Raw genomic sequence first — 72,089 nt, forward strand, 5'->3', positions numbered from 1 at the left:
TCAATTTCATGTTATTTTAATGCATAAAATGTGCTTTTCTTTCAAACAAAAAGGACATTCCTAAGTAACCCCAAAACTTTCAAATGGTAGTGTAAATTACTAAGCTTATCTGCATTTCCCCAGTAACTAATTAAGAATGATCAAATTAAGATCTTACACCTGTAGGTCCAGCCCTCAACAGAGAACTGACTGGTGTTTAATGTCCCTGTGCTGGACAATAAGGAGGCTGTCTGCAGGACAGGACTCTCTCTGAGTGCCTTGTGCTATGTGTGTGTGTGTGTGTGTGCAATGTTTGTGTGTGCTGTGTTTGTGTTCTGGGTGTATGTGTGCACGGTGTGTGCGGTGTGTGTGTGTGTGTGTGTGTGTGTGTGTGTGTGTGTGTGTGTGTGTGTGTGTGTGTGTGTGTGTGTGTGTGTGTGTGTGTGCCTGGGTAGCTTGTGGCATGAGAGACATAACAGGCAGCCTGCTCCCCTCCCAGTCTGGTCTTGACCAACACCCCAACGTGTAATTAATGGTGAGAGGGTTTTAATGTGAGGCATTCTGTTTCCTCACAAGCAGACAGAGACCATTAACCACAGAAATACTGACTTTGAAATGAGAGGGTTTTACACACATCCAACTGAAATGAGAGGGTTTTACACACATCCAACTGAAATGAGAGGGTTTTACACACATCCAACTGAAATGAGAGGGTTTTACACACATTGCCCAGCAGCTGGACGTAGCAAATAACTACTTTAGAGAAACAAGTAATGCTCACAGATCAGCCAGGGAGCACAGGCCTCCTGTCTGGACCGTCTGGACCCACGCTGTGTAATATACAGTCATTACTCTAATACCGTCTGGACCCACGCTGTGTAATATACAGTCATTACTCTAATACCGTCTGGACCCACGCTGTGTAATATACAGTCATTACTCTAATACCGTCTGGACCCATGCTGTGTTATATACAGTCTTTACTCTAATACCGTCTGGACCCACGCTGTGTAATATACAGTCATTACTCTAATACCGTTTGGACCCACGCTGTGTAATATACAGTCATTACTCTAATACCGTCTGGACCCACGCTGTGTAATATACAGTCATTACTCTAATACCTGTTGGACCCACGCTGTTTTATATACAGTCATTACTCTAATACCGTCTGGACCCACGCTGTGTAATATACAGTCATTACTCTAACACCTGTTGGACCCACGCTGTGTAATATACAGTCATTACTCTAATACCTGTTGGACCCACGCTGTTTTATATACAGTCATTACTCTAATACCGTCTGGACCCACGCTGTGTAATATACAGTCATTACTCTAATACCGTTTGGACCCACGCTGTGTAATATACAGTCATTACTCTAATACCGTCTGGACCTACGCTGTGCAATATACAGTCATTACTCTAATACCTGTTGGACCCACGCTGTGTAATATGCAGTCATTACTCTAATACCTGTTGGACCCACGCTGTGTAATATACAGTCATTACTCTAATACCTGTTGAACCCACGCTGTGTAATATACAGTCATTACTCTAATACCTGTTGGACCCACGCTGTGTAATATACAGTCATTACTCTAATACCTGTTGGACCCACGCTGTGTAATATACAGTCATTACTCTAATACCGTCTGGACCCACGCTGTGTAATATACAGTCATTACTCTAATACCGTCTGGACCCACGCTGTGTTATATACAGTCATTACTCTAATACCGTCTGGACCCACGCTGTGTAATATACAGTCATTACTCTAATACCGTCTGGACCCACGCTGTGTTATATACAGTCATTACTTTAATACCGTCTGGACCCACGCTGTGTTATATACAGTCATTACTCTAATACCATCTGGACACAGGACCTAGAACACAGGACACAGGACCCAGGACCCATAACACAGGACACAGGAACCATAACACAGGACACAGGACCCAGAACACAGGACACGGGACACAGGACACGGGAACCATAAGACAGGACACAGGACCCAGGACACAGGACCCAGAACACAGGACACAGGAACCATAACACAGGACCCATAACACAGGACACAGGACCTAGACCACAGAACACAGGACCCCGAACACAGAGAACACAGGACACAGGACACAGGATCCAGAACACAGGACACAGGACCCAGAACACAGGACACAGGACCTAGACCCCAGAACACAGGACCCAGAACACAGAGAACACAGGACACAGGACCCAAAACACAGGACACAGGACCCAGAACACAGGACACAGGACCCAGAACACAGGACACAGGACCTAGACCACAGAACACAGGACCCAGAACACAGAGAACACAGGACACAGGACCCATAACACGGGACACAGGACCCATAACACAGGACACAGGACCCAGAACACAGGACACAGGACCTAGACCACAGAATACAGGACCCAGAACACAGAGAACACAGGACACAGGACACAGGACACAGGACCCATAACACAGGACACAGGACACAGGACGCAGGGCAAAGGACACAGGATGTGGTTACTGTTAAGCACTTTGTCACATTTGTAAAAGTGCCATATAAAAATATGATATTTTACTTGCTTGATTTGAAGGAACAGCAAAATACAGAGTTTACAGAAGGAGAAGGTCCAACGGACTTTACTGTTTTGGGGAAATAAATCAGCGGATGACAAAGGTTTTGATGCGTTTAGATCAGTGTGATATTACCCATATCGGCAGCAGGTTTAGATCAGTGTGATATTACCAGTATCGGCAGCAGGTTTAGATCAGTGTGATATTACCCATATCGGCAGCAGGTTTAGATCAGTGTGATATCACCCATATCGGCAGCAGGTTTAGATCAGTGTGACATTACCCATATCGGCAGCAGGTTTAGATCAGTGTGATATCACCCATATCGGCAGCAGGTTTAGATCAGTGTGATATCACCCATATCGGCAGCAGGTTTAGATCAGTGTGATATCACCCATATCGGCAGCAGGTTTAGATCAGTGTGATATTACCCATATCGGCAGCAGGTTTAGATCAGTGTGATATTACCCATATCGGCAGCAGGTTTAGATCAGTGTGACATCACCCATATCGGCAGCAGGTTTAGATCAGTGTGATATTACCCATATCGGCAGCAGGTTTAGATCAGTGTGATATTACCCATATCGGCAGCAGGTTTAGATCAGTGTGATATTACCCATATCGGCAGGTTTAGATCAGTGTGATATTACCCATATCGGCAGGTTTAGATCAGTGTGATATCACCCATATCGGCAGGTTTAGATCAGTGTGATATCACCCATATCGGCAGGTTTAGATCAGTGTGATATTACCCATATCGGCAGGTTTAGATCAGTGTGATATCACCCATATCGGCAGCAGATTTAGATCAGTGTGATATTACCCATATCGGCAGGTTTAGATCAGTGTGATATCACCCATATCGGCAGGTTTAGATCAGTGTGATATCACCCATATCGGCAGGTTTAGATCAGTGTGATATTACCCATATCGGCAGGTTTAGATCAGTGTGATATTACCCATATCGGCAGCAGGTTTAGATCAGTGTGATATCACCCATATCGGCAGCAGGTTTAGATCAGTGTGATATTACCCATATCGGCAGCAGGTTTAGATTAGTGTGATATTACCCATATCGGCAGCAGGTTTAGATCGGTGTGATATTACCCATATCGGAGGCAGGTTTAGATCAGTGTGATATCACCCATATCGGCAGGTTTAGATCAGTGTGATATTACCCATATGGGCAGCAGGTTTAGATCAGTGTGACATTACCCATATCGGCAGCAGGTTTAGATCAGTGTGATATCACCCATATCGGCAGCAGGTTTAGATCACTGTGACATTACCCATATCGGCAGCAGGTTTAGATCAGTGTGATATCACCCATATCGGCAGCAGGTTTAGATCAGTGTGATATCACCCATATCGGCAGGTTTAAATCCGTGTGATATTACCCATATCGACAGCAGGTTTAGATCAGTGTGATATTACCCATATCGGCAGCAGGTTTAGATCAGTGTGATATTACCCATATCGGCAGCAGGTTTAGATCAGTGTGATATCACCCATATCAGCAGCAGGTTTAGATCAGTGTGATATTACCCATATCGGCAGCAGGTTTAGATCAGTGTGATATCACACATATCGGCAGCAGGTTTAGATCAGTGTGATATTACCCATATCGGCAGCAGGTTTAGATCAGTGTGATATTACCCATATCGGCAGCAGGTTTAGATCAGTGTGATATTACCCATATCGGCAGCAGGTTTAGATCAGTGTGATATCACCCATATCGGCAGCAGGTTTAGATCAGTGTGACATTACCCATATCGGCAGCAGGTTTAGATCAGTGTGATATCACCCATATCGGCAGCAGGTTTAGATCAGTGTGATATCACCCATATCGGCAGCAGGTTTAGATCAGTGTGATATCACCCATATCGGCAGCAGGTTTAGATCAGTGTGATATTACCCATATCGGCAGCAGTGTTAGATCAGTGTGACATTACCCATATCGGCAGCAGGTTTAGATCAGTGTGATATTACCCATATCGGCAGCAGGTTTAGATCAGTGTGATATCACCCATATCGGCAGCAGGTTTAGATAAGTGTGATATTACCCATATCGGCAGCAGGTTTAGATCAGTGTGATATTACCCATATCGGCAGCAGGTTTAGATCAGTGTGATATTACCCATATCGGCAGCAGGTTTAGATCAGTGTGACATCACCCATATCGGCAGCAGGTTTAGATCAGTGTGATATTACCCATTTCGGCAGCAGGTTTAGATCAGTGTGATATTACCCATATCGGCAGCAGGTTTAGATCAGTGTGATATTACCCATATCGGCAGGTTTAGATCAGTGTGATATTACCCATATCGGCAGGTTTAGATCAGTGTGATATCACCCATATCGGCAGGTTTAGATCAGTGTGATATCACCCATATCGGCAGGTTTAGATCAGTGTGATATTACCCATATCGGCAGGTTTAGATCAGTGTGATATCACCCATATCGGCAGCAGGTTTAGATCAGTGTGATATTACCCATATCGGCAGCAGGTTTAGATCAGTGTGATATTACCCATATCGGCAGCAGGTTTAGATCAGTGTGATATTACCCATATCGGCAGCAGGTTTAGATTAGTGTGATATTACCCATATCGGCAGCAGGTTTAGATCAGTGTGATATTACCCATATCGGCAGCAGGTTTAGATCAGTGTGATATTACCCATATCGGCAGCAGGTTTAGATCAGTGTGATATTACCCATATCGGCAGCAGGTTTAGATCAGTGTGATATTACCCATATCGGCAGCAGGTTTAGATCAGTGTGATATTACCCATATCGGCAGCAGGTTTAGATCAGTGTGATATTACCCATATCGGCAGGAGGTTTAGATCAGTGTGATATTACCCATATCGGCAGCAGGTTTAGATCGGTGTGATATTACCCATATCGGAGGCAGGTTTAGATCAGTGTGATATCACCCATATCGGCAGGTTTAGATCAGTGTGATATTACCCATATGGGCAGCAGGTTTAGATCAGTGTGACATTACCCATATCGGCAGCAGGTTTAGATCAGTGTGATATCACCCATATCGGCAGCAGGTTTAGATCACTGTGACATTACCCATATCGGCAGCAGGTTTAGATCAGTGTGATATCACCCATATCGGCAGCAGGTTTAGATCAGTGTGATATCACCCATATCGGCAGATTTAAATCAGTGTGATATTACCCATATCGGCAGCAGGTTTAGATCAGTGTGACATTACCCATATCGGCAGCAGGTTTAGATCAGTGTGATATTACCCATATCGGCAGCAGGTTTAGATCAGTGTGACATTACCCATATCGGCAGCAGGTTTAGATCAGTGTGATATTACCCATATCGGCAGCAGGTTTAGATCAGTGTGACATTACCCATGTCGGCAGCAGGTTTAGATAAGTGTGATATTACCCATATCGGCAGCAGGTTTAGATCAGTGTTATATCACCCATATCGGCAGCAGGTTTAGATCAGTGTGATATTACCCATATAGGCAGCAGGTTTAGATCAGTGTGATATTACCCATATCGGCAGCAGGTTTAGATCAGTGTGATATTACCCATATCGGCAGCATGTCGGATATGGGTAATATATGAACAGCCTTTGGCATGTTAGAACAATGTCGGTTAGGGAAGTCGGCATGTCAGATCCTTAGCAAATATTCAAATGAGAATTTTGATTGGCCAAAGTGGAGAAAGGGTTCCATGTGAACAGCAGTTGAACTTGGGTCAGTCGGTCCTAAGAGACCGGGGTAAACGCCGTTCGGACGGGAGGGGCTATGGCCTCCGTCTCAACCGGCCGATCGAAAGGGAGTCGGGTTCAGATACCGGGGATAACGCAACCGATCGCGGAGAAGCTGGCGGGAGACCCAGGGAGAGTTGTCTTTTCTTTATGAAGGGATCTATAGTCTCGACAGTCTCTATAGAGTCTACAGTATCTATGGTCTCTCAGTCTCTCCGTCTCTACAGTCAGAAATGCTATAGTCTCTATAGACTCTGTAGTCTTGCCGCTTCCTATACATATAGAATTCCGTCTTGTGCACCTTATGCTAATATCAGTGGTTCTCAGACCATGTAGATACTTCTCATAAATACCTATAGACAATTGTCAGTGGGGATTTTCCTTCCCTCACTCTAGCCTTCTCCTGAGACGAGTCTCTTAAAATACTGTTACCTTTCCTCATTTATATGGTCAGTTTGAATGTTTTTTTTATTATTATTTGTATAAATTAATTTCAATTGTCTCGCTGAAATCAGTTGAGTTGTCCTTCTAGGTTTTGTAGATGTTGTGTTTCCTCCTAGACTTGTCCCACGCGCGGGTCCTCGTGCTCTTTAAAGTGAGACGAGAATTTCCATTTACGCCTTCCCAAGAACTCACCACCGGTATTCCCTCTCAGAACTCACCACCGGTATTCCCTCTCAGAACTCACCAACGGTATTCCCTCTCAGAACTCACCACCGGTATTCCCTCTCAGAACTCACCACCGGTATTCCCTCTCAGAACTCACCACCGGTATTCCCTCTCAGAACTCACCACCGGTATTCCCTCTCAGAACTCATCACCGGTATTCCCTCTCAGAACGGTATTCCCTCTCAGAACGGTATTCCCTCTCAGAACTCACCACCGGTATTCCCTCTCAGAACGGTATTCCCTCTCAGAACTCACCACCGGTATTCCCTCTCAGAACTCACCACCGGTATTCCCTCTCAGAACTCACCACCGGTATTCCCTCTCAGAACTCACCACCGGTATTCCCTCTCAGAACTCACCACCGGTATTCCCTCTCAGAACTCACCACCGGTATTCCCTCTCAGAACTCACCACCGGTATTCCCTCTCAGAACTCACCACCGGTATTCCCTCTCAGAACTCACCACCGGTATTCCCTCTCAGAACTCACCACCGGTATTCCCTCTCAGAACTCACCACCGGTATTCCCTCTCAGAACGGTATTCCCTCTCAGAACTCACCACCGGTATTCCCTCTCAGAACGGTATTCCCTCTCAGAACTCACCACCGGTATTCCCTCTCAGAACTCACCACCGGTATTCCCTCTCAGAACTCACCACCGGTATTCCCTCTCAGAACTCACCACCGGTATTCCCTCTCAGAACTCACCACCGGTATTCCCTCTCAGAACTCACCACCGGTATTCCCTCTCAGAACTCACCACCGGTATTCCCTCTCAGAACGGTATTCCCTCTCAGAACTCACCACCGGTATTCCCTCTCAGAACTCACCACCGGTATTCCCTCTCAGAACGCACCACCGGTATTCCCTCTCAGAACTCACCACCGGTATTCCCTCTCAGAACTCACCACCGGTATTCCCTCTCAGAACTCACCACCGGTATTCCCTCTCAGAACTCACCACCGGTATTCCCTCTCAGAACTCACCACCGGTATTCCCTCTAAGAACGCACCACCGGTATTCCCTCTCAGAACTCACCACCGGTATTCCCTCTCAGAACTCACCACCGGTATTCCCTCTCAGAACTCACCACCGCTATTCCCTCTCAGAACTCACCACCGGTATTCCCTCTCAGAACTCACCACCGGTATTCCCTCTCAGAACGGTATTCCCTCTCAGAACACACCACCGGTATTCCCTCTCAGAACTCACCACCGGTATTCCCTCTCAGAACTCACCACCGGTATTCCCTCTCAGAACTCACCACCGGTATTCCCTCTCAGAACACACCACCGGTATTCCCTCTCAGAACTCACCACCGGTATTCCCTCTCAGAACGGTATTCCCTCTCAGAACTCACCACCGGTATTCCCTCTCAGAACTCACCACCGGTATTCCCTCTCAGAACTCACCACCGGTATTCCCTCTCAGAACTCACCACCGGTATTCCCTCCCAGAACGGTATTCCCTCTCAGAACTCACCACCGGTATTCCCTCTCAGAACTCACCACCGGTATTCCCTCCCAGAACGGTATTCCCTCTCAGAACTCACCACCGGTATTCCCTCTCAGAACTCACCACCGCTATTCCCTCTCAGAACGGTATTCCCTCTCAGAACTCACCACCGGTATTCCCTCTCAGAACTCACCACCGGTATTCCCTCTCAGAACTCACCACCGGTATTCCCTCTCAGAACGCACCACCGGTATTCCCTCCCAGAACGCACCACCGGTATTCCCTCTCAGAACTCACCACCGGTATTCCCTCTCAGAACTCACCACCGGTATTCCCTCTCAGAACTCACCACCGGTATTCCCTCTCAGAACTCACCACCGGTATTCCCTCTCAGAACTCACCACCGGTATTCCCTCTCAGAACGGTATTCCCTCTCAGAACTCACCACCGGTATTCCCTCTCAGAACTCACCACCGGTATTCCCTCTCAGAACTCACCACCGGTATTCCCTCTCAGAACTCACCACCGGTATTCCCTCTCAGAACTCACCACCGCTATTCCCTCTCAGAACTCACCACCGGTATTCCCTCTCAGAACTCACCACCGCTATTCCCTCTCAGAACTCACCACCGGTATTCCCTCTCAGAACTCACCACCGGTATTCCCTCTCAGAACAGTATTCCCTCTCAGAACACACCACCGGTATTCCCTCTCAGAACTCACCACCGGTATTCCCTCTCAGAACTCACCACCGGTATTCCCTCTCAGAACTCACCACCGGTATTCCCTCTCAGAACTCACCACCGGTATTCCCTCTCAGAACTCACCACCGGTATTCCCTCTCAGAACTCACCACCGGTATTCCCTCTCAGAACTCACCACCGGTATTCCCTCTCAGAACTCACCACCGGTATTCCCTCTCAGAACTCACCACCGGTATTCCCTCTCAGAACTCACCACCGGTATTCCCTCTCAGAACTCACCACCGGTATTCCCTCTCAGAACGCACCACCGGTATTCCCTCTCAGAACTCACCACCGGTATTCCCTCTCAGAACTCACCACCGGTATTCCCTCTCAGAACTCACCACCGGTATTCCCTCTCAGAACTCACCACCGGTATTCCCTCTCAGAACTCACCACCAGTATTCCCTCTCAGAACTCACCACCGGTGTTCCCTCTCAGAACGCACCACCTGTATTCCCTCTCAGAACGCACCACCGGTATTCCCTCTCAGAACTCACCACCGGTATTCCCTCTCAGAACGCACCACCGATAATCCCTCTCAGAACGGTATTCCCTCCCAGAACGCACCACCGATAATCCCTCTCAGAACTCACCACCGGTATTCCCTCTCAGAACTCACCACCGGTATTCCCTCTCAGAACGCACCACCGGTATTCCCTCCCAGAACGCACCACCGGTATTCCCTCTCAGAACGCACCACCGATAATCCCTCTCAGAACTCACCACCGGTATTCCCTCTCAGAACTCACCACCGGTATTCCCTCTCAGAACGCACCACCGGTATTCCCTCCCAGAACGCACCACCGGTATTCCCTCCCAGAACGCACCACCGGTATTCCCTCTCAGAACGGTATTCCCTCTCAGAACGGTATTCCCTCTCAGAACTCACCACCGGTATTCCCTCTCAGAACTCACCACCTGTATTCCCTCTCAGAACTCACCACCGGTATTCCCTCTCAGAACTCACCACCGGTATTCCCTCTCAGAACTCACCACCGGTATTCCCTCTCAGAACTCACCACCGGTATTCCCTCCCAGAACGCACCACCGGTATTCCCTCTCAGAACTCACCACCGGTATTCCCTCTCAGAACTCACCACCGGTATTCCCTCTCAGAACTCACCACCGGTATTCCCTCTCAGAACGGTAATCCCTCCCAGAACGCACCACCGATAATCCCTCTCAGAACGGTAATCCCTCCCAGAACGCACCACCGATATTCCCTCTCAGAACGGTAATCCCTCCCAGAACGCACCACCGATAATCCCTCTCAGAACGGTATTCCCTCCCAGAACGCACCACCGATAATCCCTCTCAGAACGGTATTCCCTCCCAGAACGCACCACCGGTATTCCCTCTCAGAACGGTATTCCCTCCCAGAACGCACCACCGATAATCCCTCTCAGAACGGTATTCCCTCCCAGAACGCACCACCGATATTCCCTCTCAGAACGGTATTCCCTCCCAGAACGCACCACCGATAATCCCTCTCAGAACGGTATAATCCCTCTCAGAACGCACCACCGATAATCCCTCTCAGAACGGTATTCCCTCCCAGAACGCACCACCGGTATTCCCTCTCAGAACGGTATTCCCTCCCAGAACGCACCACCGATAATCCCTCTCAGAACGGTATAATCCCTCCCAGAACGCACCACCGGTATTCCCTCTCAGAACGGTATTCCCTCCCAGAACGCACCACCGATAATCCCTCTCAGAACGGTAATCCCTCCCAGAACGCACCACCGATAATCCCTCTCAGAACGGTATTCCCTCCCAGAACGCACCACCGATAATCCCTCTCAGAACGGTATTCCCTCCCAGAACGCACCACCGATAATCCCTCTCAGAACGGTATAATCCCTCTCAGAACGCACCACCGATAATCCCTCTCAGAACGGTATTCCCTCCCAGAACGCACCAACGATAATCCCTCTCAGAACGGTATTCCCTCCCAGAACGCACCACCGGTATTCCCTCCCAGAACGCACCACCGGTATTCCCTCTCAGAACTCACCACCGGTATTCCCTCTCAGAACTCACCACCGGTATTCCCTCTCAGAACTCACCACCGGTATTCCCTCTCAGAACGGTATTCCCTCCCAGAACGCACCACCGGTATTCCCTCTCAGAACGGTAATCCCTCCCAGAACGCACCACCGATAATCCCTCTCAGAACGGTAATCCCTCCCAGAACGCACCACCGGTATTCCCTCTCAGAACGGTATTCCCTCCCAGAACGCACCACCGATAATCCCTCTCAGAACGGTAATCCCTCCCAGAACGCACCACCGGTATTCCCTCTCAGAACGGTATTCCCTCCCAGAACGCACCACCGATAATCCCTCTCAGAACGGTATTCCCTCCCAGAACGCACCACCGATATTCCCTCTCAGAACGGTAATCCCTCCCAGAACGCACCACCGATAATCCCTCTCAGAACGGTAATCCCTCCCAGAACGCACCACCGATATTCCCTCTCAGAACGGTAATCCCTCCCAGAACGCACCACCGATAATCCCTCTCAGAACGGTATTCCCTCCCAGAACGCACCACCGATAATCCCTCTCAGAACGGTATTCCCTCTCAGAACTCACCACCGGTATTCCCTCTCAGAACTCACCACCGGTATTCCCTCTCAGAACTCACCACCGGTGTTCCCTCTCAGAACGCACCACCGGTATTCCCTCTCAGAACGCACCACCGGTATTCCCTCTCAGAACTCACCACCGGTATTCCCTCTCAGAACGCACCACCGATATTCCCTCTCAGAACGGTATTCCCTCCCAGAACGCACCACCGATAATCCCTCTCAGAACGGTAATCCCTCCCAGAACGCACCACCGATAATCCCTCTCAGAACGGTATTCCCTCCCAGAACGCACCACCGATAATCCCTCTCAGAACGGTATTCCCTCCCAGAACGCACCACCGATAATCCCTCTCAGAACGGTATTCCCTCCCAGAACGCACCACCGGTATTCCCTCTCAGAACTCACCACCGGTATTCCCTCTCAGAACTCACCACCGGTATTCCCTCCCAGAACGCACCACCGGTATTCCCTCTCAGAACTCACCACCGGTATTCCCTCTCAGAACGCACCACCGGTATTCCCTCTCAGAACTCACCACCGGTATTCCCTCTCAGAACTCACCACCTGTATTCCCTCTCAGAACTCACCACCGGTATTCCCTCTCAGAACTCACCACCTGTATTCCCTCTCAGAACTCACCACCGGTATTCCCTCCCAGAACGCACCACCGGTATTCCCTCTCAGAACTCACCACCGGTATTCCCTCTCAGAACTCACCACCGGTATTCCCTCTCAGAACTCACCACCGGTATTCCCTCTCAGAACTCACCACCGGTATTCACTCTCAGAACTCACCACCGGTATTCCCTCTCAGAACTCACCACCGGTATTCCCTCTCAGAACTCACCACCGGTATTCCCTCTCAGAACTCACCACCGGTATTCCCTCTCAGAACTCACCACCGGTATTCACTCTCAGAACTCACCACCGGTATTCCCTCTCAGAACTCACCACCGGTATTCCCTCTCAGAACTCACCACCGGTATTCCCTCTCAGAACGCACCACCGGTATTCCCTCTCAGAACGCACCACCGGTATTCCCTCTCAGAACTCACCACCGGTATTCCCTCTCAGAACTCACCACCGGTATTCCCTCTCAGAACTCACCACCGCTATTCCCTCTCAGAACTCACCACCGGTATTCCCTCTCAGAACGCACCACCGGTATTCCCTCCCAGAACGCACCACCGGTATTCCCTCTCAGAACTCACCACCGGTATTCCCTCTCAGAACTCACCACCGGTATTCCCTCTCAGAACTCACCACCGGTATTCCCTCTCAGAACGGTAATCCCTCCCAGAACGCACCACCGATAATCCCTCTCAGAACGGTAATCCCTCCCAGAACGCACCACCGATATTCCCTCTCAGAACGGTAATCCCTCCCAGAACGCACCACCGATAATCCCTCTCAGAACGGTATTCCCTCCCAGAACGCACCACCGATAATCCCTCTCAGAACGGTATTCCCTCCCAGAACGCACCACCGGTATTCCCTCTCAGAACGGTATTCCCTCCCAGAACGCACCACCGATAATCCCTCTCAGAACGGTATTCCCTCCCAGAACGCACCACCGATATTCCCTCTCAGAACGGTATTCCCTCCCAGAACGCACCACCGATAATCCCTCTCAGAACGGTATAATCCCTCTCAGAACGCACCACCGATAATCCCTCTCAGAACGGTATTCCCTCCCAGAACGCACCACCGGTATTCCCTCTCAGAACGGTATTCCCTCCCAGAACGCACCACCGATAATCCCTCTCAGAACGGTATTCCCTCCCAGAACGCACCACCGGTATTCCCTCTCAGAACGGTATTCCCTCCCAGAACGCACCACCGATAATCCCTCTCAGAACGGTATTCCCTCCCAGAACGCACCACCGATATTCCCTCTCAGAACGGTATTCCCTCCCAGAACGCACCACCGATAATCCCTCTCAGAACGGTATAATCCCTCTCAGAACGCACCACCGATAATCCCTCTCAGAACGGTATTCCCTCCCAGAACGCACCACCGGTATTCCCTCTCAGAACGGTATTCCCTCCCAGAACGCACCACCGATAATCCCTCTCAGAACGGTATAATCCCTCTCAGAACGCACCACCGATAATCCCTCTCAGAACGGTATTCCCTCCCAGAACGCACCAACGATAATCCCTCTCAGAACGGTATTCCCTCCCAGAACGCACCACCGGTATTCCCTCTCAGAACGCACCACCGATAATCCCTCTCAGAACGCACCACCGGTATTCCCTCTCAGAACGGTATTCCCTCCCAGAACGCACCACCGGTATTCCCTCTCAGAACGGTAATCCCTCCCAGAACGCACCACCGATAATCCCTCTCAGAACGGTAATCCCTCCCAGAACGCACCACCGGTATTCCCTCTCAGAACGGTATTCCCTCCCAGAACGCACCACCGGTATTCCCTCTCAGAACGGTATTCCCTCCCAGAACGCACCACCGATAATCCCTCTCAGAACGGTATTCCCTCCCAGAACGCACCACCGATATTCCCTCTCAGAACGGTAATCCCTCCCAGAACGCACCACCGATAATCCCTCTCAGAACGGTAATCCCTCCCAGAACGCACCACCGATATTCCCTCTCAGAACGGTAATCCCTCCCAGAACGCACCACCGATAATCCCTCTCAGAACGGTATTCCCTCCCAGAACGCACCACCGATAATCCCTCTCAGAACGGTATTCCCTCTCAGAACTCACCACCGGTATTCCCTCTCAGAACTCACCACCGGTATTCCCTCTCAGAACTCACCACCGGTGTTCCCTCTCAGAACGCACCACCGGTATTCCCTCTCAGAACGCACCACCGGTATTCCCTCTCAGAACTCACCACCGGTATTCCCTCTCAGAACGCACCACCGATATTCCCTCTCAGAACGGTATTCCCTCCCAGAACGCACCACCGATAATCCCTCTCAGAACGGTAATCCCTCCCAGAACGCACCACCGATAATCCCTCTCAGAACGGTATTCCCTCCCAGAACGCACCACCGATAATCCCTCTCAGAACGGTATTCCCTCCCAGAACGCACCACCAATAATCCCTCTCAGAACGGTATTCCCTCCCAGAACGCACCACCGGTATTCCCTCTCAGAACTCACCACCGGTATTCCCTCTCAGAACTCACCACCGGTATTCCCTCCCAGAACGCACCACCGGTATTCCCTCTCAGAACTCACCACCTGTATTCCCTCTCAGAACTCACCACCGGTATTCCCTCTCAGAACTCACCACCTGTATTCCCTCTCAGAACGGTATTCCCTCCCAGAACGCACCACCGGTATTCCCTCTCAGAACGGTAATCCCTCCCAGAACGCACCACCGATAATCCCTCTCAGAACGGTATTCCCTCCCAGAACGCACCACCGATAATCCCTCTCAGAACGGTATAATCCCTCTCAGAACGCACCACCGGTATTCCCTCTCAGAACGGTATTCCCTCCCAGAACGCACCACCGATATTCCCTCTCAGAACGGTATTCCCTCCCAGAACGCACCACCGATAATCCCTCTCAGAACGGTATTCCCTCCCAGAACGCACCACCGATAATCCCTCCCAGAACTCACCACCGATAATCCCTCTCAGAACGGTATTCCCTCCCAGAACGCACCACCGATAATCCCTCTCAGAACGGTATAATCCCTCTCAGAACGCACCACCGATAATCCCTCTCAGAACTCACCACCGGTATTCCCTCCCAGAACGCACCACCGATAATCCCTCTCAGAACGGTATAATCCCTCCCAGAACGCACCAACGATAATCCCTCTCAGAACGGTATTCCCTCCCAGAACGCACCACCGGTATTCCCTCTCAGAACGCACCACCGATAATCCCTCTCAGAACGCACCACCGGTATTCCCTCTCAGAACGGTATTCCCTCCCAGAACGCACCACCGGTATTCCCTCTCAGAACGGTAATCCCTCCCAGAAAGCAACACTGATAATCCCTCTCAGAACGGTAATCCCTCCCAGAACGCACCACCGATAATCCCTCTCAGAACGGTAATCCCTCCCAGAACGCACCACCGGTATTCCCTCTCAGAACGGTATTCCCTCCCAGAACGCACCACCGATAATCCCTCTCAGAACGGTAATCCCTCCCAGAACGCACCACCGGTATTCCCTCTCAGAACGGTATTCCCTCCCAGAACGCACCACCGATAATCCCTCTCAGAACGGTATTCCCTCCCAGAACGCACCACCGATAATCCCTCTCAGAACGGTATTCCCTCCCAGAACGCACCACCGGTATTCCCTCTCAGAACGGTATTCCCTCCCAGAACGCACCACCGGTATTCCCTCTCAGAACGGTATTCCCTCTCAGAACGCACCACCGGTATTCCCTCTCAGAACTCACCACCGGTATTCCCTCTCAGAACGGTATTCCCTCCCAGAACGCACCACCGGTATTCCCTCTCAGAACTCACCACCGGTATTCCCTCTCAGAACGGTATTCCCTCCCAGAACTCACCACCGGTATTCCCTCTCAGAACTCACCACCGGTATTCCCTCTCAGAACTCACCACCGGTATTCCCTCTCAGAACGCACCACCGGTATTCCCTCTCAGAACTCACCACCGGTATTCCCTCTCAGAACGCACCACCGGTATTCCCTCTCAGAACTCACCACCGGTATTCCCTCTCAGAACGCACCACCGGTATTCCCTCTCAGAACGCACCACCGGTATTCCCTCTCAGAACGGTATTCCCTCTCAGAACTCACCACCGGTATTCCCTCTCAGAACTCACCACCGGTATTCCCTCTCAGAACTCACCACCGGTATTCCCTCTCAGAACTCACCACCGGTATTCCCTCTCAGAACTCACCACCGGTATTCCCTCTCAGAACTCACCACCGGTATTCCCTCTCAGAACTCACCACCGGTATTCCCTCTCAGAACGCACCACCGGTATTCCCTCTCAGAACTCACCACCGGTATTCCCTCTCAGAACTCACCACCGGTATTCCCTCTCAGAACTCACCACCGGTATTCCCTCTCAGAACTCACCACCGGTATTCCCTCTCAGAACTCACCACCGGTATTCCCTCTCAGAACGGTATTCCCTCTCAGAACTCACCACCGGTATTCCCTCTCAGAACTCACCACCGGTATTCCCTCTCAGAACGCACCACCGGTATTCCCTCTCAGAACGGTATTCCCTCTCAGAACTCACCACCGATAATCCCTCTCAGAACGGTATAATCCCTCTCAGAACGCACCACCGGTATTCCCTCTCAGAACGGTATTCCCTCCCAGAACGCACCACCGATAATCCCTCTCAGAACGGTATTCCCTCCCAGAACGCACCACCGATATTCCCTCTCAGAACGGTAATCCCTCTCAGAACGCACCACCGGTATTCCCTCTCAGAACGGTATTCCCTCTCAGAACTCACCACCGGTATTCCCTCTCAGAACTCACCACCGGTATTCCCTCTCAGAACGCACCACCGGTATTCCCTCTCAGAACGGTATTCCCTCTCAGAACTCACCACCGATAATCCCTCTCAGAACGGTATAATCCCTCTCAGAACGCACCACCGGTATTCCCTCTCAGAACGGTATTCCCTCCCAGAACGCACCACCGATAATCCCTCTCAGAACGGTATTCCCTCCCAGAACGCACCACCGATATTCCCTCTCAGAACGGTAATCCCTCTCAGAACGCACCACCGGTATTCCCTCTCAGAACGGTATTCCCTCTCAGAACTCACCACCGGTATTCCCTCTCAGAACTCACCACCGGTATTCCCTCTCAGAACGCACCACCGGTATTCCCTCTCAGAACGGTATAATCCCTCTCAGAACGCACCACCGGTATTCCCTCTCAGAACGGTATTCCCTCCCAGAACGCACCACCGATAATCCCTCTCAGAACGGTATTCCCTCCCAGAACGCACCACCGATAATCCCTCTCAGAACGGTATTCCCTCCCAGAACGCACCACCGGTATTCCCTCTCAGAACGCACCACCGATAATCCCTCTCAGAACGCACCACCGGTATTCCCTCTCAGAACTCACCACCGGTATTCCCTCTCAGAACTCACCACCGCTATTCCCTCTCAGAACGGTATTCCCTCCCAGAACGCACCACCGGTATTCCCTCTCAGAACTCACCACCGGTATTCCCTCTCAGAACTCACCACCGCTATTCCCTCTCAGAACGCACCACCGGTATTCCCTCTCAGAACTCACTACCGGTATTCCCTCTCAGAACGGTATTCCCTCTCAGAACTCACCACCGGTATTCCCTCTCAGAACTCACCACCGGTATTCCCTCTCAGAACGCACCACCGGTATTCCCTCTCAGAACTCACCACCGGTATTCCCTCTCAGAACTCACCACCGATATTCCCTCTCAGAACGGTATTCCCTCTCAGAACTCACTACCGGTATTCCCTCTCAGAACGCACCACCGATAATCCCTCTCAGAACGGTAATCCCTCCCAGAACGCACCACCGATAATCCCTCTCAGAACGGTAATCCCTCTCAGAACTCACCACCGGTATTCCCTCTCAGAACGCACCACCGGTATTCCCTCTCAGAACTCACCACCGGTATTCCCTCTCAGAACTCACCACCGATATTCCCTCTCAGAACGGTATTCCCTCTCAGAACTCACTACCGGTATTCCCTCTCAGAACGCACCACCGATAATCCCTCTCAGAACGGTAATCCCTCCCAGAACGCACCACCGATAATCCCTCTCAGAACGGTAATCCCTCCCAGAACGCACCACCGATATTCCCTCTCAGAACGGTAATCCCTCCCAGAACGCACCACCGATATTCCCTCTCAGAACGGTAATCCCTCCCAGAACGCACCACCGATAATCCCTCTCAGAACGGTATTCCCTCCCAGAACGCACCACCGATATTCCCTCTCAGAACGGTATTCCCTCTCAGAACTCACCACCGGTATTCCCTCTCAGAACTCACCACCGGTATTCCCTCTCAGAACTCACCACCGGTATTCCCTCTCAGAACTCACCACCGGTATTCCCTCTCAGAACTCACCACCGGTATTCCCTCTCAGAACTCACCACCGGTATTCCCTCTCAGAACTCACCACCGGTATTCCCTCTCAGAACTCACCACCGGTATTCCCTCTCAGAACTCACCACCGGTATTCCCTCTCAGAACTCACCACCGGTATTCCCTCTCAGAACGCACCACCGGTATTCCCTCTCAGAACTCACCACCGGTATTCCCTCTCAGAACTCACCACCGGTATTCCCTCTCAGAACTCACCACCGGTATTCCCTCTCAGAACGCACCACCGGTATTCCCTCTCAGAACTCACCACCGGTATTCCCTCTCAGAACGCACCACCGGTATTCCCTCTCAGAACTCACCACCGGTATTCCCTCTCAGAACGCACCACCGGTATTCCCTCTCAGAACGCACCACCGGTATTCCCTCTCAGAACGGTATTCCCTCTCAGAACTCACCACCGGTATTCCCTCTCAGAACTCACCACCGGTATTCCCTCTCAGAACTCACCACCGGTATTCCCTCTCAGAACTCACCACCGGTATTCCCTCTCAGAACTCACCACCGGTATTCCCTCTCAGAACTCACCACCGGTATTCCCTCTCAGAACTCACCACCGGTATTCCCTCTCAGAACGCACCACCGGTATTCCCTCTCAGAACTCACCACCGGTATTCCCTCTCAGAACTCACCACCGGTATTCCCTCTCAGAACTCACCACCGGTATTCCCTCTCAGAACTCACCACCGGTATTCCCTCTCAGAACGCACCACCGGCATTCCCTCTCAGAACTCACCACCGGTATTCCCTCTCAGAACTCACCACCTGTATTCCCTCTCAGAACTCACCACCGGTATTCCCTCTCAGAACGCACCACCGGTATTCCCTTTCAGAACTCACCACCGGTATTCCCTCTCAGAACTCACCACCGGTATTCCCTCTCAGAACTCACCACCGGTATTCCCTCTCAGAACTCACCACCGGTATTCCCTCTCAGAACTCACCACCGGTATTCCCTCTCAGAACTCACCACCGGTTTTCCCTCTCAGAACTCACCACCGGTATTCCCTCTCAGAACTCACCACCGGTATTCCCTCTCAGAACTCACCACCGGTATTCCCTCTCAGAACTCACCACCGGTATTCCCTCTCAGAACTCACCACCGGTATTCCCTCTCAGAACTCACCACCGCTATTCCCTCTCAGAACTCACCACCGGTATTCCCTCTCAGAACTCACCACCGGTATTCCCTCTCAGAACTCACCACCGGTATTCCCTCTCAGAACTCACCACCGGTATTCCCTCTCAGAACTCACCACCGGTATTCCCTCTCAGAACTCACCACCGGTATTCCCTCTCAGAACTCACCACCGGTATTCCCTCTCAGAACTCACCACCGGTATTCCCTCTCAGAACTCACCACCGGTATTCCCTCTCAGAACTCACCACCGGTATTCCCTCTCAGAACGCACCACCGGTATTCCCTCTCAGAACGCACCACCGGTATTCCCTCTCAGAACTCACCACCGGTATTCCCTCTCAGAACTCACCACCGGTATTCCCTCTCAGAACGCACCACCGGTATTCCCTCTCAGAACTCACCACCGGTATTCCCTCTCAGAACTCACCACCGGTATTCCCTCTCAGAACGGTATTATCCCTCTCAGAACTCACGACCGGTATTCCCTCTCAGAACTCACCACCGGTATTCCCTCTCAGAACGCACCACCGGTATTCCCTCCCAGAACTCATCACCGGTATTCCCTCCCAGAACGCACCACCGGTATTCCCTCTCAGAACGCACCATCGGTGTTCCCTCTCAGACCTTCACTGATGGATCACGTTCGAGAAGATAAAAAAATATGTTTGTGACGTCAAAATTATTTTGGAAATTCAACACCTGAAGTCAATATTAAATGAATCACTCTGCACTCAGTACAGGTTGATCAGAAGCTTCACCAGGACGGTCCCTTCAGTTCTCTTACTGCTACACAGTCAAGTTATATTTGTATGGTTTACATTATTCATTATTCATCATTAACATTAGTTCTGCACGTGACTGACCAATACCTCACGAGGCTTCTTCTCTCAAAGCTGAGACATTGAAACTGAGATACTCCTTTTTGGTTCCCAGAGCAATGTTCTGGGCATACTACCTTAATTTCTTATACAGTGATAGTCAGTCACTTGCATGAACTGAACCGAATTGGTTATTAGAAAAGCAGCGTGGTTATGGCATTGAACTGAGCGGACGTGTTTCAAGTGCTCTCCTGCCAATTTCAGCTAAAATTATTTTAATCTCTTATTTTAAATCCCCGTAACATTGGAACAGAAATTTTCTTGGACAATTTCAGGCGTATCTTCATCCATTATGAATCGACTTAAACATAGTCCTGGGGAAATGTTTATGTTACTTACAACCTCATGCAAATGGATACTACTTATCCTTTTGTTTTAAAAACACCCTAAATATACAGCACGAAGTAAAGCAATATCTGGGCGATTCCTCTGTATCATCCAGTTTTGAACCAATTTGGAGCAATGATAATTTCAAATCCGGGTAAAAAATGACTTTGGGTTTTAAAGAATGTGCAATAAAAGGTATTGATAAAGTAATGGATTTATACAATTAAAAAAAGGGGCTCAAGTTGTTTGAAGAACTGAACTGAAATGAAAGATTTAATTTACCACAAAAAGCATTTTTTCAAATACTTACAATTGAGAAGCTTACTTTTTTTCCCCCCCAAGTCTAAAACAATCGGCCCTAAAACCTCCTCTGACCACTTTAGAAACACTCTCTGTTATTATGTGTAATGGGAGATGTCAGATGACATCATTATATGAGAAAATGGTAGCAACTCATAAAGACAACTGTAAAAGACTTCAGTGGATACAAGATATTTCAATCAATCAGTTAAATGTATTCATAAAGCCCTTCTTACATCAGCTGATGTCGCAAAGTGCTGTACAGAAACCCAGCACTAAAATCCCAAACAACAAGCAATGCAGATGTAGATGCTCTAGACCTCAGATACAGACGATGAAACACCCGCCTGAGATTGTTGCAATACAATTGGATAATGACAACACTTCACCCCTGTTAAACTCCACAAATTTGACCCTAACACCCTAGATCTGTTTGTTAAATGTAACACGCATGTAGGCACCTTGTCTCATTGCCTGTGGGAATGTGCTAAGATACAAAAGGTTTGGAGCTCAGAACTGCGCTATATCTCTGAGATGACCTCTAACCCCAAAACCACTAATCCCTAAACTATGATTCCTAAATCTTGACCCAGAGAATACCTCTTTACATAGGAGAGAGAAGGAAATGGTTGACCTCTGTCTATTACAAGCTAGACGTTCAATTTCTCTCCACAAGGAAGTATGTCAGTTCCCCCTCACTTGGTCATTGTTTAATAGAATTTGCGTCAAGCCTGGCTCTGGAAAAAATGTATTTTATATAGTGAAAAAGAAAGCCCCAGAGTTTCATGACATTTGAGATCTGTTTTGTGAGTTTTTTGTAAACAGCTAATTTACATTGGAATTGTAAATCTGTATATCCTCAATTTTTGGGGGTGAATATTGGCTACGGTGGAAGTGTAATCTGCATTATCTGCATATTACACTTTTTCTGTTTTTTTCTTCTTTTATTCTTGTATTTTTGGAAATGTGAGGCCTTTATTATTGTTTTATTTGTCTGTGATTGTTTGGCTGTTATGTTTTTTGTCTGTTTGGGTTGGAAGGGGGGGGTGTTGTATGTGTGAGTCAATTATTTATTTATATATATATATATATATAGAAAACAATATTTATTTCTGTAATTGTTGACTGTCCTATTTGGAATCAATAAAATATGTGTTACAAAAATTTAATGACATTAAAAAGGCAACATTGATGCTTCCCAAAACCATTCTCACCAGCACCTAGTAGAGAACCCTGCTGACCAACCAGCAGTGAGGTGCCAGAAGACAGACAGACAGACACACACACACACACACACACACACACACACACACACACACACACACACACACACACACACACACACAATTCCTAGGCCCTACTGAGCATCAGTAAGCCCATTGAACAAAGTGGCTGTGAATCGTGTATCACACCGCCCTCTACATGGTCATGTCAGATAAATGGCTCTGCTATGTTGGATCTAACCTCCATTTCCTGCATCTTTACACTTCAGACAGAGACTACTCTAGCCTAGCCTAGCCTAGCCTACACTCACCGAGGGCTTGGACTGGAACACCCACTTTAACATAACAGTGTAATATTGATATACGCTGGGGCAGGAGAACAACAGAAAGGTAGTACTAAATGCTTTCTTTTCGTTCAGACTGGGTGTGATCTATACTGCTTTCCATAGAGGTAGAGCGTGTTAAGTCTAGATGCAAACTGATGTGAAAAGATGGCCAGACTGATTCAGAGCTAACGTGGGCTAATGTGATTAGCACGAGCTAACAAAAACAAATCCCGGGACATAGACATATCTTATGTGAGCACAAAGCTTAAATTCTTGTTATTATATCTCCACTGTCCAATTTACAGTATATATAACAGTGAAAATATACTATGCTATTGTTGAGGAGAATGCACAATTTGGAACATGAAAATGTATAAATAAGCCAATTAGGCACATTTGATACAAAATATTGAACAGATATACAATGGTTCATTAGATCAGTCTAAAACGTTTCATATACACTGCTTCCATCTAGTGGCCAAAATAACAATTTCACCTGGGCTGGAATAATTAATTATGGCATTTTTCTTGCATTTCAAGCATGATGTAATTAAAATAATAATATTAATAATTATTATTTGTATTATCTTTTACCAGATCTAAGGTGTTATATATATTTTATATATCTATTTTTTTTTACCTTTATTTAACTAGGCAAGTCAGTTAATAACAGATTGTTATTTACAATGACGGCCTAGGAACAGTGGGTTAACTGCCTTGTTCAGGGGGCAGAACGACAGATTTTTACAATGTCAGCTCGGGGATTCAATCTAGCAACCTTTAGATTACTTGCCCAACACTCTAACCACCAGGCTACCTGCCCATTTCCACAAACTTCAACGTTTTTTTCCTTTCAAATGGTATCAATAATATACATATGCTTGCTTCAGGTCCTGAGCCCCATGCAATTAGATTTGGGTATGTCACATTGAAAAAAAAGAGTACTCTACGAGATTTTAAAGAGTCAGGACTTGACATTAATAACCTTTTTGTTACTTCTTCAGGACAGATTTTTTTTTCGCAAAAATAAAAGACGGTCTGTAACACCAAATACTGTAGCTCCAAAAAGGAAAATGGTGTTGTGTGTTGCAAGGAACCACTATAGTATAAATAAATACTGTGGTCTGGTCCGCCTTTCTGGCGTCACTACTAACATCCTCAAGGGAAAGATCAGTATTGTTTTAGAAAAATTATCTCTAAACACACAAACACACACACACACACACACACACACACACACACACACACACACACACACACACACACACACACACACACAAACAAGGTGGGGTGTAATAAAGCGAGAAAGCAGGACAGAGAGGAGGAAGAGAACAAGACTTACTCTGAATCCTGGGTAGGTTGGCATCCTATGTTTTGGTTTTCAGCAGATGGGACTAGCTATGTGTACCTGTACCCAAACCCACCACCCTGTAGGAGAACCACAGAAACCATGGTTACACTGGGTTTAGTGAGGACAATGAAAAAATAGGTCAGAGGGAAAGAGATAAATAGAGTGTGTGTGTGTGTGTGTGTGTGTGTGTGTGTGTGTGTGTGTGTGTGTGTGTGTGTGTGTGTGTGTGTGTGTGTGTGTGTGTGTGTGTGTGTGAGTGAGTGTGTTTGTCCAATGTCCAATTCAATATTTTGTGTGTCTGTCTGATCGTAACTTGTTTTTGTACATAATGTTTCCAGCATCGTTTCCTATGACCAAAAAGAGCTTATAGACATCAGAACCGATATCATTAACCTTGATTTGGATGAAGATTTGTACGGCGGCACAGAACATACTGCTCACACCGGACCGGGCCTCGACACTCGAAAGAGAAAGATGGACCCTGATGAAACTACGGAGTAAATAAACCTTCCATTCTATTGACGAATCACTGGAGAATAAACTGGACAAGCTCCGTTAAAGATTATCCTATCAACGGAACCTGAAGAACTCTAATGTTTCTCTGAAACTTTTCTGACCAAGGAAATGGATAATGTTCTGGCTGGTTTTTCTATACATCGGCAGAACAGAACGGCAGTGTGAAAACTGAAATCCTTTTTCTCCTTTCTACCAGCATGTCACCTGTGCAACTAGAGGCAACAACTCTAGATCACCTTTACTCCACACACAGAGATGTGTACAAGGCTTTCTTTCCCTCCTCCTCCATTTTGGCAAATCTGACCATAACTCTATCCTCCTGTTTCCTGCTTAGAAGCAAAAACTCAAACAGGAAGTACCAGTGATGTCACGCTCAACACAGAAGTGGTCCGATGAATTGGATGCTAAGCTACAGGACTGTTTCGCTAACAGCACAAACTGGAATATTTGACCTCCTGCCTATAGTTAACCACATTAGTCTCCGGCTTCAATAATAATCGACGACATCATAGGTACATATCCCAACCAGAAGCAAAAGATTACAGGAAACATCAACACTGCGCTAAAGGCTAAGGCTGCTGCTTTCAACGAGAGGGACAGTAACACGGACCCTTACAAGAAATCCCGCTATGGCCTCTGACGAACCATCAAACAGGCAAAGCGTCAATGCAGCACTAAGATCGAATCCTACTACACTTTTTCTGACCATTGTCGGATGTGGCAGGGCATGCAAAATAACTAAAAAATCAACAATGCATTTCAAGAAATAGAGTTAAGATAATTATGACTAAAAGTTTTAAAAAATCTAATCAAATCAAAATGTAACACAAGAACAAAAGGTTTGGCCTTCCTTTTCCTGTAGTCCACAATCAGCTCCTTTGTCTTGCTCACATTGAGAGAGAGGTTGTTGTCCTGGCACGGCACTGCCAAGTCTCTGACCTCCCTATAGGCTGTCTCATCGTTGTCAGTGATTAGGCCTACCACTGTTGTGTTGTCAGCAAACTTAATGAGACTGTTTCAGTCATGCTTGGCCATGCAGTCATAGGTGAACAGGGAGTACAAGAGGGTAGTAAGCACCTACCCCTGAGGGGCCCCAGTGTTGAAGAACAGCATGGCAGATGTGTTGTTATCTGCCATCACCACCTGGGGGCGGCCCATCAGTAAGTCCAAGAACCAGTTAGAGATGGAGGTGTTTAGTCCCAGGGTCTTTAGCTTAGTGATGGGCTTTGTGGGCACTATGGTGTTGAACGCTGAGCTATAGTCAATGAATAGCATTATCACATAGGTGTTCCTTTTGTCCAGGTGGGAAAGGGCAGTGTGGAGTGCAATAGAGATTACATCATCTGTGGATCTGTTGGGGCGGTATGCAAATTGGAGTGGGTCTAGGGTTTCACAGATAATGGTATTGATGTGAGCCATGACAAGCCTTTCAAAGCACTTCATGGCTACCGAGGTGAGTGCTACGGGGCGGTAATCATTTAGTCAGGTTACCTTAGTGTTAGCAGGATTTCTTATAATCGTCCGGATTAGCGTGCCGCTCATTGAAAGCACGGTACAGTAGCAGTTATTGACAAATAGACACACACCCCCATCCTTCATCTTACCAGACGTAGCTGCTCTGTCCTGCCAATGCACGGAGAAGCCAGCCAGCTCTATATTGTCCATATCATCGTTCAGCCACGTCTCGGTGAAACATGGTAGAGTTTTTAAAGTCTTGTTGGTAGGATAGTCTTAATCATAGATCGTCCAGTTTATTTTCCAATGATTGCATGTTGGCCAATAATACGGAGGGAAGTGGTGGTTTACCTGCTAGTCGGTGAATTCTTGCAAGGCACCCCACCCTCCTCCCCCTTTTCCTCCATTTTCTCTTTACGTTGATGAAGGGGATTTGGGCCTTGTCTTGACAAAGCAGTACGTATATCCTTCGTGTCGGACTCATTAAGAAAAAAAACTTTTTGTCCAGTTCCAGGTGAGTAATCACACTCATCGACAAATTCTCACAAGGTACCATGATCACCTTCTTTTTTTCATGCGAATGATGGGGATTTGGGCCTTGCCTGGGAGCAAACATTATATCCTTCGCTTCCGACTCATTAAATAAATATCTTCCTCCAGTTCTCCAGTTAGTAATTGCTGTTCTTATATCCTGAAGCTATTTTCGGTCATAAGAGAAAGTAGCATCAATATTATGTACAAACAATGTGAGAAAAACAATAACAAAATAACACAATTGGTCCATAAAACGGCAGCCATCCCCTCCGGCGCCGTTATATAAGACCTTCCATGGAGCTGCCCAGTGACGTCAGCCTTCCAGACGAGCAAAATGTTTTCTATGAGAGAACCAACTGTTCCAACTATCTGCAATGACCCTTTTTTTTGCATTTACTTTTTTTGATTCATCACATACGTCGCTGTTGCTACTGTTAATTATTATTACTTTACTTATACTTTATTACTTTATTTATTATTATTACTTTACTTATACTTTATTACTTTATTTATTATTATTACTTTACTTATACTTTATTACTTTATTTATTATTATTTAATGTATATATCTACCTCCATTACCTCGTACCCCTGCACATCCACTCTGTACTCGTACCCCGTGTATAGAGCCTAGTTATAATGTACATATCTACCTCCATTACCTCGTACCCCGTGTATAGGGCCTAGTTATAATGTACATATCTACCTCCATTACCTCGTACCCCTGCACATCCACTCTGTACTGGTACCCGTGTGTATAGAGCCTAGTTATAATGTACATATCTACCTCCATTACCTCGTACCCCTGCACATCCACTCTGTACTGGTACCCCGTGTATAGAGCCTAGTTATAATGTACATATCTACCTCCATTACCTCGTACCCCTGCACATCCACTCTGTACTGGTACCCCGTGTATAGAGCCTAGTTATAATGTACATATCTACCTCCATTACCTCGTACCCCTGCACATCCACTCTGTACTGGTACCCGTGTGTATAGAGCCTAGTTATAATGTACATATCTACCTCCATTACCTCGTACCCCTGCACATCCACTCTGTACTGGTACCCCGTGTATAGAGCCTAGTTATAATGTACATATCTACCTCCGTTACCTCGTACCCCTGCACATCCACTCTGTACTGGTACCCCGTGTATAGAGCCTAGTTATCGTTAATCATTGTATATTTATTATAACTTGTATTATTAAGTGTTGTATCTTTGATTTCTCTATTGTCTTTCTCTCTGCATTGCTGGGGCCTGTAAGTTAACATCACTGTTAGTCCACACCTGTTGTTTACAAAGCATGTGACAAATAAAATGTTATTTGATTTTGATTAGATGTGTGTGTGTGTGTGTGTATGTGTGTGTGTGTGTGTGTGTGTGTGTGTGTGTGTGTGTGTGTGTGTGTGTGTGTGTGTGTGTGTGTGTGTGTGTGTGTGTGTGTTTGTGTGTGTGTGTGTAGACATATTAGTAATTTAGCAGACATTCTTATCCAGAGCATCTTACAATTATTCTTATTCTTATTACTATCATCATATTACTATGCAATTATGCATCGTCATCTTAAAAGAAAGAGACAAACACATGTCTCTGTTGTAGCAGGAACATTTTCCCTCGATGAAGTAGTTATCATCAACGTCAGTGGTAGAAGGAGAAGAGGGATTTTTGGGGGGGGGGGTGGGGGGGGCGCTGTGGTGTTAAGAGTACGAACCCTCCATGATTACTGCGTAGCTGTAGGATTAACAGGGAAATTAGGCAGACATGCATTTAAGTTACTTCCGTTGTGTCTGCCAACACCCCTTAGGATAATGTACATTTGATGCAGCATTATGACGACTCATTGTCACAGCGGTAGGGATAAACTGAGCTGGTCTTGGGGTCATTGTTTCAACGCTGCCTTGAAATGAGTCCAGGAGCCGAGATGATTTGGATGGACTCTGTCATTCCTGTTACCAAAAGGGGGTGGGTTTGACGAAGGGTCAATTGTTCAGTCACATATTTGCTACATAATAGAGCTGGTAGTTTCACTAAGTAGAAGACGTAGCTTGGAAGATGTATACAGGTTGCTAACAATAAGAGACAGGAAATTACATCTGGTGCTGTGCTCTATTTTTGGTCTGATAAGTAGAGCTTGAGGAAAGAACACACACAAAATACACAAACACACAGAGACAGTACTCACTCTTCCTCTGGGATTCTCTCTACACTCCTGAGGGATTGTGGGTAACACAAATGAATGTCCATATCCTGCACGGGGTCTACGGGGAAAGAAACGAACAAACACAAACACACACAAACACACACACACACACATACCACACACATACCACACACAAACACACACAAATTCAACATTAAAATACAGACTACGTTAAACAGACAGCAGAATTTAATTCTGGTGAAATGTTTAATTCAGAGCTGTTCCTCTGTCCTCATTTCACTCTTTGTTTTTATCCTCCGACCACTATGTAGTTTCTGAGCCATCAAGGTAGCCTATTTGTTGTGAGCCCTGGGACTGGGAGAGGACTAGGAGAAGACTAGGAGAGGTGGGACTAGGAGAAGACTAGGAGAGATAAGACTAGGAGAGGTAAGACTAGGAGAGGTAGGACAAGGAGAAGACTAGGAGAGGTAAGACTAGGAGAGGTAGGACTAGGAGAGGTAGGACTAGGAGAAGACTAGGTGAGGTAAGACTAGGATAGGTAGGACTATGAGAGGTAGGACTAGGAGAGAAAGGAATAGGAGAGGTAGGACTAGGAGAGGTAGGACTAGGAGAAGACTAGGAGAGGTAAGACTAGGAGAGGTAGGACTAGGAGAAGACTAGGAGAGGTAAGACTAGGAGAGGTAGGACTAGGAGAGATAGGACTAGGAGAGGTAGGACTAGGAGAGGTAGGACTAGGAGAGGTAGAAATAGGAGAGATAGGACTAGGAGAGGACTTGACTAGGAGAGGTAAGACTAGGAGAGGTAAGACTGGGAGAGGTAGGACTAGGAGAGGTAAGACTAGGAGAGGTAAGACTAGGAGAGGTAGGACTAGGCGAGGATTAGGAGAGGCTTGACTAGGAGAGGTAAGACTAGGAGAGGTAAGACTGGGAGAGGTAGGACTAGGAGAGGTAAGACTGGGAGAGGTAGGACTAGGAGAGGTAAGACTAGGAGAGGTAAGACTGGGAGAGGTAGGACTAGGAGAGGTAAGACTAGGAGAGGTAAGACTAGGAGAGGTAAGACTAGGAGAGGTAGGACTAGGAGAGGTAGGACTTGGAGAGGCAGGACTAGGAGAGGTAATACTAGGAGAGGTAAGACTAGGAGAGGATTAGGAGAGGTAGAACTAGGAAAGGTAGGACTAGGAGAGGTAGAACTAGGAGAGGTAGGACTAGGAGAGTTTGGACTAGGAGAGGTTGGACTAGGAGATATAGATATGGGCGAGGATTAGGAGAGATAGGACTAAGAGAGATAGGACTAGGATAGAGAGACAGATAGGTATCCACCTGCTGTACTTCGTTACAGAGACAGGACACTGGACTCAACATGTGTTGTTGGTGAATATCTGAAAGGTTGAAATCTACAGTCTGGGTTGTGGGAATCTGCTCAAAGATCAGATGGTTATGAAAATGAGTGCCGGGGTTGTTGTTTTGCTGAACAATATATCCCAGAGTGTAGCTTTAACAATACATGACTGAACTGAATCACAACTAAAACATTAACATCTCCTGTGACATTAACAGTCCTGTGATCTGAATAAGGTGAACGTTTCATTTCTCCTCCGACGTATAAATCCATCTGAGACTGTGAGAAATGAGGATGTCATTCTAATGAACGCAACACAAACACGATGGACCGTAAATAAGAAGACTGGGTCAAGCCTTACCCTGGACATGCAACCATGACAACAACGTAGAGAGACACGCAACGCTGTACCCAGCGAATAAACAAACACACTCTGGGTTCCAAATGGCACCCTATTCCCTATTTAGTGCACTACATTTAACCAGGGCCCATAGCACCCTATTCCATATTTAGTGCATTGCATTGAACCAGGGCCCATAGCACCCTATTCCCTATTTGGTGCATTGCATTTTACCAGGCTCATGTGTCTCTGATAACAAAGTATTTGAACACATACAGGGTCTGAGAATAATGATTAACACTGAAGATATTACATTACCTTACATATGTTATTTAGGAATACTAATAAGTTTATCTTACCAACAGAGTTATGTTCATCCCAAATGGCACCCTTCTCCCTGTGACTCGTTCCAGGAAACTAGGTGTACGTCGCGCTTCATTACTTCACAGGAGAGTCATTTGAATGTAAATGTTTTTAGCCTAAAGGCTCCCTGGAACATGTGAACTTTCATGTGCCTTAATAACAAACTTGTATGTCATCTGTAAATATGAATAAAATGGTTCAATTACGAGCCTAGTTGGTTTAGCCACAGAAAAAAGACAGGAACCTTCCCGCTAGCCATGATTGGCTGAGATAATGGTTGGGCTGGGCATGCCAAGAGATGAGTTCGGATTGGCCATGTAGCATGCCTCTGTCTATAATATGAGCTGGTCAGTATGTATAGGTGCTAATGCTCTCCACTTTCTGCAGGACCGAGTTTTGAAATCAGTGGAATGCCCGGTGGAAGCAAAGTATGATAGCTAAGGAGCTGGAGATTCTTGTATTTGATTGCAAATTGAGAAGAGAACACACAGAAGGCTGTTGTATATAACACCTTTCTCCGGATTACATCTTCAAGCTAAGGACAACCATTGCATCCGCGACAGAGTGGGAGAAGCATTTATCCATATATACGGGTAAGAGAGTCTAGCTAGCTACATTTTCAGATAATATACGTTCCTACTCTTGTCAGAAAGTTGTTTTCATTACAAGTTAAAGCGTACTGTTAGCTAGCTAGCTAACATTTTCTGGCTGGTTCGCTAGCTAACGTTACCTGTATGATCTAGCTAGCTAACATTAAATCTATTTGGTTTAGCTACCTGAGATTCATGCAGGGTAGTAACGTTATGAGTTGGGATTTATGGTTCGTTCTTTAGCTAGCTAGCTAGCTACATGTCTAAACAAACAAAAAAAATACACTGTCACTGTATCGTTAACATCTTCTGTATCCTGTGAAAAATAAACGTTTTATTTTATTTGATATAGTGTTTGTTTACCAGAGGCGGTAATGTGAAGAACAACATGACCTTCATCCAAACTCAGACTAGGAAATAACGTTAGGCCAACGAGACAGTGTCCAAGTTCTAACATTATCTCATGCCCTGCTTTTAATTCGTCACACTCACAACATTAAATAACACTATGGTCAATAGTATGTGGACACCTCATGTGGACATCTCATTCAAAAATCATGGGCACTAATATGGAGCATGTTGACCCTTTGCTGCCATCACAGCCTGCACTCTTCTAGGAAGGCTTTCCACTAGATGATGGAAACATTGCTGCAGGAACTTGCGTCCATTCAGCCACAAGAGCATTAGTGGGGCGGCAGGGTAGCCTAGTGGTTAGAGCGTTGGACTAGTAACCGAAAGGTTGCAAGTTCAAATCCCCGAGCTGACAAGGTACAAGGTACCTGTCGTTCTGCCCCTGAACAGGCAGTTAACCCACTAGGCCGTCATTGAAAATAAGAATTTGTTCTTAACTGACTTGCCTAGTAAAATAAAGGTTTAAAATTAGGCGATTAGGCCTGGCTCGTAGTTCCAAGGTGGGTTTAGGTCAGGGCTCTGTGCAGGCCAGTCAAATTCTTCCACGCAAATCTCAACACACCATGTCTGTGTGGACCTTGCTTTGTGCACAGGGGCATAGTGCATGCACAAAGCGAGGTCCACACATAACCGCTCTATATAAATGAATGCTTCCGTGGTGCCCCAGGTAATTAATGGTTAATTTGTGGCATGGTTTAATTCAATCACGTAGTCAATTCAATGTTAGGTCATCGATTTGATTTAAAAAATAGCGTGTCATGCCTATGCCTATGGGCTCTGGTCAAACGTAGTGCCCTATTTGGGGAAAAGGGTGCCATTTGTGATACATACTAAGACATACTATTCTCAGTGTTAGATTACAGTTGGACTGTTAGTCTATTCTCAGTGTCACACCACGTTAGATTACAGTTGGACTGTTAGTCTATTCTCAGTGTCAGACCAGGTTAGATTACAGTTGGACTGTTAGTCTATTCTCAGTGTCAGACCACGTTAGATTACAGTTGGACTGTTAGTCTATTCTCAGTGTCAGACCAGGTTAGATTACAGTTGGACTGTTAGTCTATTCTCAGTGTCAGACCACGTTAGATTACAGTTGGACTGTTAGTCTATTCTCAGTGTCACACCACGTTAGATTACAGTTGGATTGTTAGTCTATTCTCAGTGTCAGACCAGGTTAGATTACCGTTGGACTGTTAGACTATTCTCAGTGTCAGACCACGTTAGATTACAGTTGGATTGTTAGTCTATTCTCAGTGTCAGATCAGGTTAGATTACAGTTAGACTGTTAGACAGTGTCAGACCAGGTTAGATTACCGTTAGACTGTTAGACAGTGTCAGACCAGGTTAGATTACCGTTAGACTGTTAGACAGTGTCAGACCAGGTTAGATTACCGTTAGACTGTCAGACTATTAGACAGTGTCAGACCAGGTTAGATTACCGTTAGACTGTTAGACAGTGTCATACCAGGTTAGATTACCGTTAGACTGTCAGACTATTAGACAGTGTCAGACCAGGTTAGATTACCGTTAGACTGTTAGACTGTTAGACAGTGTCAGACCAGGTTAGATTACCGTTAGACTGTTAGACAGTGTCAGACCAGGTTAGATTACCGTTAGACTGTCAGTCTATTAGACAGTTTCAGACCAGGTTAGATTACCGTTAGACTGTTAGACTGTTAGACAGTGTCAGACCAGGTTAGATTACCGTTAGACTGTTAGACAGTGTCAGACCAGGTTAGATTACAGTTAGACTGTTAGACTATTAGACAGTGTCAGACCAGGTTAGATTACCGTTAGACTGTTAGACAGTGTCAGACCAGGTTAGATTACCGTTAGACTGTCAGACTGTTAGACAGTGTCAGATCAGGTTAGATTACCGTTAGACTGTTAGACTGTTAGACAGTGTCAGACCAGGTTAGATTACCGTTAGACTGTTAGGCTATTAGACAGTGTCAGACCAGGTTAGATTACCGTTAGACTGTTAGACAGTGTCAGACCAGGTTAGATTACCGTTAGACTGTCAGACTATTAGACAGTGTCAGACCAGGTTAGATTACCGTTAGACTGTTAGACAGTGTCAGACCAGGTTAGATTACCGTTAGACTGTCAGACTATTAGACAGTGTCAGACCAGGTTAGATTACCGTTAGACTGTTAGACAGTGTCAGACCAGGTTAGATTACCGTTAGACTGTCAGACTATTAGACAGTGTCAGATCAGGTTAGATTACCGTTAGACTGTTAGACAGTGTCAGACCAGGTTAGATTACCGTTAGACTGTCAGACTATTAGACAGTGTCAGACCAGGTTAGATTACCGTTAGACTGTTAGACAGTGTCAGACCAGGTTAGATTACCGTTAGACTGTTAGACTATTAGACAGTGTCAGACCAGGTTAGATTACCGTTAGACTGTTAGACAGTGTCAAGACCAGGTTAGATTACCGTTAGACTGTTAGACAGTGTCAGACCAGGTTAGATTACCGTTAGACTGTTAGGCTATTAGACAGTGTCAGACCAGGTTAGATTACCGTTAGACTGTTAGACTATTCTCAGTGTCAGACCAGGTTAGATTACAGTTGGACTGTTAGTCTATTATCAGTGTCAGACCAGGTTAGATTACAGTTGGACAGTTAGTCTATTCTCAGTGTCAGACTAGGTTAGATTACAGTTGGACTGTCAGTCTATTCTCAGTGTCAGACCAGGTTAGATTACAGTTGGACTGTTAGTCTATTCTCAGTGTCAGACCAGGTTAGATTACAGTTGGACTGTCAGTCTATTCTCAGTGTCAGACCAGGTTAGATTACAGTTGGACTGTTAGTCTATTCTCAGTGTCAGACCAGGTTAGATTACAGTTGGAGAGTAGTCTATTCTCAGTGTCAGACTAGGTTAGATTACAGTTGGACTGTCAGTCTATTCTCAGTGTCAGACCAGGTTAGATTACAGTTGGAGAGTAGTCTATTCTCAGTGTCAGACTAGGTTAGATTACAGTTGGACTGTCAGTCTATTCTCAGTGTCAGACCAGGTTAGATTACAGTTAGACTGTTAGTCTATTCTCAGTGTCAGACCAGGTTAGATTACCGTTGGACTGTTAGACTGTTAGACAGTGTCAGACCAGGTTAGATTACCGTTAGACTGTTAGACAGTGTCAGACCAGGTTAGATTGCAGTTGGATTGTTAGTCTATTCTCAGTGTCAGACCAGGTTAGATTACCGTTGGACTGTTAGACTATTCTCAGTGTCAGACCACGTTAGATTACAGTTGGATTGTTAGTCTATTCTCAGTGTCAGATCAGGTTAGATTACAGTTAGACTGTTAGACAGTGTCAGACCAGGTTAGATTACCGTTAGACTGTTAGACAGTGTCAGACCAGGTTAGATTACCGTTAGACTGTTAGACAGTGTCAGACCAGGTTAGATTACCGTTAGACTGTTAGACAGTGTCAGACCAGGTTAGATTACCGTTAGACTGTCAGACTATTAGACAGTGTCAGACCAGGTTAGATTACCGTTAGACTGTTAGACAGTGTCAAGACCAGGTTAGATTACCGTTAGACTGTTAGACAGTGTCAGACCAGGTTAGATTACCGTTAGACTGTTAGGCTATTAGACAGTGTCAGACCAGGTTAGATTACCGTTAGACTGTTAGACTATTCTCAGTGTCAGACCAGGTTAGATTACAGTTGGACTGTTAGTCTATTATCAGTGTCAGACCAGGTTAGATTACAGTTGGACAGTTAGTCTATTCTCAGTGTCAGACTAGGTTAGATTACAGTTGGACTGTCAGTCTATTCTCAGTGTCAGACCAGGTTAGATTACAGTTGGACTGTTAGTCTATTCTCAGTGTCAGACCAGGTTAGATTACAGTTGGACTGTCAGTCTATTCTCAGTGTCAGACCAGGTTAGATTACAGTTGGACTGTTAGTCTATTCTCAGTGTCAGACCAGGTTAGATTACAGTTGGAGAGTAGTCTATTCTCAGTGTCAGACTAGGTTAGATTACAGTTGGACTGTCAGTCTATTCTCAGTGTCAGACCAGGTTAGATTACAGTTGGAGAGTAGTCTATTCTCAGTGTCAGACTAGGTTAGATTACAGTTGGACTGTCAGTCTATTCTCAGTGTCAGACCAGGTTAGATTACAGTTAGACTGTTAGTCTATTCTCAGTGTCAGACCAGGTTAGATTACCGTTGGACTGTTAGACTGTTAGACAGTGTCAGACCAGGTTAGATTACCGTTAGACTGTTAGACAGTGTCAGACCAGGTTAGATTGCAGTTGGATTGTTAGTCTATTCTCAGTGTCAGACCAGGTTAGATTACCGTTGGACTGTTAGACTATTCTCAGTGTCAGACCACGTTAGATTACAGTTGGATTGTTAGTCTATTCTCAGTGTCAGATCAGGTTAGATTACAGTTAGACTGTTAGACAGTGTCAGACCAGGTTAGATTACCGTTAGACTGTTAGACAGTGTCAGACCAGGTTAGATTACCGTTAGACTGTTAGACAGTGTCAGACCAGGTTAGATTACCGTTAGACTGTCAGACTATTAGACAGTGTCAGACCAGGTTAGATTACCGTTAGACTGTTAGACAGTGTCATACCAGGTTAGATTACCGTTAGACTGTCAGACTATTAGACAGTGTCAGACCAGGTTAGATTACCGTTAGACTGTTAGACTGTTAGACAGTGTCAGACCTGGTTAGATTACCGTTAGACTGTTAGACAGTGTCAGACCAGGTTAGATTACCGTTAGACTGTCAGTCTATTAGACAGTTTCAGACCAGGTTAGATTACCGTTAGACTGTTAGACTGTTAGACAGTGTCAGACCAGGTTAGATTACCGTTAGACTGTTAGACAGTGTCAGACCAGGTTAGATTACAGTTAGACTGTTAGACTATTAGACAGTGTCAGACCAGGTTAGATTACCGTTAGACTGTTAGACAGTGTCAGACCAGGTTAGATTACCGTTAGACTGTCAGACTATTAGACAGTGTCAGATCAGGTTAGATTACCGTTAGACTGTTAGACTGTTAGACAGTGTCAGACCAGGTTAGATTACCGTTAGACTGTTAGGCTATTAGACAGTGTCAGACCAGGTTAGATTACCGTTAGACTGTTAGACAGTGTCAGACCAGGTTAGATTACCGTTAGACTGTCAGACTATTAGACAGTGTCAGACCAGGTTAGATTACCGTTAGACTGTTAGACAGTGTCAGACCAGGTTAGATTACCGTTAGACTGTCAGACTATTAGACAGTGTCAGACCAGGTTAGATTACCGTTAGACTGTTAGACAGTGTCAGACCAGGTTAGATTACCGTTAGACTGTCAGACTATTAGACAGTGTCAGATCAGGTTAGATTACCGTTAGACTGTTAGACAGTGTCAGACCAGGTTAGATTACCGTTAGACTGTCAGACTATTAGACAGTGTCAGACCAGGTTAGATTACCGTTAGACTGTTAGACAGTGTCAGACCAGGTTAGATTACCGTTAGACTGTTAGGCTATTAGACAGTGTCAGACCAGGTTAGATTACCGTTAGACTGTTAGACAGTGTCAAGACCAGGTTAGATTACCGTTAGACTGTTAGACAGTGTCAGACCAGGTTAGATTACCGTTAGACTGTTAGGCTATTAGACAGTGTCAGACCAGGTTAGATTACCGTTAGACTGTTAGACAGTGTCAGACCAGGTTAGATTACCGTTAGACTGTTAGACTATTAGACAGTGTCAGACCAGGTTAGATTACCGTTAGACTGTTAGACTGTTAGACAGTGTCAGACCAGGTTAGATTACCGTTAGACTGTTAGACAGTGTCAGACCAGGTTAGATTACCGTTAGACTGTCAGACTATTAGACAGTGTCAGACCAGGTTAGATTACCGTTAGACTGTTAGACTGTTAGACAGTGTCAGACCAGGTTAGATTACCATTAGACTGTTAGACAGTGTCAGACCAGGTTAGATTACAGTTAGACTGTTAGACTATTAGACAGTGTCAGACCAGGTTAGATTACCGTTAGACTGTTAGATAGTGTCAGACCAGGTTAGATTACCGTTAGACTGTCAGACTATTAGACAGTGTCAGATCAGGTTAGATTACCGTTAGACTGTTAGACTGTTAGACAGTGTCAGACCAGGTTAGATTACCGTTAGACTGTTAGGCTATTAGACAGTGTCAGACCAGGTTAGATTACCGTTAGACTGTTAGACAGTGTCAGACCAGGTTAGATTACCGTTAGACTGTTAGACAGTGTCAGACCAGGTTAGATTACCGTTAGACTGTTAGGCTATTAGACAGTGTCAGACCAGGTTAGATTACTGTTAGACTGTCAGACTATTAGACAGTGTCAGACCAGGTTAGATTACCGTTAGACTGTTAGACAGTGTCAGACCAGGTTAGATTACCGTTAGACTGTTAGACAGTGTCAGACCAGGTTAGATTACCGTTAGACTGTTAGACAGTGTCAGACCAGGTTAGATTACCGTTAGACTGTTAGGCTATTAGACAGTGTCAGACCAGGTTAGATTACTGTTAGACTGTCAGACTATTAGACAGTGTCAGACCAGGTTAGATTACCGTTAGACTGTTAGACAGTGTCAGACCAGGTTAGAATACCGTTAGACTGTTAGACTATTAGACAGTGTCAGACCAGGTTAGATTACCGTTAGACTGTTAGACAGTGTCAGACCAGGTTAGATTACCGTTAGACTGTTAGGCTATTAGACAGTGTCAGACCAGGTTAGATTACCGTTAGACTGTTAGACTGTTAGACAGTGTCAGACCAGGTTAGATTACCGTTAGACTGTTAGACAGTGTCAGACCAGGTTAGATTACAGTTAGACTGTTAGACTATTAGACAGTGTCAGACCAGGTTAGATTACCGTTGGATTGTTAGTCTATTCTCAGTGTCAGATCAGGTTAGATTACAGTTAGACTGTTAGACAGTGTCAGACCAGGTTAGATTACCGTTAGACTGTTAGACAGTGTCAGACCAGGTTAGATTACCGTTAGACTGTTAGACAGTGTCAGACCAGGTTAGATTACCGTTAGACTGTCAGACTATTAGACAGTGTCAGACCAGGTTAGATTACCGTTAGACTGTTAGACAGTGTCATACCAGGTTAGATTACCGTTAGACTGTCAGACTATTAGACAGTGTCAGACCAGGTTAGATTACCGTTAGACTGTTAGACTGTTAGACAGTGTCAGACCTGGTTAGATTACCGTTAGACTGTTAGACAGTGTCAGACCAGGTTAGATTACCGTTAGACTGTCAGTCTATTAGACAGTTTCAGACCAGGTTAGATTACCGTTAGACTGTTAGACTGTTAGACAGTGTCAGACCAGGTTAGATTACCGTTAGACTGTTAGACAGTGTCAGACCAGGTTAGATTACAGTTAGACTGTTAGACTATTAGACAGTGTCAGACCAGGTTAGATTACCGTTAGACTGTTAGACAGTGTCAGACCAGGTTAGATTACCGTTAGACTGTCAGACTATTAGACAGTGTCAGATCAGGTTAGATTACCGTTAGACTGTTAGACTGTTAGACAGTGTCAGACCAGGTTAGATTACCGTTAGACTGTTAGGCTATTAGACAGTGTCAGACCAGGTTAGATTACCGTTAGACTGTTAGACAGTGTCAGACCAGGTTAGATTACCGTTAGACTGTCAGACTATTAGACAGTGTCAGACCAGGTTAGATTACCGTTAGACTGTTAGACAGTGTCAGACCAGGTTAGATTACCGTTAGACTGTCAGACTATTAGACAGTGTCAGACCAGGTTAGATTACCGTTAGACTGTTAGACAGTGTCAGACCAGGTTAGATTACCGTTAGACTGTCAGACTATTAGACAGTGTCAGATCAGGTTAGATTACCGTTAGACTGTTAGACAGTGTCAGACCAGGTTAGATTACCGTTAGACTGTCAGACTATTAGACAGTGTCAGACCAGGTTAGATTACCGTTAGACTGTTAGACAGTGTCAGACCAGGTTAGATTACCGTTAGACTGTTAGGCTATTAGACAGTGTCAGACCAGGTTAGATTACCGTTAGACTGTTAGACAGTGTCAAGACCAGGTTAGATTACCGTTAGACTGTTAGACAGTGTCAGACCAGGTTAGATTACCGTTAGACTGTTAGGCTATTAGACAGTGTCAGACCAGGTTAGATTACCGTTAGACTGTTAGACAGTGTCAGACCAGGTTAGATTACCGTTAGACTGTTAGACTATTAGACAGTGTCAGACCAGGTTAGATTACCGTTAGACTGTTAGACTGTTAGACAGTGTCAGACCAGGTTAGATTACCGTTAGACTGTTAGACAGTGTCAGACCAGGTTAGATTACCGTTAGACTGTCAGACTATTAGACAGTGTCAGACCAGGTTAGATTACCGTTAGACTGTTAGACTGTTAGACAGTGTCAGACCAGGTTAGATTACCATTAGACTGTTAGACAGTGTCAGACCAGGTTAGATTACAGTTAGACTGTTAGACTATTAGACAGTGTCAGACCAGGTTAGATTACCGTTAGACTGTTAGATAGTGTCAGACCAGGTTAGATTACCGTTAGACTGTCAGACTATTAGACAGTGTCAGATCAGGTTAGATTACCGTTAGACTGTTAGACTGTTAGACAGTGTCAGACCAGGTTAGATTACCGTTAGACTGTTAGGCTATTAGACAGTGTCAGACCAGGTTAGATTACCGTTAGACTGTTAGACAGTGTCAGACCAGGTTAGATTACCGTTAGACTGTTAGACAGTGTCAGACCAGGTTAGATTACCGTTAGACTGTTAGGCTATTAGACAGTGTCAGACCAGGTTAGATTACTGTTAGACTGTCAGACTATTAGACAGTGTCAGACCAGGTTAGATTACCGTTAGACTGTTAGACAGTGTCAGACCAGGTTAGATTACCGTTAGACTGTTAGGCTATTAGACAGTGTCAGACCAGGTTAGATTACCGTTAGACTGTTAGACAGTGTCAGACCAGGTTAGAATACCGTTAGACTGTTAGACTATTAGACAGTGTCAGACCAGGTTAGATTACCGTTAGACTGTTAGACAGTGTCAGACCAGGTTAGATTACCGTTAGACTGTTAGGCTATTAGACAGTGTCAGACCAGGTTAGATTACCGTTAGACTGTTAGACTGTTAGACAGTGTCAGACCAGGTTAGATTACCGTTAGACTGTTAGACAGTGTCAGACCAGGTTAGATTACAGTTAGACTGTTAGACTATTAGACAGTGTCAGACCAGGTTAGATTACCGTTAGACTGTTAGACAGTGTCAGACCAGGTTAGATTACCGTTAGACTGTCAGACTATTAGACAGTGTCAGATCAGGTTAGATTACCGTTAGACTGTTAGACTGTTAGACAGTGTCAGACCAGGTTAGATTACCGTTAGACTGTTAGACAGTGTCAGACCAGGTTAGATTACCGTTAGACTGTCAGACTATTAGACAGTGTCAGACCAGGTTAGATTACCGTTAGACTGTTAGACAGTGTCAGACCAGGTTAGATTACCGTTAGACTGTCAGACTATTAGACAGTGTCAGACCAGGTTAGATTACCGTTAGACTGTTAGACAGTGTCAGACCAGGTTAGATTACCGTTAGACTGTCAGACTATTAGACAGTGTCAGATCAGGTTAGATTACCGTTAGACTGTTAGACAGTGTCAGACCAGGTTAGATTACCGTTAGACTGTCAGACTATTAGACAGTGTCAGACCAGGTTAGATTACCGTTAGACTGTTAGACAGTGTCAGACCAGGTTAGATTACCGTTAGACTGTTAGGCTATTAGACAGTGTCAGACCAGGTTAGATTACCGTTAGACTGTTAGACAGTGTCAAGACCAGGTTAGATTACCGTTAGACTGTTAGACAGTGTCAGACCAGGTTAGATTACCGTTAGACTGTTAGACAGTGTCAGACCAGGTTAGATTACCGTTAGACTGTTAGACTATTAGACAGTGTCAGACCAGGTTAGATTACCGTTAGACTGTTAGACTGTTAGACAGTGTCAGACCAGGTTAAATTACCGTTAGACTGTTAGACAGTGTCAGACCAGGTTAGATTACCGTTAGACTGTCAGACTATTAGACAGTGTCAGACCAGGTTAGATTACCGTTAGACTGTTAGACTGTTAGACAGTGTCAGACCAGGTTAGATTACCGTTAGACTGTTAGACAGTGTCAGACCAGGTTAGATTACCGTTAGACTGTTAGGCTATTAGACAGTGTCAGACCAGGTTAGATTACCGTTAGACTGTTAGACAGTGTCAGACCAGGTTAGATTACCGTTAGACTGTTAGGCTATTAGACAGTGTCAGACCAGGTTAGATTACTGTTAGACTGTTAGACAGTGTCAGACCAGGTTAGATTACCGTTAGACTGTTTGACTATTAGACAGTGTCAGACCAGGTTAGATTACCGTTAGACTGTTAGGCTATTAGACAGTGTCAGACAAGGTTAGATTACCGTTAGACTGTTAGACAGTGTCAGACCAGGTTAGATTACCGTTAGACTGTTAGACTATTAGACAGTGTCAGACCAGGTTAGATTACCGTTAGACTGTCAGACTATTAGACAGTGTCAGACCAGGTTAGATTACCGTTAGACTGTTAGACTATTAGACAGTGTCAGACCAGGTTAGATTACCGTTAGACTGTTAGGCTATTAGACAGTGTCAGACCAGGTTAGATTACCGTTAGACTGTTAGACAGTGTCAGACCAGGTTAGATTACCGTTAGACTGTTAGGCTATTAGACAGTGTCAGACCAGGTTAGATTACCGTTAGACTGTTAGACTATTAGAAAGTGTCAGACCAGGTTAGATTACCGTTAGACTGTTAGGCTATTAGACAGTGTCAGACAAGGTTAGATTACCGTTTTACTGTTAGACAGTGTCAGACCAGGTTAGATTACCGTTAGACTGTTAGGCTATTAGACAGTGTCAGACCAGGTTAGATTACCGTTAGACTGTTAGACTATTAGACAGTGTCAGACCAGTTTAGATTACCGTTAGACTGTTAGGCTATTAGACAGTGTCAGACCAGGTTAGATTACCGTTAGACTGTTAGACAGTGTCAGACCAGGTTAGATTACCGTTAGACTGTTAGACTATTAGACAGTGTCAGACCAGGTTAGATTACCGTTAGACTATTAGACAGTGTCAGACCAGGTTAGATTACCGTTAGACTGTCAGACTATTAGACAGTGTCAGACCAGGTTAGATTACCGTTAGACTGTTAGGCTATTAGACAGTGTCAGACCAGGTTAGATTACCGTTAGACTGTCAGACTATTAGACAGTGTCAGACCAGGTTAGATTACCGTTAGACTGTTAGGCTATTAGACAGTGTCAGACCAGGTTAGATTACCGTTAGACTGTTAGACAGTGTCAGACCAGGTTAGATTACCGTTAGACTGTTAGGCTATTAGACAGTGTCAGACCAGGTTAGATTACCGTTAGACTGTTAGACAGTGTCAGACCAGGTTAGATTGCCGTTAGACTGTTAGACTATTAGACAGTGTCAGACTAGGTTAGATTACCGTTAGACTGTTAGACCATTAGACAGTGTCAGACCAGGTTAGATTACCGTTAGACTGTTAGACAGTGTCAGACCAGGTTAGATTACCGTTAGACTGTTAATCAAATCAAATCAAATCAAATCAAATTTTATTTGTCACATACACATGGTTAGCAGATGTTAATGCGAGTGTAGCGAAATGCTTGTGCTTCTAGTTCCGACAATGCAGTAATAACCAACAAGTAATCTAACTAACAATTCCAAAACTACTGTCTTGTACACAGTGTAAGGGGATAAAGAATATGTACATAAGGATATATGAATGAGTGATGGTACAGAGCAGCATAGGCAAGATACAGTAGATGGTATCGAGTACAGTATGTACAAATGAGATGAGTATGTAAACAAAGTGGCATAGTTTAAAGTGGCTAGTGATACATGTATTACATAAGGATACAGTCGATGATATAGAGTACAGTATATACGTATGCATATGAGATGAATAATGTAGGGTAAGTAACATTATATAAGGTAGCATTGTTTAAAGTGGCTAGTGATATATTTACATCATTTCCCATCAATTCCCATTATTAAAGTGGCTGGAGTTGAGTCAGTGTCAGTGTGTTGGCAGCAGCCACTCAATGTTAGTGGTGGCTGTTTAACAGTCTGATGGCCTTGAGATAGAAGCTGTTTTTCAGTCTCTCGGTCCCAGCTTTGATGCACCTGTACTGACCTCGCCTTCTGGATGATAGCGGGGTGAACAGGCAGTGGCTCGGGTGGTTGATGTCCTTGATGATCTTTATGGCCTTCCTGTGACATCGGGTGGTGTAGGTGTCCTGGAGGGCAGGTAGTTTGCCCCCGGTGATGCGTTGTGCAGACCTCACCACCCTCTGGAGAGCCTTACGGTTGAGGGCGGAGCAGTTGCCGTACCAGGCGGTGATACAGCCCGCCAGGATGCTCTCGATTGTGCATCTGTAGAAGTTTGTGAGTGCTTTTGGTGACAAGCCAAATTTCTTCAGCCTCCTGAGGTTGAAGAGGCGCTGCTGCGCCTTCTTCACAATGCTGTCTGTGTGAGTGGACCAATTCAGTTTGTCTGTGATGTGTATGCCGAGGAACTTAAAACTTGCTACCCTCTCCACTACTGTTCCATCGATGTGGATAGGGGGGTGTTCCCTCTGCTGTTTCCTGAAGTCCACAATCATCTCCTTAGTTTTGTTGACGTTGAGTGTGAGGTTATTTTCCTGACACCACACTCCGAGGGCCCTCACCTCCTCCCTGTAGGCCTTCTCGTCGTTGTTGGTAATCAAGCCTACCACTGTTGTGTCGTCCGCAAACTTGATGATTGAGTTGGAGGCGTGCGTGGCCACGCAGTCGTGGGTGAACAGGGAGTACAGGAGAGGGCTCAGAACGCACCCTTGTGGGGCCCCAGTGTTGAGGATCAGCGGGGAGGAGATGTTGTTGCCTACCCTCACCACCTGGGGGCGGCCCGTCAGGAAGTCCAGTACCCAGTTGCACAGGGCGGGGTCGAGACCTAATAGACTGTTAGGCTATTAGACAGTGTCAGACCAGGTTAGATTACCGTTAGACTGTTAGACAGTGTCAGACCAGGTTAGATTACCGTTAGACTGTTAGGCTATTAGACAGTGTCAGAACAGGTTAGATTACCGTTTGACTGTTAGGCTATTAGACAGTGTCAGACCAGGTTAGATTACCGTTAGACTGTTAGGCTATTAGACAGTGTCAGACCAGGTTAGATTACCGTTAGACTGTTAGACAGTGCCAGACCAGGTTAGATTACCGTTAGACTGTTAGGCTATTAGACAGTGTCAGACCAGGTTAGATTACCGTTAGACTGTCAGACTATTAGACAGTGTCAGACAAGGTTAGATTACCGTTAGACTGTTAGACAGTGTCAGACCAGGTTAGATTACCGTTAGAATGTCAGACTATTAGACAGTGTCAGATCAGGTTAGATTACCGTTAGACTGTTAGACTGTTAGACAGTGTCAGACCAGGTTAGATTACCGTTAGACTGTTAGGCTATTAGACAGTGTCAGACCAGGTTAGATTACCGTTAGACTGTTAGACAGTGTCAGACCAGGTTAGATTACCGTTAGACTGTCAGACTATTAGACAGTGTCAGACCAGGTTAGATTACCGTTAGACTGTTAGACAGTGTCAGACCAGGTTAGATTACCGTTAGACTGTTAGGCTATTAGACAGTGTCAGACCAGGTTAGATTACCGTTAGACTGTTAGACAGTGTCAGACCAGGTTAGAATACCATTAGACTGTTAGACTATTAGACAGTGTCAGACCAGGTTAGATTACCGTTAGACTGTCAGACTATTAGACAGTGTCAGACCAGGTTAGATTACCGTTAGACTGTTAGACAGTGTCAGACCAGGTTAGATTACCGTTAGACTGTTAGGCTATTAGACAGTGTCAGACCAGGTTAGATTACCGTTAGACTGTCAGACTATTAGACAGTGTCAGACCAGGTTAGATTACCGTTAGACTGTTGGACAGTGTCAGACCAGGTTAGATTACCGTTAGACTGTCAGACTATTAGACAGTGTCAGATCAGGTTAGATTACCGTTAGACTGTTAGACTGTTAGACAGTGTCAGACCAGGTTAGATTACCGTTAGACTGTTAGGCTATTAGACAGTGTCAGACCAGGTTAGATTACCGTTAGACTGTTAGACAGTGTCAGACCAGGTTAGATTACCGTTAGACTGTTAGACAGTGTCACACCAGGTTAGATTACCGTTAGACTGTTAGGCTATTAGACAGTGTCAGACCAGGTTAGATTACCGTTAGACTGTTAGACAGTGTCAGACCAGGTTAGATTACCGTTAGACTGTCAGACTATTAGACAGTGTCAGACCAGGTTAGATTACCGTTTGACTGTTAGGCTATTAGACAGTGTCAGACCAGGTTAGATTACCGTTAGACTGTTAGGCTATTAGACAGTGTCAGACCAGGTTAGATTACCGTTAGACTGTTAGACAGTGCCAGACCAGGTTAGATTACCGTTAGACTGTTAGGCTATTAGACAGTGTCAGACCAGGTTAGATTACCGTTAGACTGTCAGACTATTAGACAGTGTCAGACAAGGTTAGATTACCGTTAGACTGTTAGACAGTGTCAGACCAGGTTAGATTACCGTTAGAATGTCAGACTATTAGACAGTGTCAGATCAGGTTAGATTACCGTTAGACTGTTAGACTGTTAGACAGTGTCAGACCAGGTTAGATTACCGTTAGACTGTTAGGCTATTAGACAGTGTCAGACCAGGTTAGATTACCGTTAGACTGTTAGACAGTGTCAGACCAGGTTAGATTACCGTTAGACTGTCAGACTATTAGACAGTGTCAGACCAGGTTAGATTACCGTTAGACTGTTAGGCTATTAGACAGTGTCAGACCAGGTTAGATTACCGTTAGACTGTCAGACTATTAGACAGTGTCAGACCAGGTTAGATTACCGTTAGACTGTTAGGCTATTAGACAGTGTCAGACCAGGTTAGATTACCGTTAGACTGTTAGGCTATTAGACAGTGTCAGACCAGGTTAGATTACCGTAAGACTGTTAGGCTATTAGACAGTGTCAGACCAGGTTAGATTACCGTTAGACTGTTAGACTATTAGACAGTGTCAGACCAGTTTAGATTACCGTTAGACTGTTAGGCTATTAGACAGTGTCAGACCAGGTTAGATTACCGTTAGACTGTTAGACAGTGTCAGACCAGGTTAGATTACCGTTAGACTGTTAGACTATTAGACAGTGTCAGACCAGGTTAGATTACCGTTAGACTATTAGACAGTGTCAGACCAGGTTAGATTACCGTTAGACTGTCAGACTATTAGACAGTGTCAGACCAGGTTAGATTACCGTTAGACTGTTAGGCTATTAGACAGTGTCAGACCAGGTTAGATTACCGTTAGACTGTCAGACTATTAGACAGTGTCAGACCAGGTTAGATTACCGTTAGACTGTTAGGCTATTAGACAGTGTCAGACCAGGTTAGATTACCGTTAGACTGTTAGACAGTGTCAGACCAGGTTAGATTACCGTTAGACTGTTAGGCTATTAGACAGTGTCAGACCAGGTTAGATTACCGTTAGACTGTTAGACAGTGTCAGACCAGGTTAGATTGCCGTTAGACTGTTAGACTATTAGACAGTGTCAGACTAGGTTAGATTACCGTTAGACTGTTAGACCATTAGACAGTGTCAGACCAGGTTAGATTACCGTTAGACTGTTAGACAGTGTCAGACCAGGTTAGATTACCGTTAGACTGTTAATCAAATCAAATCAAATCAAATCAAATTTTATTTGTCACATACACATGGTTAGCAGATGTTAATGCGAGTGTAGCGAAATGCTTGTGCTTCTAGTTCCGACAATGCAGTAATAACCAACAAGTAATCTAACTAACAATTCCAAAACTACTGTCTTGTACACAGTGTAAGGGGATAAAGAATATGTACATAAGGATATATGAATGAGTGATGGTACAGAGCAGCATAGGCAAGATACAGTAGATGGTATCGAGTACAGTATGTACAAATGAGATTTGTATGTAAACAAAGTGGCATAGTTTAAAGTGGCTAGTGATACATGTATTACATAAGGATACAGTCGATGATATAGAGTACAGTATATACGTATGCATATGAGATGAATAATGTAGGGTAAGTAACATTATATAAGGTAGCATTGTTTAAAGTGGCTAGTGATATATTTACATCATTTCCCATCAATTCCCATTATTAAAGTGGCTGGAGTTGAGTCAGTGTCAGTGTGTTGGCAGCAGCCACTCAATGTTAGTGGTGGCTGTTTAACAGTCTGATGGCCTTGAGATAGAAGCTGTTTTTCAGTCTCTCGGTCCCAGCTTTGATGCACCTGTACTGACCTCGCCTTCTGGATGATAGCGGGGTGAACAGGCAGTGGCTCGGGTGGTTGATGTCCTTGATGATCTTTATGGCCTTCCTGTGACATCGGGTGGTGTAGGTGTCCTGGAGGGCAGGTAGTTTGCCCCCGGTGATGCGTTGTGCAGACCTCACCACCCTCTGGAGAGCCTTACGGTTGAGGGCGGAGCAGTTGCCGTACCAGGCGGTGATACAGCCCGCCAGGATGCTCTCGATTGTGCATCTGTAGAAGTTTGTGAGTGCTTTTGGTGACAAGCCAAATTTCTTCAGCCTCCTGAGGTTGAAGAGGCGCTGCTGCGCCTTCTTCACAATGCTGTCTGTGTGAGTGGACCAATTCAGTTTGTCTGTGATGTGTATGCCGAGGAACTTAAAACTTGCTACCCTCTCCACTACTGTTCCATCGATGTGGATAGGGGGGTGTTCCCTCTGCTGTTTCCTGAAGTCCACAATCATCTCCTTAGTTTTGTTGACGTTGAGTGTGAGGTTATTTTCCTGACACCACACTCCGAGGGCCCTCACCTCCTCCCTGTAGGCCTTCTCGTCGTTGTTGGTAATCAAGCCTACCACTGTTGTGTCGTCCGCAAACTTGATGATTGAGTTGGAGGCGTGCGTGGCCACGCAGTCGTGGGTGAACAGGGAGTACAGGAGAGGGCTCAGAACGCACCCTTGTGGGGCCCCAGTGTTGAGGATCAGCGGGGAGGAGATGTTGTTGCCTACCCTCACCACCTGGGGGCGGCCCGTCAGGAAGTCCAGTACCCAGTTGCACAGGGCGGGGTCGAGACCTAATAGACTGTTAGGCTATTAGACAGTGTCAGACCAGGTTAGATTACCGTTAGACTGTTAGACAGTGTCAGACCAGGTTAGATTACCGTTAGACTGTTAGGCTATTAGACAGTGTCAGAACAGGTTAGATTACCGTTTGACTGTTAGGCTATTAGACAGTGTCAGACCAGGTTAGATTACCGTTAGACTGTTAGGCTATTAGACAGTGTCAGACCAGGTTAGATTACCGTTAGACTGTTAGACAGTGCCAGACCAGGTTAGATTACCGTTAGACTGTTAGGCTATTAGACAGTGTCAGACCAGGTTAGATTACCGTTAGACTGTCAGACTATTAGACAGTGTCAGACAAGGTTAGATTACCGTTAGACTGTTAGACAGTGTCAGACCAGGTTAGATTACCGTTAGAATGTCAGACTATTAGACAGTGTCAGATCAGGTTAGATTACCGTTAGACTGTTAGACTGTTAGACAGTGTCAGACCAGGTTAGATTACCGTTAGACTGTTAGGCTATTAGACAGTGTCAGACCAGGTTAGATTACCGTTAGACTGTTAGACAGTGTCAGACCAGGTTAGATTACCGTTAGACTGTCAGACTATTAGACAGTGTCAGACCAGGTTAGATTACCGTTAGACTGTTAGACAGTGTCAGACCAGGTTAGAATACCATTAGACTGTTAGACTATTAGACAGTGTCAGACCAGGTTAGATTACCGTTAGACTGTCAGACTATTAGACAGTGTCAGACCAGGTTAGATTACCGTTAGACTGTTAGACAGTGTCAGACCAGGTTAGATTACCGTTAGACTGTTAGGCTATTAGACAGTGTCAGACCAGGTTAGATTACCGTTAGACTGTCAGACTATTAGACAGTGTCAGACCAGGTTAGATTACCGTTAGACTGTTGGACAGTGTCAGACCAGGTTAGATTACCGTTAGACTGTCAGACTATTAGACAGTGTCAGATCAGGTTAGATTACCGTTAGACTGTTAGACTGTTAGACAGTGTCAGACCAGGTTAGATTACCGTTAGACTGTTAGGCTATTAGACAGTGTCAGACCAGGTTAGATTACCGTTAGACTGTTAGACAGTGTCAGACCAGGTTAGATTACCGTTAGACTGTTAGACAGTGTCACACCAGGTTAGATTACCGTTAGACTGTTAGGCTATTAGACAGTGTCAGACCAGGTTAGATTACCGTTAGACTGTTAGACAGTGTCAGACCAGGTTAGATTACCGTTAGACTGTCAGACTATTAGACAGTGTCAGACCAGGTTAGATTACCGTTTGACTGTTAGGCTATTAGACAGTGTCAGACCAGGTTAGATTACCGTTAGACTGTTAGGCTATTAGACAGTGTCAGACCAGGTTAGATTACCGTTAGACTGTTAGACAGTGCCAGACCAGGTTAGATTACCGTTAGACTGTTAGGCTATTAGACAGTGTCAGACCAGGTTAGATTACCGTTAGACTGTCAGACTATTAGACAGTGTCAGACAAGGTTAGATTACCGTTAGACTGTTAGACAGTGTCAGACCAGGTTAGATTACCGTTAGAATGTCAGACTATTAGACAGTGTCAGATCAGGTTAGATTACCGTTAGACTGTTAGACTGTTAGACAGTGTCAGACCAGGTTAGATTACCGTTAGACTGTTAGGCTATTAGACAGTGTCAGACCAGGTTAGATTACCGTTAGACTGTTAGACAGTGTCAGACCAGGTTAGATTACCGTTAGACTGTCAGACTATTAGACAGTGTCAGACCAGGTTAGATTACCGTTAGACTGTTAGGCTATTAGACAGTGTCAGACCAGGTTAGATTACCGTTAGACTGTCAGACTATTAGACAGTGTCAGACCAGGTTAGATTACCGTTAGACTGTTAGACAGTGTCAGACCAGGTTAGATTACCGTTAGACTGTTAGGCTATTAGACAGTGTCAGACCAGGTTAGATTACCGTTAGACTGTTAGACAGTGTCAGACCAGGTTAGATTGCCGTTAGACTGTTAGACTATTAGACAGTGTCAGACTAGGTTAGATTACCGTTAGACTGTTAGACCATTAGACAGTGTCAGACCAGGTTAGATTACCGTTAGACTGTTAGACAGTGTCAGACCAGGTTAGATTACCGTTAGACTGTTAATCAAATCAAATCAAATCAAATCAAATTTTATTTGTCACATACACATGGTTAGCAGATGTTAATGCGAGTGTAGCGAAATGCTTGTGCTTCTAGTTCCGACAATGCAGTAATAACCAACAAGTAATCTAACTAACAATTCCAAAACTACTGTCTTGTACACAGTGTAAGGGGATAAAGAATATGTACATAAGGATATATGAATGAGTGATGGTACAGAGCAGCATAGGCAAGATACAGTAGATGGTATCGAGTACAGTATGTACAAATGAGATGAGTATGTAAACAAAGTGGCATAGTTTAAAGTGGCTAGTGATACATGTATTACATAAGGATACAGTCGATGATATAGAGTACAGTATATACGTATGCATATGAGATGAATAATGTAGGGTAAGTAACATTATATAAGGTAGCATTGTTTAAAGTGGCTAGTGATATATTTACATCATTTCCCATCAATTCCCATTATTAAAGTGGCTGGAGTTGAGTCAGTGTCAGTGTGTTGGCAGCAGCCACTCAATGTTAGTGGTGGCTGTTTAACAGTCTGATGGCCTTGAGATAGAAGCTGTTTTTCAGTCTCTCGGTCCCAGCTTTGATGCACCTGTACTGACCTCGCCTTCTGGATGATAGCGGGGTGAACAGGCAGTGGCTCGGGTGGTTGATGTCCTTGATGATCTTTATGGCCTTCCTGTGACATCGGGTGGTGTAGGTGTCCTGGAGGGCAGGTAGTTTGCCCCCGGTGATGCGTTGTGCAGACCTCACCACCCTCTGGAGAGCCTTACGGTTGAGGGCGGAGCAGTTGCCGTACCAGGCGGTGATACAGCCCGCCAGGATGCTCTCGATTGTGCATCTGTAGAAGTTTGTGAGTGCTTTTGGTGACAAGCCAAATTTCTTCAGCCTCCTGAGGTTGAAGAGGCGCTGCTGCGCCTTCTTCACAATGCTGTCTGTGTGAGTGGACCAATTCAGTTTGTCTGTGATGTGTATGCCGAGGAACTTAAAACTTGCTACCCTCTCCACTACTGTTCCATCGATGTGGATAGGGGGGTGTTCCCTCTGCTGTTTCCTGAAGTCCACAATCATCTCCTTAGTTTTGTTGACGTTGAGTGTGAGGTTATTTTCCTGACACCACACTCCGAGGGCCCTCACCTCCTCCCTGTAGGCCTTCTCGTCGTTGTTGGTAATCAAGCCTACCACTGTTGTGTCGTCCGCAAACTTGATGATTGAGTTGGAGGCGTGCGTGGCCACGCAGTCGTGGGTGAACAGGGAGTACAGGAGAGGGCTCAGAACGCACCCTTGTGGGGCCCCAGTGTTGAGGATCAGCGGGGAGGAGATGTTGTTGCCTACCCTCACCACCTGGGGGCGGCCCGTCAGGAAGTCCAGTACCCAGTTGCACAGGGCGGGGTCGAGACCTAATAGACTGTTAGGCTATTAGACAGTGTCAGACCAGGTTAGATTACCGTTAGACTGTTAGACAGTGTCAGACCAGGTTAGATTACCGTTAGACTGTTAGGCTATTAGACAGTGTCAGAACAGGTTAGATTACCGTTTGACTGTTAGGCTATTAGACAGTGTCAGACCAGGTTAGATTACCGTTAGACTGTTAGGCTATTAGACAGTGTCAGACCAGGTTAGATTACCGTTAGACTGTTAGACAGTGCCAGACCAGGTTAGATTACCGTTAGACTGTTAGGCTATTAGACAGTGTCAGACCAGGTTAGATTACCGTTAGACTGTCAGACTATTAGACAGTGTCAGACAAGGTTAGATTACCGTTAGACTGTTAGACAGTGTCAGACCAGGTTAGATTACCGTTAGAATGTCAGACTATTAGACAGTGTCAGATCAGGTTAGATTACCGTTAGACTGTTAGACTGTTAGACAGTGTCAGACCAGGTTAGATTACCGTTAGACTGTTAGGCTATTAGACAGTGTCAGACCAGGTTAGATTACCGTTAGACTGTTAGACAGTGTCAGACCAGGTTAGATTACCGTTAGACTGTCAGACTATTAGACAGTGTCAGACCAGGTTAGATTACCGTTAGACTGTTAGACAGTGTCAGACCAGGTTAGATTACCGTTAGACTGTTAGGCTATTAGACAGTGTCAGACCAGGTTAGATTACCGTTAGACTGTTAGACAGTGTCAGACCAGGTTAGAATACCATTAGACTGTTAGACTATTAGACAGTGTCAGACCAGGTTAGATTACCGTTAGACTGTCAGACTATTAGACAGTGTCAGACCAGGTTAGATTACCGTTAGACTGTTAGACAGTGTCAGACCAGGTTAGATTACCGTTAGACTGTTAGGCTATTAGACAGTGTCAGACCAGGTTAGATTACCGTTAGACTGTCAGACTATTAGACAGTGTCAGACCAGGTTAGATTACCGTTAGACTGTTGGACAGTGTCAGACCAGGTTAGATTACCGTTAGACTGTCAGACTATTAGACAGTGTCAGATCAGGTTAGATTACCGTTAGACTGTTAGACTGTTAGACAGTGTCAGACCAGGTTAGATTACCGTTAGACTGTTAGGCTATTAGACAGTGTCAGACCAGGTTAGATTACCGTTAGACTGTTAGACAGTGTCAGACCAGGTTAGATTACCGTTAGACTGTTAGACAGTGTCACACCAGGTTAGATTACCGTTAGACTGTTAGGCTATTAGACAGTGTCAGACCAGGTTAGATTACCGTTAGACTGTTAGACAGTGTCAGACCAGGTTAGATTACCGTTAGACTGTCAGACTATTAGACAGTGTCAGACCAGGTTAGATTACCGTTAGACTGTTAGACAGTGTCAGACCAGGTTAGATTACCGTTAGACTGTTAGGCTATTAGACAGTGTCAGACCAGGTTAGATTACCGTTAGACTGTTAGACAGTGTCAGACCAGGTTAGATTACCGTTAGACTGTTAGACTATTAGACAGTGTCAGACCAGGTTAGATTACCGTTAGACTGTTAGGCTATTAGACAGTGTCAGACAAGGTTAGATTACCGTTAGACTGTTAGACAGTGTCAGACCAGGTTAGATTACCGTTAGACTGTTAGACTATTAGACAGTGTCAGACCAGGTTAGATTACCGTTAGACTGTCAGACTATTAGACAGTGTCAGACCAGGTTAGATTACCGTTAGACTGTTAGACTATTAGACAGTGTCAGACCAGGTTAGATTACCGTTAGACTGTTAGGCTATTAGACAGTGTCAGACCAGGTTAGATTACCGTTAGACTGTTAGACAGTATCAGACCAGGTTAGATTACCGTTAGACTGTTAGACCATTAGAAAGTGTCAGACCAGGTTAGATTACCGTTAGACTGTTAGGCTATTAGACAGTGTCAGACAAGGTTAGATTACCGTTTTACTGTTAGACAGTGTCAGACCAGGTTAGATTACCGTTAGACTGTTAGGCTATTAGACAGTGTCAGACCAGGTTAGATTACCGTTAGACTGTTAGACTATTAGACAGTGTCAGACCAGGTTAGATTACCTTTAGACTGTTAGGCTATTAGACAGTGTCAGACCAGGTTAGATTACCGTTAGACTGTTAGACAGTGTCAGACCAGGTTAGATTACCATCAGACTGTTAGACTATTAGACAGTGTCAGACCAGGTTAGATTACCGTTAGACTATTAGACAGTGTCAGACCAGGTTAGATTACCGTTAGACTGTCAGACTATTAGACAGTGTCAGACCAGGTTAGATTACCGTTAGACTGTTAGGCTATTAGACAGTGTCAGACCAGGTTAGATTACCGTTAGACTGTCAGACTATTAGACAGTGTCAGACCAGGTTAGATTACCGTTAGACTGTTAGGCTATTAGACAGTGTCAGACCAGGTTAGATTACCGTTAGACTGTTAGACAGTGTCAGACCAGGTTAGATTACCGTTAGACTGTTAGGCTATTAGACAGTGTCAGACCAGGTAAGATTACCGTTAGACTGTTAGACAGTGTCAGACCAGGTTAGATTACCGTTAGACTGTTAGACTATTAGACAGTGTCAGACTAGGTTAGATTACCGTTAGACTGTCAGACTATTAGACAGTGTCAGACCAGGTTAGATTACCGTTAGACTGTTAGACAGTGTCAGACCAGGTTAGATTACCGTTAGACTGTTAGGCTATTAGACAGTGTCAGACCAGGTTAGATTACCGTTAGACTGTCAGACTATTAGACAGTGTCAGACTAGGTTAGATTACCGTTAGACTGTTGGACAGTGTCAGACCAGGTTAGATTACCGTTAGACTGTCAGACTATTAGACAGTGTCAGATCAGGTTAGATTACCGTTAGACTGTTAGACTGTTAGACAGTGTCAGACCAGGTTAGATTACCGTTAGACTGTTAGGCTATTAGACAGTGTCAGACCAGGTTAGATTACCGTTAGCCTGTTAGACAGTGTCAGACCAGGTTAGATTACCGTTAGACTGTTAGACAGTGTCACACCAGGTTAGATTACCGTTAGACTGTTAGGCTATTAGACAGTGTCAGACCAGGTTAGATTACCGTTAGACTGTTAGACAGTGTCAGACCAGGTTAGATTACCGTTAGACTGTCAGACTATTAGACAGTGTCAGACCAGGTTAGATTACCGTTAGACTGTTAGACAGTGTCAGACCAGGTTAGATTACCGTTAGACTGTTAGGCTATTAGACAGTGTCAGACCAGGTTAGATTACCGTTAGACTGTTAGACAGTGTCAGACCAGGTTAGATTACCGTTAGACTGTTAGACTATTAGACAGTGTCAGACCAGGTTAGATTACCGTTAGACTGTTAGGCTATTAGACAGTGTCAGACAAGGTTAGATTACCGTTAGACTGTTAGACAGTGTCAGACCAGGTTAGATTACCGTTAGACTGTTAGACTATTAGACAGTGTCAGACCAGGTTAGATTACCGTTAGACTGTCAGACTATTAGACAGTGTCAGACCAGGTTAGATTACCGTTAGACTGTTAGACTATTAGACAGTGTCAGACCAGGTTAGATTACCGTTAGACTGTTAGGCTATTAGACAGTGTCAGACCAGGTTAGATTACCGTTAGACTGTTAGACAGTATCAGACCAGGTTAGATTACCGTTAGACTGTTAGACCATTAGAAAGTGTCAGACCAGGTTAGATTACCGTTAGACTGTTAGGCTATTAGACAGTGTCAGACAAGGTTAGATTACCGTTTTACTGTTAGACAGTGTCAGACCAGGTTAGATTACCGTTAGACTGTTAGGCTATTAGACAGTGTCAGACCAGGTTAGATTACCGTTAGACTGTTAGACTATTAGACAGTGTCAGACCAGGTTAGATTACCTTTAGACTGTTAGGCTATTAGACAGTGTCAGACCAGGTTAGATTACCGTTAGACTGTTAGACAGTGTCAGACCAGGTTAGATTACCGTCAGACTGTTAGACTATTAGACAGTGTCAGACCAGGTTAGATTACCGTTAGACTATTAGACAGTGTCAGACCAGGTTAGATTACCGTTAGACTGTCAGACTATTAGACAGTGTCAGACCAGGTTAGATTACCGTTAGACTGTTAGGCTATTAGACAGTGTCAGACCAGGTTAGATTACCGTTAGACTGTCAGACTATTAGACAGTGTCAGACTAGGTTAGATTACCGTTAGACTGTTGGACAGTGTCAGACCAGGTTAGATTACCGTTAGACTGTCAGACTATTAGACAGTGTCAGATCAGGTTAGATTACCGTTAGACTGTTAGACTGTTAGACAGTGTCAGACCAGGTTAGATTACCGTTAGACTGTTAGGCTATTAGACAGTGTCAGACCAGGTTAGATTACCGTTAGCCTGTTAGACAGTGTCAGACCAGGTTAGATTACCGTTAGACTGTTAGACAGTGTCACACCAGGTTAGATTACCGTTAGACTGTTAGGCTATTAGACAGTGTCAGACCAGGTTAGATTACCGTTAGACTGTTAGACAGTGTCAGACCAGGTTAGATTACCGTTAGACTGTCAGACTATTAGACAGTGTCAGACCAGGTTAGATTACCGTTAGACTGTTAGACAGTGTCAGACCAGGTTAGATTACCGTTAGACTGTTAGGCTATTAGACAGTGTCAGACCAGGTTAGATTACCGTTAGACTGTTAGACAGTGTCAGACCAGGTTAGATTACCGTTAGACTGTTAGACTATTAGACAGTGTCAGACCAGGTTAGATTACCGTTAGACTGTTAGGCTATTAGACAGTGTCAGACAAGGTTAGATTACCGTTAGACTGTTAGACAGTGTCAGACCAGGTTAGATTACCGTTAGACTGTTAGACTATTAGACAGTGTCAGACCAGGTTAGATTACCGTTAGACTGTCAGACTATTAGACAGTGTCAGACCAGGTTAGATTACCGTTAGACTGTTAGACTATTAGACAGTGTCAGACCAGGTTAGATTACCGTTAGACTGTTAGGCTATTAGACAGTGTCAGACCAGGTTAGATTACCGTTAGACTGTTAGACAGTATCAGACCAGGTTAGATTACCGTTAGACTGTTAGACCATTAGAAAGTGTCAGACCAGGTTAGATTACCGTTAGACTGTTAGGCTATTAGACAGTGTCAGACAAGGTTAGATTACCGTTTTACTGTTAGACAGTGTCAGACCAGGTTAGATTACCGTTAGACTGTTAGGCTATTAGACAGTGTCAGACCAGGTTAGATTACCGTTAGACTGTTAGACTATTAGACAGTGTCAGACCAGGTTAGATTACCTTTAGACTGTTAGGCTATTAGACAGTGTCAGACCAGGTTAGATTACCGTTAGACTGTTAGACAGTGTCAGACCAGGTTAGATTACCGTCAGACTGTTAGACTATTAGACAGTGTCAGACCAGGTTAGATTACCGTTAGACTATTAGACAGTGTCAGACCAGGTTAGATTACCGTTAGACTGTCAGACTATTAGACAGTGTCAGACCAGGTTAGATTACCGTTAGACTGTTAGGCTATTAGACAGTGTCAGACCAGGTTAGATTACCGTTAGACTGTCAGACTATTAGACAGTGTCAGACCAGGTTAGATTACCGTTAGACTGTTAGGCTATTAGACAGTGTCAGACCAGGTTAGATTACCGTTAGACTGTTAGACAGTGTCAGACCAGGTTAGATTACCGTTAGACTGTTAGGCTATTAGACAGTGTCAGACCAGGTAAGATTACCGTTAGACTGTTAGACAGTGTCAGACCAGGTTAGATTACCGTTAGACTGTTAGACTATTAGACAGTGTCAGACTAGGTTAGATTACCGTTAGACTGTTAGACCATTAGACAGTGTCAGACCAGGTTAGATTACCGTTAGACTGTTAGACAGTGTCAGACCAGGTTAGATTACCGTTAGACTGTTAGGCTATTAGACAGTGTCAGACCAGGTTAGATTACCGTTAGACTGTTAGACAGTGTCAGACCAGGTTAGATTACCGTTAGACTGTTAGGCTATTAGACAGTGTCAGACCAGGTTAGATTACCGTTTGACTGTTAGGCTATTAGACAGTGTCAGACCAGGTTAGATTGCCGTTAGACTGTTAGGCTATTAGACAGTGTCAGACCAGGTTAGATTACCGTTAGACTGTTAGACAGTGCCAGACCAGGTTAGATTACCGTTAGACTGTTAGACAGTGTCAGACCAGGTTAGATTACCGTTAGACTGTTAGACAGTGTCAGACCAGGTTAGATTACCGTTAGACTGATAGGCTATTAGACAGTGTCAGACCAGGTTAGATTACCGTTAGACTGTTAGGCTATTAGACAGTGTCAGACCAGGTTAGATTACCGTTAGACTGTTAGGCTATTAGACAGTGTCAGACCAGGTTAGATTACCGTTAGACTCTTAGACTGTTAGACAGTGTCAGACCAGGTTAGATTACCGTTAGACTGTTAGACAGTGTCAGACCAGGTTAGATTACCGTTAGACTGTTAGGCTATTAGACAGTGTCAGACCAGGTTAGATTACCGTTAGACTGTCAGTCTATTAGACAGTGTCAGACCAGGTTAGATTACCGTTAGACTGTTAGACAGTGTCAGACCAGGTTAGATTACCGTTAGACTGTTAGGCTATTAGACAGTGTCAGACCAGGTTAGATTACCGTTAGACTGTCAGACTATTAGACAGTGTCAGACCAGGTTAGATTACCGTTAGACTGTTAGACAGTGTCAGACCAGGTTAGATTACCGTTAGACTGTCAGACTATTAGACAGTGTCAGATCAGGTCAGATTACCGTTAGACTGTTAGACTGTTAGACAGTGTCAGACCAGGTTAGATTACCGTTAGACTGTTAGGCTATTAGACAGTGTCAGACCAGGTTAGATTACCGTTAGACTGTTAGACAGTGTCAGACCAGGTTAGATTACCGTTAGACTGTTAGACAGTGTCAGACCAGGTTAGATTACCGTTAGACTGTTAGGCTATTAGACAGTGTCAGACCAGGTTAGATTACCGTTAGACTGTTAGACAGTGTCAGACCAGGTTAGATTACCGTTAGAATGTTAGACAGTGTCAGACCAGGTTAGATTACTGTTAGACTGTCAGACTATTAGACAGTGTCAGATCAGGTTAGATTACCGTTAGACTGTTAGACTGTTAGACAGTGTCAGACCAGGTTAGATTACCGTTAGACTGTTAGGCTATTAGACAGTGTCAGACCAGGTTAGATCACCGTTAGACTGTTAGACAGTGTCAGACCAGGTTAGATTACCGTTAGACTGTTAGACAGTGTCAGACCAGGTTAGATTACCGTTAGACTGTTAGGCTATTAGACAGTGTCAGACCAGGTTAGATTACCGTTAGACTGTTAGACAGTGTCAGACCAGGTTAGATTACCGTTAGACTGTCAGACTATTAGACAGTGTCAGACCAGGTTAGATTACCGTTAGACTGTTAGACAGTGTCAGACCAGGTTAGATTACCGTTAGACTGTTAGGCTATTAGACAGTGTCAGACCAGGTTAGATTACCGTTAGACTGTTAGACAGTGTCAGACCAGGTTAGATTACCGTTAGACTGTTAGACTATTAGACAGTGTCAGACCAGGTTAGATTACCGTTAGACTGTCAGACTATTAGACAGTGTCAGACCAGGTTAGATTACCGTTAGACTGTTAGACTATTAGACAGTGTCAGACCAGATTAGATTACCGTTAGACTGTTAGGCTATTAGACAGTGTCAGACCAGGTTAGATTACCGTTAGACTGTTAGACAGTGTCAGACCAGGTTAGATTACCGTTAGACTGTTAGACTATTAGACAGTGTCATACCAGGTTAGATTACCGTTAGACTGTTAGGCTATCAGACAGTGTCAGACCAGGTTAGATTACCGTTAGACTGTTAGACAGTGTCAGACCAGGTTAGATTACCGTTAGACTGTTAGACTATTAGACAGTGTCAGACCAGGTTAGATTACCGTTAGTCTATTAGACAGTGTCAGACCAGGTTAGATTACCGTTAGACTGTTAGGCTATTAGACAGTGTCAGACCAGGTTAGATTACCGTTAGAATGTCAGACTATTAGACAGTGTCAGACCAGGTTAGATTACCGTTAGGCTATTAGACAGTGTCAGACCAGGTTAGATTACCGTTAGACTGTCAGACTATTAGACAGTGTCAGACCAGGTTAGATTACCGTTAGACTGTTAGACTGTGTCAGACCAGGTTAGATTACCGTTAGACTGTCAGACTATTAGACAGTGTCAGATCAGGTTAGATTACCGTTAGACTGTTAGACTGTTAGACAGTGTCAGACCAGGTTAGATTACCGTTAGACTCTTAGGCTATTAGACAGTGTCAGACCAGGTTAGATTACCGTTAGACTGTTAGACAGTGTCAGACCAGGTTAGATTACCGTTAGACTGTTAGACAGTGTCAGACCAGGTTAGATTACCGTTAGACTGTTAGGCTATTAGACAGTGTCAGACCAGGTTAGATTACCGTTAGACTGTCAGACTATTAGACAGTGTCAGACCAGGTTAGATTACCGTTAGACTGTTAGACTATTAGACAGTGTCAGACCAGGTTAAATTACCGTTAGACTGTTAGGCTATTAGACAGTGTCAGACCAGGTTAGATTACCATTAGACTGTTAGAGAGTGTCAGACCAGGTTAGATTACCGTTAGACTGTTAGACAGTGTCAGACCAGGTTAGATTACCGTTAGACTGTTAGGCTATTAGACAGTGTCAGACCAGGTTAGATTACCGTTAGACTGTTAGACAGTGTCAGACCAGGTTAGATTACCGTTAGACTGTTAGACTATTAGACAGTGTCAGAACAGGTTAGATTACCGTTAGACTATTAGACAGTGTCAGACCAGGTTAGATTACCGTTAGACTGTCAGACTATTAGACAGTGTCAGACCAGGTTAGATTACCGTTAGACTGTTAGGCTATTAGACAGTGTCAGACCAGGTTAGATTACCGTTAGACTGTCAGACTATTAGACAGTGTCAGACCAGGTTAGATTACCGTTAGACTGTTAGGCTATTAGACAGTGTCAGACCAGGTTAGATTACCGTTAGACTGTTAGACAGTGTCAGACCAGGTTAGATTACCGTTAGACTATTAGACAGTGTCAGACCAGGTTAGATTACCGTTAGACTGTTAGACAGTGTCAGACCAGGTTAGATTACCGTTAGACTGTTAGGCTATTAGACAGTGTCAGACCAGGTTAGATTACCGTTAGACTGTTAGACAGTATCAGACCAGGTTAGATTACCGTTAGACTGTTAGGCTATTAGACAGTGTCAGACCAGGTTAGATTACCGTTAGACTGTTAGACAGTATCAGACCAGGTTAGATTACCGTTAGACTGTTAGGCTATTAGACAGTGTCAGACCAGGTTAGATTACCGTTAGACTGTTAGACAGTGTCAGACCAGGTTAGATTACCGTTAGACTGTTAGGCTATTAGACAGTGTCAGACCAGGTTAGATTACCGTTAGACTGTTAGACTATTAGACATTGTCAGACCAGGTTAGATTACCGTTAGACTGTTAGACAGTGTCAGACCAGGTTAGATTACCGTTAGACTGTTAGGCTATTAGACAGTGTCAGACCAGGTTAGATTACCGTTAGACTGTTAGACTATTAGACAGTGTCAGACTAGGTTAGATTACCGTTAGACTGTCAGACTATTAGACAGTGTCAGACCAGGTTAGATTACCGTTAGACTGTTAGGCTATTAGACAGTGTCAGACCAGGTTAGATTACCGTTAGACTGTTAGACAGTGTCAGACCAGGTTAGATTACCGTTAGACTGTTAGGCTATTAGACAGTGTCAGACCAGGTTAGATTACCGTAAAACTGTTAGGCTATTAGACAGTGTCAGACCAGGTTAGATTACCGTTAGACTGTCAGACTATTAGACAGTGTCAGACCAGGTTAGATTACCGTTAGACTGTTAGGCTATTAGACAGTGTCAGACCAGGTTAGATTACCGTTAGACTGTCAGACTATTAGACAGTGTCAGACCAGGTTAGATTACCGTTAGACTGTTAGGCTATTAGACAGTGTCAGACCAGGTTAGATTACCGTTAGACTGTTAGACAGTGTCAGACCAGGTTAGATTACCGTTAGACTATTAGACAGTGTCAGACCAGGTTAGATTACCGTTAGACTGTTAGACAGTGTCAGACCAGGTTAGATTACCGTTAGACTGTTAGACTATTAGACAGTGTCAGACTAGGTTAGATTACCGTTAGACTGTCAGACTATTAGACAGTGTCAGACCAGGTTAGATTACCGTTAGACTGTTAGGCTATTAGACAGTGTCAGACCAGGTTAGATTACCGTTAGACTGTTAGACAGTATCAGACCAGGTTAGATTACCGTTAGACTGTTAGGCTATTAGACAGTGTCAGACCAGGTTAGATTACCGTTAGACTGTTAGACAGTGTCAGACCAGGTTAGATTACCGTTAGACTGTTAGGCTATTAGACAGTGTCAGACCAGGTTAGATTACCGTTAGACTGTTAGGCTATTAGACAGTGTCAGACCAGGTTAGATTACCGTTAGACTGTTAGGCTATTAGACAGTGTCAGACCAGGTTAGATTACCGTTAGACTGTTAGGCTATTAGACAGTGTCAGACCAGGTTAGATTACCGTTAGACTGTTAGGCTATTAGACAGTGTCAGACCAGGTTAGATTACCGTTAGACTGTTAGACAGTGCCAGACCAGGTTAGATTACCGTTAGACTGTTAGACTATTAGACATTGTCAGACCAGGTTAGATTACCGTTAGACTGTTAGACAGTGTCAGACCAGGTTAGATTACCGTTAGACTGTTAGGCTATTAGACAGTGTCAGACCAGGTTAGATTAACGTTAGACTGTTAGACTATTAGACAGTGTCAGACTAGGTTAGATTACCGTTAGACTGTCAGACTATTAGACAGTGTCAGACCAGGTTAGATTACCGTTAGACTGTTAGGCTATTAGACAGTGTCAGACCAGGTTAGATTACCGTTAGACTGTTAGACAGTATCAGACCAGGTTAGATTACCGTTAGACTGTTAGGCTATTAGACAGTGTCAGACCAGGTTAGATTACCGTTAGACTGTTAGACAGTGTCAGACCAGGTTAGATTACCGTTAGACTGTTAGGCTATTAGACAGTGTCAGACCAGGTTAGATTACCGTTAGAATGTTAGGCTATTAGACAGTGTCAGACCAGGTTAGATTACCGTTAGACTGTTAGGCTATTAGACAGTGTCAGACCAGGTTAGATTACCGTTAGACTGTTAGACAGTGCCAGACCAGGTTAGATTACCGTTAGACTGTTAGACTATTAGACATTGTCAGACCAGGTTAGATTACCGTTAGACTGTTAGACAGTGTCAGACCAGGTTAGATTACCGTTAGACTGTTAGGCTATTAGACAGTGTCAGACCAGGTTAGATTACTGTTAGACTGTTAGACAGTGTCAGACCAGGTTAGATTACCGTTAGACTGTCAGGCAGTGTCAGACCAGGTTAGATTACCGTTAGACTGTTAGACAGTGTCAGACCAGGTTAGATTACCGTTAGACTGTTAGGCTATTAGACAGTGTCAGACCAGGTTAGATTACCGTTAGACTGTTAGACAGTGTCAGACCAGGTTAGATTACCGTTAGACTGTTAGACTATTAGACAGTGTCAGAACAGGTTAGATTACCGTTAGACTATTAGACAGTGTCAGACCAGGTTAGATTACCGTTAGACTGTCAGACTATTAGACAGTGTCAGACCAGGTTAGATTACCGTTAGACTGTTAGGCTATTAGACAGTGTCAGACCAGGTTAGATTACCGTTAGACTGTCAGACTATTAGACAGTGTCAGACCAGGTTAGATTACCGTTAGACTGTTAGGCTATTAGACAGTGTCAGACCAGGTTAGATTACCGTTAGACTGTTAGACAGTGTCAGACCAGGTTAGATTACCGTTAGACTATTAGACAGTGTCAGACCAGGTTAGATTACCGTTAGACTGTTAGACAGTGTCAGACCAGGTTAGATTACCGTTAGACTGTTAGGCTATTAGACAGTGTCAGACCAGGTTAGATTACCGTTAGACTGTTAGACAGTATCAGACCAGGTTAGATTACCGTTAGACTGTTAGGCTATTAGACAGTGTCAGACCAGGTTAGATTACCGTTAGACTGTTAGACAGTATCAGACCAGGTTAGATTACCGTTAGACTGTTAGGCTATTAGACAGTGTCAGACCAGGTTAGATTACCGTTAGACTGTTAGACAGTGTCAGACCAGGTTAGATTACCGTTAGACTGTTAGGCTATTAGACAGTGTCAGACCAGGTTAGATTACCGTTAGACTGTTAGACTATTAGACATTGTCAGACCAGGTTAGATTACCGTTAGACTGTTAGACAGTGTCAGACCAGGTTAGATTACCGTTAGACTGTTAGGCTATTAGACAGTGTCAGACCAGGTTAGATTACCGTTAGACTGTTAGACTATTAGACAGTGTCAGACTAGGTTAGATTACCGTTAGACTGTCAGACTATTAGACAGTGTCAGACCAGGTTAGATTACCGTTAGACTGTTAGGCTATTAGACAGTGTCAGACCAGGTTAGATTACCGTTAGACTGTTAGACAGTGTCAGACCAGGTTAGATTACCGTTAGACTGTTAGGCTATTAGACAGTGTCAGACCAGGTTAGATTACCGTAAAACTGTTAGGCTATTAGACAGTGTCAGACCAGGTTAGATTACCGTTAGACTGTCAGACTATTAGACAGTGTCAGACCAGGTTAGATTACCGTTAGACTGTTAGGCTATTAGACAGTGTCAGACCAGGTTAGATTACCGTTAGACTGTCAGACTATTAGACAGTGTCAGACCAGGTTAGATTACCGTTAGACTGTTAGGCTATTAGACAGTGTCAGACCAGGTTAGATTACCGTTAGACTGTTAGACAGTGTCAGACCAGGTTAGATTACCGTTAGACTATTAGACAGTGTCAGACCAGGTTAGATTACCGTTAGACTGTTAGACAGTGTCAGACCAGGTTAGATTACCGTTAGACTGTTAGACTATTAGACAGTGTCAGACTAGGTTAGATTACCGTTAGACTGTCAGACTATTAGACAGTGTCAGACCAGGTTAGATTACCGTTAGACTGTTAGGCTATTAGACAGTGTCAGACCAGGTTAGATTACCGTTAGACTGTTAGACAGTATCAGACCAGGTTAGATTACCGTTAGACTGTTAGGCTATTAGACAGTGTCAGACCAGGTTAGATTACCGTTAGACTGTTAGACAGTGTCAGACCAGGTTAGATTACCGTTAGACTGTTAGGCTATTAGACAGTGTCAGACCAGGTTAGATTACCGTTAGACTGTTAGGCTATTAGACAGTGTCAGACCAGGTTAGATTACCGTTAGACTGTTAGGCTATTAGACAGTGTCAGACCAGGTTAGATTACCGTTAGACTGTTAGGCTATTAGACAGTGTCAGACCAGGTTAGATTACCGTTAGACTGTTAGGCTATTAGACAGTGTCAGACCAGGTTAGATTACCGTTAGACTGTTAGACAGTGCCAGACCAGGTTAGATTACCGTTAGACTGTTAGACTATTAGACATTGTCAGACCAGGTTAGATTACCGTTAGACTGTTAGACAGTGTCAGACCAGGTTAGATTACCGTTAGACTGTTAGGCTATTAGACAGTGTCAGACCAGGTTAGATTAACGTTAGACTGTTAGACTATTAGACAGTGTCAGACTAGGTTAGATTACCGTTAGACTGTCAGACTATTAGACAGTGTCAGACCAGGTTAGATTACCGTTAGACTGTTAGGCTATTAGACAGTGTCAGACCAGGTTAGATTACCGTTAGACTGTTAGACAGTATCAGACCAGGTTAGATTACCGTTAGACTGTTAGGCTATTAGACAGTGTCAGACCAGGTTAGATTACCGTTAGACTGTTAGACAGTGTCAGACCAGGTTAGATTACCGTTAGACTGTTAGGCTATTAGACAGTGTCAGACCAGGTTAGATTACCGTTAGAATGTTAGGCTATTAGACAGTGTCAGACCAGGTTAGATTACCGTTAGACTGTTAGGCTATTAGACAGTGTCAGACCAGGTTAGATTACCGTTAGACTGTTAGACAGTGCCAGACCAGGTTAGATTACCGTTAGACTGTTAGACTATTAGACATTGTCAGACCAGGTTAGATTACCGTTAGACTGTTAGACAGTGTCAGACCAGGTTAGATTACCGTTAGACTGTTAGGCTATTAGACAGTGTCAGACCAGGTTAGATTACTGTTAGACTGTTAGACAGTGTCAGACCAGGTTAGATTACCGTTAGACTGTCAGGCAGTGTCAGACCAGGTTAGATTACCGTTAGACTGTTAGGCTATTAGACAGTGTCAGACCAGGTTAGATTACCGTTAGACTGTTAGGCTATTAGACAGTGTCAGACCAGGTTAGATTACCGTTAGACTGTCAGACTATTAGACAGTGTCAGACCAGGTTAGATTACCGTTAGACTGTTAGACTATTAGACAGTGTCAGACCAGGTTAAATTACCATTAGACTGTTAGAGAGTGTCAGACCAGGTTAGATTACCGTTAGACTGTTAGACAGTGTCAGACCAGGTTAGATTACCGTTAGACTGTTAGGCTATTAGACAGTGTCAGACCAGGTTAGATTACCGTTAGACTGTTAGACAGTGTCAGACCAGGTTAGATTACCGTTAGACTGTTAGACTATTAGACAGTGTCAGACCAGGTTAGATTACCGTTAGACTGTCAGACTATTAGACAGTGTCAGACCAGGTTAGATTACCGTTAGACTGTTAGGCTATTAGACAGTGTCAGACCAGGTTAGATTACCGTTAGACTGTCAGACTATTAGACAGTGTCAGACCAGGTTAGATTACCGTTAGACTGTTAGGCTATTAGACAGTGTCAGACCAGGTTAGATTACCGTTAGACTGTTAGACAGTGTCAGACCAGGTTAGATTACCGTTAGACTATTAGACAGTGTCAGACCAGGTTAGATTACCGTTAGACTGTTAGACAGTGTCAGACCAGGTTAGATTACCGTTAGACTGTTAGACTATTAGACAGTGTCAGACTAGGTTAGATTACCGTTAGACTGTCAGACTATTAGACAGTGTCAGACCAGGTTAGATTACCGTTAGACTGTTAGGCTATTAGACAGTGTCAGACCAGGTTAGATTACCGTTAGACTGTTAGACAGTATCAGACCAGGTTAGATTACCGTTAGACTGTTAGGCTATTAGACAGTGTCAGACCAGGTTAGATTACCGTTAGACTGTTAGACAGTGTCAGACCAGGTTAGATTACCGTTAGACTGTTAGGCTATTAGACAGTGTCAGACCAGGTTAGATTACCGTTAGACTGTTAGGCTATTAGACAGTGTCAGACCAGGTTAGATTACCGTTAGACTGTTAGGCTATTAGACAGTGTCAGACCAGGTTAGATTACCGTTAGACTGTTAGGCTATTAGACAGTGTCAGACCAGGTTAGATTACCGTTAGACTGTTAGGCTATTAGACAGTGTCAGACCAGGTTAGATTACCGTTAGACTGTTAGACAGTGCCAGACCAGGTTAGATTACCGTTAGACTGTTAGACTATTAGACATTGTCAGACCAGGTTAGATTACCGTTAGACTGTTAGACAGTGTCAGACCAGGTTAGATTACCGTTAGACTGTTAGGCTATTAGACAGTGTCAGACCAGGTTAGATTACCGTTAGACTGTTAGACTATTAGACAGTGTCAGACTAGGTTAGATTACCGTTAGACTGTCAGACTATTAGACAGTGTCAGACCAGGTTAGATTACCGTTAGACTGTTAGGCTATTAGACAGTGTCAGACCAGGTTAGATTACCGTTAGACTGTTAGGCTATTAGACAGTGTCAGACCAGGTTAGATTACCGTTAGACTGTTAGACAGTATCAGACCAGGTTAGATTACCGTTAGACTGTTAGGCTATTAGACAGTGTCAGACCAGGTTAGATTACCGTTAGACTGTTAGACAGTGTCAGACCAGGTTAGATTACCGTTAGACTGTTAGGCTATTAGACAGTGTCAGACCAGGTTAGATTACCGTCAGACTGTTAGGCTATTAGACAGTGTCAGACCAGGTTAGATTACCGTTAGACTGTTAGGCTATTAGACAGTGTCAGACCAGGTTAGATTACCGTTAGACTGTTAGGCTATTAGACAGTGTCAGACCAGGTTAGATTACCGTTAGACTGTTAGGCTATTAGACAGTGTCAGACCAGGTTAGATTACCGTTAGACTGTTAGACAGTGCCAGACCAGGTTAGATTACCGTTAGACTGTTAGACTATTAGACATTGTCAGACCAGGTTAGATTACCGTTAGACTGTTAGACAGTGTCAGACCAGGTTAGATTACCGTTAGACTGTTAGGCTATTAGACAGTGTCTGACCAGGTTAGATTACCGTTAGACTGTTAGGCTATTAGACAGTGTCAGACCAGGTTAGATTACCGTTAGACTGTTAGGCTATTAGACAGTGTCAGACCAGGTTAGATTACTGTTAGACTGTTAGACAGTGTCAGACCAGGTTAGATTACCGTTAGACTGTCAGGCAGTGTCAGATCAGTCAGATCAGTATTAGACAGTGTCAGATCAGGTTAGATTACCGTTAGACTGTTAGACTATTAGACAGTGTCAGACCAGGTTAGATTACCGTTAGACTGTTAGGCTATTAGACAGTGTCAGACCAGGTTAGATTACCGTTAGACTGTTAGACAGTGTCAGACCAGGTTAGATTACCGTTAGACCGTCAGACTATTTGACAGTGTCAGACCAGGTTAGATTACCGTTAGACTGTTAGGCTATTAGACAGTGTCAGACCAGGTTAGATTACCGTTAGACTGTTAGACAGTGTCAGACCAGGTTAGATTACCGTTAGACTGTTAGGCTATTAGACAGTGTCAGACCAGGTTAAATTACCGTTAGACTGTTAGACAGTGTCAGACCAGGTTAGATTACCGTTAGACTGTTAGACTGTTAGACAGTGTCAGACCAGGTTAGATTACCGTTAGACTGTTAGGCTATTAGAGAGTGTCAGACCAGGTTAGATTACCGTTAGACTATTAGACTGTTAGACAGTGTCAGACCAGGTTAGATTACCGTTAGACTCTTAGACTGTTAGACAGTGTCAGACCAGGTTAGATTACCGTTAGACTGTCAGGCTATTAGACAGTGTCAGACCAGGTTAGATTACCGTTAGACTGTTAGACTGTTAGACAGTGTCAGACTATTAGACAGAGCCTGACAAGCATGAAGAACACAACGATTCAAATCAATATTGAATATCAGACCTGGGTTCAAATACTATTTGAAATCATTTTCAATCCATTTGCCTGGCTTAATGGACCAATAGAATAGTTCCATAACTGTAACCCCACCCCTCTGGCCAGCAGACAGGTCTAAAGCAAACACTCAAAGCATTTGAAAGATTTCAAATAGTTTTTTAACCCATAGTGTGCTGAACCCTGAATATAAAAAAAAAAACACCTTCTTCCTTCCACAATAATCACAGACACATTACAGTTCCTTTAACAAAAACAACACCTCCTTCTTTCTAATGAAAGCTACGCTCAGGTCAACTTTAAATAGGATTATAAAACACAAGCCACTAGAAGATGAAGGGGAAGGAAAAGGGCAGACAGACATTTCCTTGCTTTCCCTCTGTCTGGCTGGAGCTCAATTGTAAAAAAAAAAAATGTAATTATCCGTTTATATGAAGAAATTAATCGTGTTGAGGAATAGCAGGGCCGGTAGCTATATTAGGTCTACATTTCCAATTAAAATAACTGGTAAGGAATGACTCTTTGTGTTACCGGGCAGCTTTATCCTGCTTCCTTAATTTGTCATGCAGCTGTACGTAATAAGTAGACATCAGTACAGACAGATGAGACGGTGTGTGTGTGTGTGTGTGTGTGTGTGTGTGTGTGTGTGTGTGTGTGTGTGTGTGTGTGTGTGTGTGTGTGTGTGTGTGTGTGTGTGTGTGTGGTGCTTTGTTCAAGCAATATGGTGCAATTTGGGATACAACCTAGGGTGACTCATTTACACGTTGTTGCTGTGTGTAGAGATGAACGCGTAGTCTCAATTTGGGATACAACCAGGGTGACTCATTTACACATTGACATTGTTGCTGTGTGTAGAGATGAACGTGTCATTCCTCTTACCTAAACCTGTCAGCTAATAAACAGGCAAAGAAATAAAGACCATTTTAGATGAGGTGCTGACTAACGGACGATAAATCAGAGTTATTCCTCTCTGACCATGTGACGTGAGCAGGTAAAACTCCAGGCCATAGTAACTCACGATCCAGAGTTCCTCGTGGTCAAGTCGATTCTCTTCAGTAATGTGTTCAGGAAAACTCTGGGCCCCTACTAATAAATGTGATTGATTTATAATGTGGTTTATAATATGATGGTTATTAAGGCCATAGATGTATAATTTTGATGGATATGTTTCTGATTGGCTCCCACTGATCTGTCCTGACGATGCATGGGTGCTTAGAGAGGACAACATCGAGTTGAGTCAGGGTGTCCTCATAGCCTGGGGATAGGACACACGTGCACACACACGTGCACACACACAAACGACAGGGAGATTACCGACAACATCACACAGTCAATAGATATACATTTGTTCCACTGTGCTGCATCTGTTTCTGTTCTTTAGGGCTCTGGGCCGGGTTACTGTGCTTTGGGCCGGGTTACAGGGCTCTGGGCCAGGTTACTGTGCTCTGGGCCGGGTTACAGGGCTCTGGGCTGGGTTACTGTGCTCTGGGCCGGGTTACAGGGCTCTGGGCCAGGTTACAGGGATCTGGGCCGGGTTACAGGGATCTGGGCCGGGTTACGGGGCTCTGGGCCGGGTTACGGGGCTCTGGGCCGGGTTACAGGGCTCTGGGCCGGGGTACTGTGCTTTGGGCCGGGTTACAGGGCTCTGGGCCGGGTTACAGGGCTCTGGGCCGGGTTACTGTGCTCTGTGCCGGGTTACAGGGCTATGGGCCGGGTTACTGTGCTCTGGGCCGGGTTACAGGGCTCTGGGCCGGGTTACAGGGCTCTGGGCCG

This window comes from Oncorhynchus mykiss, chromosome 17, assembly GCF_013265735.2.
Source record: "Oncorhynchus mykiss isolate Arlee chromosome 17, USDA_OmykA_1.1, whole genome shotgun sequence".
Lineage (NCBI taxonomy): Eukaryota > Metazoa > Chordata > Actinopteri > Salmoniformes > Salmonidae > Oncorhynchus > Oncorhynchus mykiss.